Raw genomic sequence first — 72,089 nt, forward strand, 5'->3', positions numbered from 1 at the left:
CACCACCCAGAAATAATGTATCCGCACCCTACGCTGGACGTCAGGACTTAGGAGAGGATCAGTGCACATTTTATATATGGGGTACAGACACTGGAAGTCCCAATGCCAGATCCTGTTAGGAATGAATAAGAAAAAAGGGGCGAGAGAATTAACAAATGGACCGAGAGGTAGAGGACGTGGGAGAGGGTACGCAAACGACGCCAGTGGAGAGAGACCGGGTAGAGTCCCCGACAGAATCAGTACCAACAATCTGACTACGACAACGCATACGACTTTGCATAGGACTGCCAAGGGCAAGGGAGGGATCCAGTCGAGCTCTATGTTGACCAGCAAGGCCCTATGTTACCGCAAAGGTCCTGGGCACGAAGTCACCACTTTTGGTAGACACGGGAGCAACACGTAGTGCATTATCTAAGCGACTGATTCCAAGGGCACCATTGTCTGGCTCACACGTGACATCAACAGGATTTGATGGTACACCCTCCACTAACCCCTTGTCCAAACCAATCCCTTTTGATCTCGGAGGTAATATTATTGAAACAACATTTCTCCTCTCCTCCAATACCCCAGACGCCATTATGGGTCTCAATCTGCTGAAACATTTTTGAGCGACCATCAGATGCTCACCCTAAGGAGTCCGAGTCATCTTATATGACAACCACCACCATCTAAGACCTCACCCATCTCAACACATGTACCCTATTACCGAAGCAGACGGGTCCATACTGGACACTTTGCCATCGCACTTGTGGGCCATGGCTGACTCAGACGTAGGACGAATGATGATAGACCCAGTGCATGTGACAATACGACAGGACGCGACCTTACCGAAAGTACCCCAGTACAAGATATCACCAGAGGGCGAGAAAACATTGGTCGAAATAATACTGTCAATAGTAGAAGCTGGAGTAGTAGAGGAGGTAGTGAGCAATGTCTGTAACATTCCGATCTTACCGATCATCAAGAGACAAGGAGAGGGAGATGGGAAAGCATACTGCTTCATCATCGACCTACGAGAGATCAACAAGATAGTTATGCCACAGTACCCTGTAGTCTCTGACATCACCACCATCCTGACCCTAATGCCATCCACTGCTATCTCGTTCACCGTAATTGACCTCAGGAATGCCTTCTTCTCCATACCCATTCACCAAGACAGCCGCTATATCTTTGGATTTACCCTAAGATCCCGCTCGTATAGATTTTGTCGAGCACCCCAGGGGTACACTGAGAACCCAAGCTTCTACAGCCAGGTGCTCAAAAGACAGTTAGATGCAGTACAGTTACCAGACGGGGCGGCATTGATGCAGTATGTAGACGATATCCTTTTAGCAGCAGACACCACTTCACTAGCAGTCACAGCCACCATCCAGCTCCTACACTTCCTTGCAGAGAATGGCCACAAAGTTTCCTGAAAGAAGTTACAGTTTTGCAAACCCCAAGTAACATATCTAGGACACCTCTTATCAAAGGAAGGGAGGAAGCCCCCGCCTGACAGTATCCAGACTATTCTAGACACTCCCGTCCCTAAGACCCAGAAGCAAGTCCGCTCCTTGGTAGGCCTCAACTCCTTCTGTCGAAAGTGGTTGCCGAACTTTAGTCTCATTGTCAAACCCCTACTTTCCCTTCTAGCCAAAGACGTTCCATTACCACTCCCTTGGACTCCCGAATGCCAGACAGCGTTCAAAGAACTACGAGACGCCCTTTGTTCAGCACCCATTCTAGGAACCCCAGACTTCTCCAAGCCCTTCTCCCTCTACACACACGAAAGAGAGGGATGTGCCTTATCTGTCCTAACACAATCGATTGGACACAAGCAGCGCCCTTGCGCTTATTTCTCAGCCACCCTTGACCCAGTAGCCAGAGCTCTACCGGCGTGCTTACGCGCTGTAGCAGCTGCAGCAGTTTCGAAACGCCAGAGTGAGGGAATAGTACTCTCCAACTCCCTTACAGTGTTAGTACCCCATGCAGTTGACACGCTTCTGAATCAGAACAAAACCCAATATCTGACTAGTGCACGACTGACAGGATACGAGTTGACCCTGCTAGCGCCACACATTACTCTGAAGTGATGCACCACTCTAAATCCAGCTATGTTGTTGCCTCTGCCCGAACACGACCCCAACGTGACTCCCCTACATGACTATGTGACCCTCACTGATGAACAGACAAGGAGCAGGGTAGATCTCCGAGACACTGCTTTTCCAGAACCTGATGGGGAACTATGGGTAGATGGCTCGTGCATCAAACTCCCGGATGGCACCACCTCAGCTGCATATGCCGTCACCACTGCCCAAACCATTATAGGAACAGTCCGCATTGCCCAAAGATCCACGCAAGCGGCAGAACTGATTGCCCTCACACAAGCATGTCTTAGCAGCAGGGATGACAGTAAACATATACACGGACAGCCAGTACGCCTTCTGGGTGGTTCACCAGTTTGGGCTCCTATGGAGGGAAATAGGATTCCTGACCTCACACGGCACACCCATCCTACACGGAGATCTAGTTTCTGCCTTGACTGAAGCAGTCCTCCTCCCCAAGCAGCTAGCAGTAATTAAATGCCAAGCACATAAGAAAGTAACGGACATTATTGGACAGGGAAATGCACTAGCTGACGTTACTGCCCGAGCCACAGCCGAAGACAGAACTGCAACACAAATGTGTGTGACTAGGTCACAAGCTGAGAAATGGACAGACGCTAGGGCCACTATAAGAGACATCCAACTGACAAGTACACCACACGAACTGACTGAATGGGCTCGGGTGGGACTGAAAGACGATGAAGGCTGCTGGAGGACAAAAGACAGAGACAAATGGCTGCTACCTAACACCTATCTGATCCCCATATTGGCCATGGCACACTTACCTGCACACATAGGATCCGCTCCCATGACCGGATTGATTGCTAGGGTATGGCATAATGGCAAGATAGCAGTCTCAGCAATACGACTAGTAAAACAATGCATGGTATGCCTGCAACACAACCCAGGGAAAGGGACAGTAGTACCACAGGGAGGGTTTGGAGTCCCCGACCATCCCTTTGAAATCCTCCAGATGGATTACATTCAACTAGAAAGGTGCCATGATCTGAAATACGTTCTAGTTATTGTGTGCGCCTTCAGCAAATGGGTGGAAGCATACCCCACTTGTGACAATACCGCCACTGCCACTGCAAAGGTATTGCTGCAGGAATTCTTCCCCCGATATGGCTTTTGTAGAGTTTTATGGAGCGACAATGGGCCCCATTTCATAGCTGAGGTCATCCAACACATACTGAAGGGGCTGGGAGTAAACCAAAAGTTCCATGCCATTTTCCACCCCAGTCAGCGTGCCTGGTAGAAAGGCACAACGCCACACTGAAATTGAAACTAGCCAAGATAGTCGCCACCACTGGGCTGAAATGGCCCGATGCCCTCCCACTGGCATTGCTATCCATGCGCTCTACCCCAACCAGACACCAATTGACCCCGTACGAGGTTGTTTTCAGGCCGATGAATATTTGGGCAGCCCCGAAACCAACAACCAATAACGATGTCCCGGACATACTCATGTTCGACTATTTGCATAAATTAATGTGCGAACTAACTGTTATCCACCAACAGGTGCAGCTAGCCATACCAGACGTATCCAGGGGCCCCGGACAGGATATCACACCCGGGGACTTCATCCTGATTCGGAACTTCCAGAGGTCAAAGAGTTTGGAACCCTGGTGGACGGGCCCCTGGAAAGTCTTGATCACCACCTGAACTGCACTTCGAGTGGAAGGGAAGAAAAATTGGCTGCACGCTCACCACTGCAAACGGATAGCCCCGACACTGGAAACAAAAGAAGACATGGACACCCAAGAAGAGCTCCTGACCAAAGACCGACCAGCCCTGAGTTGTTACCCAGAAACAGAGACACTCAATCTAGCAGAGTTTCCAGACCCCATAGAAGGGTACAACTTATGACGAAAGGAGAGTGCTCAGACGAAGCAGGCCACTAACTAAGTCAAAAGTCTCCGAGCGGTAGCCAACACTACAAAGGCTACCAGGAGAAACACTAGACGAAAGTATGTGGTCCTGCCAGTCATCGAGCCTCTTGAAGGTGATGGAAGCTCCCGGACAACCGAAGAACCACCGAAATGGCACCAAGACTGCCAAAGTTCACAGCATAAAGACAATCACACTCCTAACATCATCTCTTGCCAGTCTCTTGCTAATGGTCACAGTCTGGATCATTGAAGAGAGTGCTCCTGCTTACCAAACACTGATACCGACTGTGCAACCCACCACTGAAAGAGAACACTATCTGGTTTCACTGTCACCACAACTCTGAGAATGGCGCAAAGAGTTCTGGAACAATTCTTTTGTACAGCTGTTGCACCAACAGAATCTTGCCGCAAAAGCCACCAACTGTTGGATCGGTGGGCTGCTACCACATGCCACTGAACATTCCATTCCTTTCATCCCTTCACACTTCTCTGTTCATGGGTCCTGCCTCACCTGGTTAAGGCTCCTACAAGAGAGCTACAAAGACAATGCCACATCCGATGGGACAATGAAACAATTCTATAACGAGTTCTGGCTGAACAAAACTGGAAGAACGACTGCTCCCTTTTGTCCTGTCACTTCAAACGCAACTTGTACATTCCTGCAAAAGAACGAGTGGAAATGCAAATATAGAATAATCCAGCCAGACCAACCTTCTCCTTTCTAAAGAAAAGAACAGCTGCAACCACAACTGTCGCCCTATCTGTGGTAAGCGTCCCAGGTCTTGTCTGCATCGAAGGCCATGGAACAGAAATCGTGGGCCACAGCACTTGCCAAATAACAAGAACATTGAACACTGCCGACCCCCCTTCATTTGTTGCATCAGCCAACATGTACTTCATCTGTGGTACAAAGGCCTATACCTGGCTCCCAAAGGGCTGGGGGGGGCACATACTACATCACTTTTGTTCTGCCTCCAACCTACACTGCACCTGCTGGACACCACTGAGAAAGGCGGCCCGGAGACACGGACCAAGCGGACTCTGCTGCATCCCAGTTTCTCGATGCAGCCAAAGGCCTTGTCCGGCCTTGGGGTCCGATGACAAACAGCCGGGCCATTCGACACCTGTCTCAAGCAGTAGAGACAGCTTTGAACGTCACAGCCGGCATCCTCACCAACAACACCGCCGAGCTTCAAGCGGTCCACCTGTTGGCTTTGCAAAATCGTCTTGTTTCAGATGTAGTACTAGCAGACCGTGGAGGAGCATGCCGCATCATCGGGGCCAGCTGTTGCACTTTCGTCCCTGACGGCTCGCCTTCTGTCTACAAAGCAATTGAACATCTTCACAGGCTGGCATCAGAGATCCATCAAGAACAAGAGACTTGGACACTTGGAAGCTGGTTTTGGGGCATATTAAAGGATTGGGGCTGGAAACTGTTGATGATCATCTTGGTGCCAGTTGTTGTAATATGTGGCTGTTGTTTGGGGATACAATGCATACGGCCTTTGTGTTCTCTATGACTGAACTCTTTGCGCCCTAAGACTGTAGATACTCGCATAGAACAAATTAATGCAACATATGACACAGAGATACAAAATATCATGGGGATTGAAATAGACTCGCAAGATATTTTGGGAATGTTCAAAGGGGCGACTGTTAAAATATAATCGACAGACGTGAACATCGCCGGCGCCATCTTGCCTAACAAGAGCCAACGTAAGCGGCACCCATTTTAGATACCGCGGCCATTTTGTACATTACTGATCACCAGCGCGTCACCCTGACCTCGCTTTCATAACCAACGCTCTGACAACCCCAAGCACACATGCTAGAGTCATAAAGCATCCTCAGCGCGACCCAGCCCCGGAGCCACTTCCCGTGCCAAACACCCATGCTCTTCATCCCCCACGCACAAACAGGCCCATCGATAACCTCCTCCCCTGCACCTGGCTGTTCGATCCGGTCCCAGGCAATAACCAGCCCCTGCGGATACAGTTTATTGCCCCCTACAGTAGGAACTTGCTCCCCATCAAAGGGGTTGGAATTAATTAATGCTACAACCCTCTTAGATCTGACCGATTCCGCATATTTCAGACCCTGCCGGAATGCCCAGCTGCGCGATAACAATCACCTGCTGAGACCGGGGTGGGGGACATTTGCTGTTGGGTATGTGTGGGAACTAGCTAAAAGCGGGGATTCCGGGAATGTAATAGACTACTGTCAGGAATGTGTTACTTACCCTGCAATAAAGAGCTAAGATTGTGTATAAAAGGCTATGCAACAGAGATGCAGTTAGAGCACCTCGAGAAGACATTTCATTTGTCCGAACTGACGTGTTCTCCTCTGGAGAAATAAACCTCTTCATCGTTTTCCAGTTCCCAGCGCCTGCCTCTTTATTTGATTAGCTAATAACCGTGTGGATTAGAGGTGACTAACGCCAAGCAGTGTTTGATGATATCTAGAGAAAAACTGCTTTTCTACAGTTCCACAGACGGGCGGCAGCCACATTAGGTGCTCTCCCTCCCATCCTAGAACATTTGAATCTAGGAATCGCCAGCAAACTGGTGCTAGAGGAGCGAAGCTGCCTCTTGGGCTGGTACCAGGTGAATTTTTCCTGCAGTGGGACTGGACCCAGATCGTGTACTGCTCTGTACACCAAGCAGAGTGATTTAAAATGGACCTTTTCCTTGATGGGCAGCCAGTGTAAATCTCTCAAGGCCTGGGTAGTAGATGAACAACGCTGCCTATTTAGCACCAGTTTTGCTGCTGCAGATTGGAATCTCTGCAACCCCTGGAAGATGTACTGTGGGGCTCCCAAATACAGGGAGTTGCAATAGTCCAGCCTGTTTATCACTGTCCTTCTCACTACAAGGGAGCGCGACTCTTTTGGTAATAGTGGGAGTATCTGACGTAACATGTGCATCAGGGAGAAGCACATGCTGGCAGTCTTATTTGCCTGTGACTCCATTTGAAGATTGTCATCAATCAGAACCCACAAATTGCGTACCATGCTGACCGGAGCAAGCGGTTCCTCCTCAGGGGTAAGCCTAAACTCCAATGGTAAATGTTTAGACATCCTGACAGAGGAGCAGTACACCACCTCAGTCTTTCTACCATTAAACTGTAAGGAGTTTCTTCGGAGCCAAACAGCCATCCAACGCATTCACTGCTGGAACATGCCCGTTCATACTGCCTGTTCTCCTTCAAAGGAGAACGCCAGTTGTGTATCGCCGGAATAATTGACTAGGTCGACTCCAAATGATTTAAGGATGGGGAACAGTGGCTGCAGATAGATATTGAAAATAATAGGGCTGATCGCAGAGCGCTGCGGCATCCCATGGACTACCGGGGATTTGCTGGAGGAAAACAGTGCTGTCTGCTGTCACCCCGCTAGATAGGACTGCAGCCACTGCAGCACCTGTCCCTTCACTCCTATCTTCTCCAGTCTCTCCACTAAGATTGAATGGCTCACTGTGTTGAACGCGGCAGACATATCGAGAAGCACTAAAACAGTAGCATTCCCATTGTCGGCCCGCATACGTAAGTTGTCCAGCATGGTATCCAAAGCCGTCTCAGTCCCATGACCTGTGCGAAATCCGAATTGATCTTCGTCAAGCTGTTGATTATCCTCCAAGAAGCACGATAGAGTCTTGCTTACTGCCTTTTCCAGGATTTTAACCGGGTATGTCAGAGAGATGGGTCTAACGCTTGCAGGGATTGCCGGGTCCAAAGAGGGCTTTTTGATCAGTGGAGTCACCACCGCTTGCTTCGATCCCTCCGGAACAGTTCCTTCTTCTAAGGACTGGTTGCAAATCTGCCGCAGCAAAGGGAAGGTTTCTTGGCCAAATGTCTTCCAAATTTTATGGGGGAGGGGGTCAAGGGGGGAACCCAAGGTTACACTATGCGCCAGATTATTAAAAGCAACATCTGTGAGAGTCTGAAAATTATCCAGGGCAACTAACTGTCGCGGTAATTCATCCTTCATCTGCTCAAGGTTGTCTTGATCATCGATATTATTAGGACGTAGGGTACCGACAATTTTGGCAATCTTGTTTTGAAAATGAGAGGCAAACTCATCACACAATTTCAGTGATGCCCAAATGGGAAATATTGATCCTCAACAGCAAAGAACATATAAGGATCTCAGTAACAGTGATACAAAAATAAGGAAAAGGATTTGATGGATAGACAAATGATTTCTATCCTTCTCCCGTACATGAAAATGATCAACAGCATTTACTAAACCCCACACTAACTTAAGGTTAGGGTGAACCCTATTGAATCAAAGAGGCAAGAAGTACTATAGGTAAAGAGTCATGTATAGCATGAAACCAAACAATCAGAGATGACAAGAGGTTTGTACCTCTCCAAGTGTAATACACGTGTCCTCATGTAACAAAACTGGTGCTATGTAAAGCGTTCTGATACCTGATATCTTCGGGTCTAGTTCGCGCTATATAAAACTCTAAAAAAAAAAAAGTCTGAAGACATTCTGACTAACCTCAAGATGGGTTTTCTAATTAAATAGCATAAGAACATTCAAGAAATATGACCTCATACAAATCACAGTTCTTTTCCAGTTCCCAAGAAAGACCTTTGTGCCTTTAACACCAATCCCAATTCCAGTCTCTACTTCCAAAGTGTACTTGGATTCCTCCCTTGGTCTAAAAGTAACAACTGCTAACACTCCCTTTGTTCTTCATTACAATTATTATACCTTGCCAGTTCTTCCTCACGTCACTATCTCTGAAATACAGAGCACTTTTCACTAACTAAAGAATGCCTTTGATTGGCACCTACAGTGGACAAAAGCACACAGAAAAAACAACGTTCACGTTGGAACTAAATGTCTCGACTGTAAGCTTAAGTCCCATAATAATGCTAACCTATCAATATTCTTCAAATGCATATTAATTCTACAACCTACATACAGTCCAATGTGTGAAATATTTATGGAAGGAATCAACTATTTTATACTTTACTCTTATATGTGGGACATTATATCAATGCATTCAAATTAAGCAAAAACAAAAACCGGTCACAATTTATAAAGAAAGCATTGAACACACATGATTCATACTCACTAATCCCTGGAGAATGCACTGCATTACATTCATTTTAGTGCACTTCCTTAGAATCTAATCCTATAGAAGATTAATATCAGCATCTAGATGCCTCTGAAAAGGAAGAAAGTTAATATGCAAAACAAACAATAGGTGCACTTTCTTTATCTGATTGGTTTTATGCATCAAGTACATAAGGCCAAATGTAACTGTATATATGTGGCCAAGCCGAACGTAAAAGGATGGAGCCAAAGTTATGCTACTCCAGTTCCTTGACTGTTTGGGTTTGATAAAATACTGTTGCTTCCTATTTGTTTGTTTATCTCAATTACGGGTTTGGCCCTAGTGGAGTTAGGATAGGAGCTTGGAGCCAGGGAGGTAGAAAAATAGAGAAAGAGTACTAAATGGGAACAAATTTAATTAATGAGTTATAATATAGCGCTGGCTGGACCGAAATCAATCAGAGCCCCTTACATGAGGAACAATAATGTTGCAATTTACATCGGTTAAACGTTACATAAGTATCCAGAGAAGCATTTAAAGAACATAGGGGACAAGGTGAATGGAGCAAGGAAGGGTAAGGGGATAGGGTAATGGGGTAGGAGGAAGATAGGACATAGAGACGAAGGGAAAATCTGCCCAAGGTCCGGCTGGGTAGGTGACATCAGGGGGGGAGAGGGGGAGTCCACAACATATCTCCTGTTTAGCTATATGGTACCTCCACTGGGCATCAGCCAAATCGCTAGGTCTCCACAGTCTGGGATGAGTTTCGCAGGTTCCAAGTCCTGATGTGTAGGCAGGTTAGGGGATAGGTTCAAGGTCTGGTCAATGTCCAATTGTTGTCCCAGGGAAGTAAAACAATGTGTAGGGGGCCACTATGGAAGCCATCTTGGGGTCAGGCAGGGGAATGTACTGTACACTGGTGGCCATCCTACGGTCAGGCATCTGGCAGTTAAAGTCAATCTCCAGGACAGCAACTGCCAGAGAATAACAAATCCAGGGTGCACACACAATCACACGCACAGATATGCACAAGAACACACAAATTTGAGCAAACACTCTCATGTGCGCACTGACGCACACACACAAGCACATAGACAGAAAACATCCAAGAACACAAGCACACATAAAATCCTATGTTCTAATACAAAAACACCCAAATACATGCACACGCAAACATCGGCACATGCACAAGTACACACAAACTGCGCTCACACTCTCATACATGCAGACACGCACACACACACAAGCACACATACAGAAACTATCAAAAACACAGGCACAAATACAATCACATGCTCCAGAACAAAAATACCCAAGGACGTAAACAAATACATGCACACACACCATCACACGCACAGATATGTACAAGCACACACAAATGTGGGTGCATACAAGTACGCATACAGAAACATCCACCCGCACAAGCACACTTATAATCCCATGCTCTAATACAGACACTCATAAACATGCACACAACTTCATATGCACAAACATAAGCACACATACAGAAACATCTGCTCGCACAAACACAAGCACACATAGAATCACATGCTCTAATACAAAAACACCCAAATACATGTCCACACCATCACACGCACAGTCATGCACAAGCATATAGAAATGTGAACATAGTCTTTCATATACACACAGGCGCAAACACACAGGCGTCCGCACACACACCCTCATACACACACAGACGCACTCACAAAAGCACTCCCATGACACATTTCTCCGGGACTTCCGCAGCATTGATGGCAAACAATGGCAGGTTTGGACAGACTAATGAAAGAAAGCTAGTTGTACACGCAGGAATCGGTCGAGGCCAACAAGGCGGTGGGCCTAATGACTAAGTTATTCAGCAACTGACGCAGCGTTGGAGATTATTGCTGATCTATGCTCCTGACTCTATTGTGTCCAGCAACACACAAGGCCTCTCCATAGCGAGCTTCTGGTGCACTGAGGTGGCAGAGGTGGCATTGTCAGTAGGGTGCCATTTTATGCAGGAACCCAGCGCCCATTGTCTTTTGAGAGGAGAATGCGCGTCCCTTGGAATATGAAATGGCAGGCCTTCCTCTCTATGCACGTGCCATTGTCAGTCCAAACTAGGCAGGCCCCACTATGGATGGGGACAGCATACAGTGTAGTGGGCTTCGAAAGGTGCCAACCGGGCAGGCAATTGTGTGCTGGAAGATCAGCTTGCACAGTACTTATGTCCTCAGCTCTCAGGCCTGAGGCCCAGGAGGCAGCGAAGCCGCAGGGGTATGCAGCTGCCGACAAGCGGCCGCAGTCAGGCCCTGTGTCTCTCCGCCTCCCTGGAATTTGCCGCTCAGGTCAGGAAGATTTCATTATGGGGCGACAATGGCATATCAGCAAACAAATGGGCCACGTCAGCCAATTCGAGCTCCACATGACTTCCGGCCAGGATCTACCACCCCAGCACCGGCACTCTGTTTATTTTTATTTAATTCTTTTTATTTATCATATTATCTTTGTTTGTATGGCTCTGAGTTCCCAACTGATTCCTGATCATCTTTTTGGAAAATCAGGTAGTAGTTATCTTTAGTGATTGTTGACTCAGCAGTGGAGTTCCGTTTCGTTTGGCCTTGCATTCTACCTTATTTCTTCCTTTATGTAGCCTTTCACTTAGATAATTTTTATTGATGTTTTCAAGACGCTCAGGAGGGTAAGGGTCCCCCAGTTTATCATTCATTGAGCTGTTTCATTCTGATGTACTAGGCAGACTATTTTCAGTGCAAATATAGTGAGTGCCATAGGTGAAGATGTAATTTAAGAAATAAACTATCACATTTATACTAGAAGGTTCATTAGCATTAGGGAAATAGTCTCTGAAATTTTGAACTTGACTCCCACTGTATTCATTGTGATCGATTTCAGGGGATTTTTGCGTTCTTCAGTTGCCTGGTTGCAGCCCTTGAGGGAGCTCCCAGTATTATGTGTTCAGGGCAGTATGGTTGCACGCATGTTTTCTTGATTAAGTGAGGTATTTGATAAGCTGGGTGTTTCTGCTCCATGACTAGTCATACTTGTCGAAGGATTCTTTTGAATATTTTTTATTACATTCACTAGAGACTGAAGGTTACTCGGGAGGGAGCTTAAATTATCCACAAGTGGAGTGCATGTGCATTTTTGCGCCTCTTAATAAAACATTGATGGAGATTCTGGATGTAATCAAGATTATAGCTAAGCGTTAAATCTGGTGACTTATATAGCTGACATTTTTAACAGGTCCACCTGAGTTTATAACTTCTCTAACTGGAAGTTTAGGGATTTCACTGTGGTTCGGAAAATGTCTATAAGCGAGGACCAGTAATCTCATTTTACTTTACTGTACTTGTGGGAGCTGATTATAAGGTTATTACCACCCTCATGTGGTGGCTTAATCACTTTGTCTGATGCTATCTTTCTCTTTACTGTAAACCTCATTGGCTCTATGCCCCTGCTGCTCTTATCAAAGCATTATTTATCTGTCTGAGTTATACTCTTGGATAAATCTGCAGCCCCTAAACTCTTGCCATCCAGTTGAAGGCACTCTTTCAGTGTTTCCATGCTTTGCGAGCTGAAGAAGACAAATTCAGCCTAAGACCTTCCTCCCGCTTCCATGCTGATGGTATCTCATTCCTTGGTTATAAGTTAACATTTGAATGAGACCACTTGTAGCATCAGCTAGAATTAGTTGTGGGCCTGTTTCAATTACCCCATTTAGTTGGAAGGCTTGAGGTATAACTTCTTTTTATGCATAATTTGACTGGTAAGGCATGGATGTGAGTCAGGGCACAATGACCAGAGACCCAGTTGCTTGATGCAATACCTTGGTCGAGGTTTCACCTGGTGCGGTGAGGAAAGAGAGGCTGAGGGAAGAGATGCCTAGGGTTTCCCATTCTTTTAAATCACCCAATGCAAGCTGCATATGCAGGACTTTTAGTGGCATTTTTATTAAGTACTTTTGAATTTTACTCGGACCAGATCACTGTAAGCATTTCCTTTTGTTAGCACCCAAAAACCTTGCCTTTTTTCTTCTATCATATGACATCTTGTATTTCAAGTACCAGATAGCACCAGACCACTTTTGATGCCTTCAAGTCCTTAGATCTTTAGCGGGCATTAAAACTCCCTCTATGCCACTTACACGATTCACCAATTTTTCTGCAGGGAGCAGCCAACTGCTGGAATCTCTCACGAGTTCTTAGAAACAGTAATTGGCCTATTGGTACACTAGTTGACTGTTGGTTGACTGGATGCTTTTAGGGAGCTATGCTGTACTCCTCTAGAGTGAATGGCTTACTTGCTATTACTACTGTTTTGGCAAGAAGCTGGTCCACATTAAGCCCCTTTTCCACCTCTTTAATTTATATCTAAAAGCCCATTTGTGACTGCTATTCCTAGTTGCACCATGTAGTTAATGTTGAAGTTGTACTAGAAGTAAAAAGCACTATAAAGGGACGCACTGAGTCCGTTGGCGTGCAGAGAAGACTATTTATAGATTGCTCAAATTGGGGTTAGTGCTCTTGATCCAGATTAAGGAGGTTTAATTGGTACAGCGTGGCTCTTGGGGGGCCCCCATTCATCTACCATCTATTTGTACCTAATTTGTCCCTGGACCACCCCTTCCACGAGTTTCAGACTACATTGAGCTATTTTAGGACATGCTGACAGCAGCAGATTATGGTTTACAAGTCTACAAATCCACTCAGCAAGGCGTCCCAGCAAACCAGCGGGTTGTGAGTCACTGGGTGCAAAAAGTGAAGGAGGGCCAAGAGAAGTTGTAGTGGTGTGAGTTTGGGGGAGTGCTGGAGGGCACAGTCCGCACAAACAATTTGTCCAGCAACTTCCTCGCCCCTCCAGGCTCTATCTTTTCATCACTGCTAAACCTAATACTGCTAGTCTCACCTCCGTCACTACTGCTTTTCTAGGCTTCTGGCTCCCGGGTCCTGTCTCCCAGTTTGCAGCTCCCGGCACCTAGTTCCTGGTGAGTGACTGACAGATGTGTGTGGATGAGACATAAAGGAAAAGTGAAAAACCAACCTGTATGTTGGTGACAGATAGAAAATAAAATATCTATATGTCCCCCCATTCTGACTGGGTGGGAGGACATAGCGCCATTTCTCCAATGGCCTGAGGTTTTCGTATGACGGTGATGGTGTAGTCACTGCCCTAGTCAAGCCTATGGTCCACCCACATCTAGATCGGGTTGGTGAACCATTATGCTAGTGGTAAAAATATTCCATCGCCATAGCGATGGAATATCCTTACCGCCAGCATATAAATCAGCCCCTACGTCTGAAGGTAAAACCGCGATGAGGACAGCTCACATGGTGTATCCAACATCCGCTGCATTGCTGTTGGTCTGAAACTGTACCTAAATCCTGGTCAACCGCAGACTGTTGTATTTGCATATTGCTTCCCTTAATCTAGGTTCATTTTGCCTTAAAACTATTAAGAATTGTTATATCTAGCTCCCATTAACATATTTTAATGTTCTCGGTGTCTTTTTCTTCATTAGACATTTCTCTCTGTTTCCTTTTTTTAAAAATTGGTTTAGGGATATTATTATGTTTTGTCTTGAGATTATTAGGCCATGTGCACAAACAATTCAATTTTACAAGTTCACGTTTGAAGTTGAGATCTTTTTAAACAGTGACTTTTAGCAAACATTTGCCTGAGGTCCCAAATGAGATAGTGTACTAAAAAAAGGTTTGCTTACAAGTGCATTTCTTCATAGGCACATTCTCATACCTTAGAACATTCTGTCCAAGCACTGGGTACTCTTCACGCAAATTGGCCTTGTTTGTTGTTGTCTGTTCGGCGACAGCTCTGGGTGAGTAGTATCAACAATGACAGCTGGACCAGTACTTAGGCACAGGATGAATGTGTCCAGTTTTATAATATAAACTGCACCAAGACTTTGTTCGTCAGAAGAGAATTATAATCGGGTTTTGTGTCACCCTGTTCCTGAATTCTAGCCCAGCTGAATCCCATCACTATCCTGAGAGGGACAGCGGCCTGCTCTACAACAAGACTGGCTACACGATGACACACACACTCAGGGAAATGGGAAGTTAGACCTCTCTAAGGTATCTGACAGAATCACATCCACCCTATGCTCTCTAGGAAAGGCAGGGTTAGGTAGGAGTACAATTATATATATCCATATAATCAATGCAACATTTATAAAGTATAATATAATAATCTTCTTCTCCATTCTGGTAATGCAGGATATTATGCTTTGATTTCTACTACTAATATTTGCAGCACATGTATTTTATACAAGAATCCAATACACACAATACATGTTTGAAATGCCAATTTGTGTATTTCTTGCCTCTCCCTTTGTGCATGTCTGAGTTAAAAAAGAAAGGGTAGATCTGGATACATGATTTCCTAAGAGAAATTAGGGTTGTCATGTTCTAAGGTTGCAGATACCATCAGGCACCCTGTAAGGTTAAACCGCCCGATTCATGAACCTAAATTGCGCTCGCAAGGGGCCTGATTCTGAGAATCCGGCCCTTTGCGAGAGCGATTTTTGCATTTGGGATTCAGCATCCCAAATGCAAAAATCGCTAATTGCGATGTCGCAAATGTGTGAGGAATTACATTTAAGGAATCTCTATTAGAGATTCCTTAAATGCAATTCAACATCCAATTTAAATTTGCGAATTCGCAATTTCTTGCCGCAATTTACCGCGAGGTCAGACCTCGCGGTAAATTGCGAAAACTCCAAAAAATGCATTTAAATGCTTTTTTCTGAGTTGCATGTTACACACACACATGTCCTTTGGACATGTGTGTGTGCAACACCTGTGTGAAATTTCATTTGAGGGGTGCTACAGGGTGTCCTGTGGACACCCCTGGCACCCTTCAAATCGCAATCTTATTTGCGATTAGCTAATTGCTAATCGCAAATAAGGAATACTCCCCATTCATTCCTATGGGCCTTCTGGCCCATAGGAATGAATGGCGAGTTATTCCTTATTTGCGATTAGCAATTTGCTAATCGCAAATAAGGAATCAGTAGGAATCGCATTTTATTATGCGATTCCTACATGATTACCGTTTTGTGAGTCCTTAATAGCGAATCGCTATGATTCGCTATTTGGGGCTCGCAAAACGGCCCGTTGATGAATCAGGCTGTAGGAGTCCAGAAGCACACTGTGAGCTAGCAGGAACTAGGTCCACATATTTTGATGGCATGAGAGCACTTAGTCCCTATAGTTTTGATACGTATGTTGTCCAAATGCACAGTCTTACTGAATTAGTAGGAACCGTCCGACAGTTGTGCTCTTTACTTTATTGGTACTGCTTGAACTGAGCATCCATTGCTCTGGCCTGCTGCCTTTGCCATAGCTACCAAGGGGTGAGGAGAGATTTTCTCAGAAATTTATAAACTAATTACAGGCAGATGCCAACAAATGCTGCTACATTTCCAGTTAAAAGTAGACCATTTCTTTGTAGTTTCAGTGAAATTAACCATTTACCACTACCACGATGGTACCTACTGCTCACACTCTTCATCTATTTAAAATAGCAGTCAGACCAAAACTGTGGCACAAAATGGTATTTAATTGGTACTTTAGGTGTTTAATGTTTAGGGTGGCACTCTAGGACTGTTAAATATCAGAGGGGTATACAGGGCCACTGTGACATACCACACTGATGAATGGAAAGAACAGAAAGATGATACTCACAAACATCTGAAGTCTCTCTCTCTCACATCTAAAGCAGTTCTAGTCTTACAAATCTCAACTACCCCACTAAGCTAAAGTAGGAGTGCGCGTGATCATTGAAGGTCATGAGTAAAATCCAAGATTATGAGCAATTGACATACAAGATACTAAAGATTAAGGGCCACATGCATCAAATTCAGGATTTGCGAATCCTAAATAGCGAATTTTAAGAAATCGCTATTTAGGATTTGCAAATCCCTATGCATGTAGGAATCGCAAAATTAATTACGATTCCAACAAATTCCTTAATTGAGACTCGCAAATTGCGAATCGCAATTAAGGAATTGCTTCCCATTCATTCCTATGGGCCTAGATGTCCATTGAAATGAATGGGAATTGCATGCACAATGTGCGAGTACCAAATAGGTACTCACAAATTGTGCATGCAATTTCAAGGGTGCAAGGGTGCCAAAAAGACACCCTGTTGCACCCCTGAAATTGAGATGTTATCAAATGTTGCACACAAGGGCATGTGTGTGTGTGTATGTAACATGAAACTTTGAAAAATGCACTTCAGTGCATTTTTCAAAGTTTTTGCAAATTACCATCAAGTTCAAATTGATGGTAATTTGCAATCTCTAATTGCGAATTCGCAATTTGGAATTGCATCATGCATTGCATTTAGGGAATCGCAATTTGTGATTCCCTAAATGCATTCACAATTTAAGTAATCACAAATTTTGCGATTAATTAAATTGAGAATTTGACTTTGGGTTGATGCATCCCAAATGCAAAAATACTGGTCGCAAAGGGGCGTTTGTGATTGGTATTTTCGTTGATGCATGTGCCCCTTACTCTTGACTTGTCTCTGCAAGAGAAAATTCAGCTTATTTGTCTTGTCAACTTTCATCCTCCTCTAGAAAGACTGTCAGGATGTTCCAGTAATTTCATATGAAAACGTATCTTGCACAATAGTTCAAATGTGTGTTGATATATTATGTAATTTGGGAAAGGTGTAAATTCTTTCATTTAATAATGGTGACGTTGGTCAACTGGTAAACATATGCCTGTCACGACTAGTTAAAAGATTATTTTCTGTGATTTCCGCATGATTTACGACATGAAACAGAAAACTTGGTGCTTTCCATTGTCAGTTGATACCTCTTCCTTGACGTGGATATTACAATAAAGGGAGGATAGTGCCGCACTTGAAATCGACACCTACGAAAAAATGTTCCAAATGTTTTGAGTCAAAGGTCTGTGCAGATTATTACTATGTGACTTGTGAAATATATATATACGGTAAAGGACCTGTACACAACATAATTGATAACCTTTTGCACTTTATTTTTTTTCTTTCATATAGAAACCTTGTACTTTATTCTGTTGGTGCTTACATATGTTTTACAAATTTACTTTTAATTAGGGAGCTTTTGATACACGTCAATCCATAGGAAGCTGTTAATACGCAGTCCTAATGTGTTTATTCTGAAGTCAGAGGCGCTATTATGAAGGAGCACGTTCGCACAGTTTATAGCTGTGCGCCTGTTCTCATTTGATAATTCCTATTAAAGCGGATACATTTAATTCAAAATTTCTTCAAATTAATTTGTGCTCTGAGGACAGCAGAGCTCGGAAACAGGGACAGGTGATGACTGCTCACTGTTTCTAGAATGAGTAGTCTGCAATGCATGCATTAACTCGGAGAAACCCTGAGTTAAACCTATGCACTTTAGAAAGGGCAATTCCATACAAACAGACATCAATACACACCTTAATGATATGGTGCATGGAGTTTAAATACCAGATGGCAGATATACAAGCCCCTTGCACCTCTTTGCGCCGCCATTGCATCACTTTTTGTTACGCAACTACAGCACAAACAATGCGTCCTATTTACAATGTGACGCATCTAGGGAGCTGCATCACGTTGTAAAGCCCTGCGTCACATTATACCTGTGTCAGGTATATTGTATACAGGGGGGGGGCGTTCCTACTCAGGAAAGCCTCGTAAAAGTGATGCAGTGAAATCTACAAGATTTCACTGCGTCACTTTTAGGATGCCACTGTGACAAAACTTTACGCGTGCTTGAAGCAGTTGTATGGAGTGACGCCGTGTAGTGGGAATAGGCCACAAAATGCATTGCTCAAGTTCTGCTGTGCTTGCAACACAACTCCAGCAATGCGTGACTTTTGCCCTAACAGATGCGTCAGAATTTCTGACGCATCTGTCAATCCTTCGCCATGGTGCGCCATATTGTGAATACAGTGCATCCATGGTGGCGCGAGCATTTTGTAGGGTGGCGCAAGGAAAGTAACGCATCTCTTTCTTGTAAATCTACCCACGGATTTTCAGATTTAGCCTTCTATTGAGGTTGGTGAATATAGTACCATAGATTTGGTAATAGTATCTGTTTTTTAAAGCACTGAAAAGGAGTATTAAGCACTATCTATGAAGCATTTTGTTGTATTGTAGGCAGTAGAATTTTAGAATTTAGGAATGAACCCAGTAAGTGGAACTGATCGGTTGAGGGTTTGGTCACAAGATACCTATCCCTCACCAGCCTCCTGCAAGGAGTCAAAGCTCATTAGCGGATTATTCAATAATGTGTATGTTGTGACTTAAGTGTTTCCATACCTATTCCTAAGCTCACCTTCCCTACTGCTCAGCCAGGATGAGTGCTTGGCGATGAGTGGAATGCTGATTGCTTGGTGGTGCCACAGAATGCATGGGTGCCTGGTGATGTGCTGTGTGCAAGCTGAGCAGCAGGGATGGTGCTACTGGTGGGGTTACCTACTATCTTCTATTTACTTACCTGAAACTTACCTTGTAACCAAGTATAGTAAATTCATCTTCTACAATCCTACCCTACGGACACATGGACTTCTTTTGCGCAATACAACACTCGCTATGATTTGGAGTAAGAACCTGCATACTGTGGAAGATATGTATGTTAACCTGCTGTAGAAACTGGAACTAAGTAACTTTAAGCTTGAAGGAAAAGGAGCACCCTGGTTAGCCCCACTGGTGTCCCTCATCATCTGGAATGCTGTAGTTTGCGGCGGTGGATCTTTTTGACATCAATAAACTTTATGTAGTAATGCCAACTTGCCTGCTTGCCTGCATGCCCAGGGGTGCTGAAAAAGATTTCAACAAGTGATGGAAACCCTTCCAGTTTCTGCAAATGTACAGAGTCTACTTACTGAGTCAGCTAGTGCTATATCATCGATCAATCAGCCAGAGCGTTTGATCTGTTTTGTGTGGATTACATACAAATTCGGTGAAGCAGCTGCGTGTATTTGGAGGAAATCAGCAGCGTTTATGTTACAGTTGGCAGCACATGGCGTTTTTTAATCAGCTGCTCGATTTCTGTGCTACTAATGGTGGAAGTACAATGAAAATTATTATTGTGGATGCCTTCTGCAATGCTGTGACAGCATTTTGACTTTGGAATGTTCTTGGTAGTGCTAAGTAAGTGCTCTTGTACCGTTGGGTTTCCACAGGTTTCCAATAGGCCACAAGACTGTCATAGATGCATGGCTTGTGTCCACTTACCAGGGTGTGATGCGCCATTTGAAAAGGACCACGTGAGCTACCTTGCGTCATGACTATGTTCTCCCCTGCCTTCACTGCGAGCACTATGATGCAATCTGCAGGAGTCAGCAATAAGCATCATTTGGCGTCAGACTTGCGTGCTTGGTGAAGTTGCTGGAAACTGAAGGAAGCGTGAAGTGACGTCACTGAGATGGCTGCTAGGAGGCCACCAACTAGACCGCGGATCTGTCCGCACAATGCTTGCATTAAGGAAACAGGGTGTGTGGCGTGTGTTGGAAAACATGAGGGGGTGAATTCTGTTCTGCTGCTGCTGGCCTTCATCTTATCTTCTAAATGAAATAATGGTTTAAAAACATGCATTTCCGCTCGACAGTGAATTAACACACGTGAAATACAGGCTTGACAGTGGAACAGGAGAGAAGGGAACATTGACAGTTTTGTACAATGCTTAGGTGTTGCTTCTAGGAATGGCTGTGCAGAGCAGCGAATATTTATTCGAGTGAGAGGTCGCTCACCGAGGGGGAACTTCAAATAATTTTGTGATCCTTATTACTTTCCATCTCAAGTTCACTGGCGATGCTCTTTTTTGATATTCTGCTGCAATGTTATTTGATGCTACATACGATATGTGTTCTTATGTTGATTCATGTATGTTGGAATTTTATTTTTATTTTGCTGCCATGTTATTTGATGCTACATTCAATTTATTCCTATGTTGATTAGTGTGCGTTTGGGCTGAGGCTTAAGAATGGGCTGAATTTTCTATATTTATTGCATGCTATTTTGCAGGCCGAGTGCTTCAAATTGTTCTTTACATTGATGTCATGGTTACGCGTATTAGGCCATACTTTTATGGATACTGGGTTATAGCCTGTATCAAGGTGTGTAGCATTTGTTTTTCTGAATATTTTTAGAGTCGTACTCTGACGCAGGATTGTATGTCTTAGTATGTTTTGCCTAACTCGCATGCTTAATAATTGTATGTGTGCGTGGTGTTGCAGGGATTATGCACAAACACAGAAAACTATGTGTAGGTTTCTGGGACCTTAGTATATAGGGACTGAGTCATCCAACTACCTTAGTACCCATGAACCCAGGACCGACTAGCTATAGTGTTTCACTTGCCCTCCTACTCACTTACAGAGGAACAAGTGATTATCACCTTGGCTGCTAGGTGTTTTCCCCTCCTGTGCTGCAGGCACCCACTTTCCCATTGTTCATGACGAGCTCAGCTCGTCATCAGCACAGCTCAACCGTGCATCATGACGAGCTGAGCTCGTCATCAGCATCGAAAGGGTTAAACAACCCAAAACATAACACTTTTGACTCTCTCAGGAATCATGGTTACAAGACACACCCTTTCGCTCACATTCTTTTACTTGTCCACAATAAGATCGGACAGAGGCACAAACAAGTTTAAAGTATTTATGTTAACTAACTTGCTCTAATATGCAGTGTACGTGCCACAATAAGCAGACAAATGAATAACACAAATACAGTCAGCATAGCAAGTAGTCTGTAAATTATAAAAGGAGCTTTCATAGTGAGAGACAGCAAAGCCTAATCTCCCTCCACTTGTATAGAAGCAAGAAGATTATATAACAGAAGAACTCTGGTTGTTTTCTGCAGATCCTGTACCTCACTCTATAGATGGTAGTTCTACATCACAGGTGCAACAATGCTCTTCTCTCTTGAAAGTACTTGTTCCCAAACAACAGCTGCATCTGTATGTCTGGTTGCTAGGGACTGACCAGAACAGAATAACAAGGGGCATTATTCGATCTTGTTCACAATGTTCAAACTAAATCCCTGGAACCTGCAAAACGTGAACACAACAGTAGGTTCTCATGTGAAAATATCAAAATAGGCATTTGTAAAATAAACTCATGTAGTAACATGTGCAAAGCAGCGGTCAGTCTGCAGCGTGCACATGCTAACGTAGACAAGACAACTATGTCCCAATGGTCCACGTGACAGTGCTAAGGACATGTATTCTGGTTTTGAGTTGTAGGCTTGGGTGCACCCTAGTGCCGAGTTGTAGGGTTGGTTCTACGCTAGTGCCGAGTTGTAGGGTTGTGTTTACCCTAGTGCCGAATGGAAGGGTTGGCTGTACCCTAATGCTGAGTTGTAGGGTTGGTTGTACCCTAGTGCGATGTGTAGGGTTGAGTGCCCTAGTACGGGGTTGGGGGGTTGAGTAGCCCAGTTCTATGTTGGACGGTTGTGTACCTTAGTACTATGTTGTAGGGAGATTGCCATAGTATGGTGTTGTGATGGTAAGTACCCAAGAACTGCGTTGTGGGGTTAAGTACCACACTGCTAAGTTGTAAGGAGGCCTGGGCGAAGTTGGTGGAACTCTGCGGAGTGCAAAAAAACTCTGCCGCGCTACGCGTACCTCTGTAGGCAGCAGAGTGTGTTAGAAAAATGCAGTTCGCCGTAATTTTCAGCACCGGGTGTTTGTCCACGCTGTGAAATTATTGTGAACAATAGCAGAGTTTTTCAGAACTTCGCGAACCCCATGTAACGCGGAGTGCAGATAACTATGCAAACTCTGCGAGCGGAGTTCATTGCCAAGAATTAGTTGTAAGGTGGTATACCTTAGTATGGAGTGTAGGGTGAGTACCCCAGTATTGAGTTGTGGGGTTTAGTATACCTTATTGCTGAGATGGAGTACTTAAGTGCTGTGCTGCAGGTCTGTGTATTCGATTACAGTGTGAAGTGCGTTGCCTGAGATTCTTGTTTGGTCAGAGGTGTAGTGTGTGTTGCCTATGACTCCAACTTCTTTCTTATTACGGTGTGCTTGTCTCTGTAAATTCCCTAAGGAAAGGGGATCGGTGAGACTTTAATATATTTATTGCTTTAGGAAGTATTGTTTGCTTTAATATTCTATCAATTCTTTTAGTTATTTTAATGTATTTAGTGCATTATGAATGTTCTATCAATTATTTGGTGATTTTAATGTATTTAATTATTTAGCAATGTTCTATCTATTTTTCATCTTTTGAATTTACATTCCAACAGTTCAGCTTGTAATTTTATCTCCTATTGTCTTCATTTTGGTTTATATGTATTACCTTCTCATTTTGCATTATTTCTGTCAAATGTTTTCCTAAGTAAAGGAGGATACGTTGTGACTTAAGTGTTACCATACCGTTTCCTTAGCTCACCTTCCCTACTGCTCAGTGCTTGGTGATGAGTGTAATGCTGAATGCTTGGTGATGTCAAAGAATGCATGGGTGCCTGGTGATGTTCTGAGTGTCAGTTGGAGTCCACAACCTACCCTATGGCTACATGGACTATATTTACCCAATACAACAGTTATTAAACACATCATGATGATCAGACATTAAAATGGGGACTACTTGGAAATTGGATTGTTGGTTAAAGGGGGAAGGGGGTGAACCCTGTTCAAGGACCAGCCACAATTCTTGGCAAGGTAAACCATAACATTTGCTAAATTAACTTGTGCTTGACCCTCTGGTTCCTTGGCACTAAAGCAGTCAGGCTTAGAAGCACTGTGAAAAGTCATTTTTTCAGGACACAAACAGTAATAAAGTGACTGCACAACACAATAAAAATCCCACCCCAATTTCGAAAAATAAAGTACATTTTAACAAACAATTTGACGCCAAAACAACAAAAAATCCATTTAGTATAAAAGAGGAGAGCGCCAACTGCAGACATCTAGTCTCACAAGACTGGGTCAAAGTCGAAAAATATGTCTAATTGCGATGGAGCATGGGTCTGATACAAGAAGTGGATTGGGCCCGATTTCTGCTATCCTTCGGACTTAGAGGCAACTTTGTAGAAACCTTTCTGATATTTTAAAGTTCAGCTGGGTAAGGCTGCAGATGGTATCCAATTACGGAGCGTCATCCTCAGGGAGCCGCTAAACAAGGTTGTGGTGAAGACTTCTACCTTCAGACTTAGGCACTCTTTTGGAAGTCGAAAATCTCAGCGGGACAAGGAAGCAGATTGTATCTAACAAGAGTTCCAAGAGGCCAGATACCTCTTTGGCTAAGGACCACTAAATAGGATTTGCTGATGCAAGGGGGAACGCAGCAGGAGCTGACCTGAAGTCAGGCTGACCTGTAAAGTAGACAAGCAGGTTGGTCCCAGCCCAGTTTTAACCACATTTGTTCCAAGTTTTAAATTTTGGCAATCAGGGCAATTAACTCCACCACCATGGTCCACGGCCGGGGGCGCACCACTTGGGGGTTATGATTTAACCAGGTAAGTTCCAGTTGAAGGTTTAAGAAGAAGGACACATTCCTGTCCCTGAGGCTATGAACAGGAGACCAACACACTAGCCCTTGGGGTCACTACAGTACTCTGGGGTTCAGGTAGTGAAGCAGGGCTCAAGCTGTAGAGCAGGTATCTGAGGGTTCAAGGCAGGCTCCAGGCAGCAATGCAGTCCTGCCAGGTGAAATGCAGCAGTCTTGTAGAGTACATAGCAGCAGGCAGTCCTCTGAGAGTTCCTCTTGCAAGCCCAGAAAGTGAAATGAAAAGTGGTTCTTAGGTTCCCTATTTTATACATGGTACCTTCTTTAAAGTAGAAGTTTCTAGAAAATTCCCTTTGAAGTTTCTAAAGTTACCCAACTCATTGTGCCCTAGCCACAGGCTGCCTGCAAGAACAATGCAGGGATGACAAGTCCTTTGTGTGAAGGCAGAGTGCAGGTTGTTGTCAGTTGCAAGTGGGGCTGTGCCCAGCTCTGTCAAACCCATTCTGCAGTTGATGGTCCTTTCAGGCACACCTACTCTCTATATTGTGTGGCAGTCTGGGAGACATAAATAAAGTTCAGTTGCCAACTACACCCAGTACAGCATCCAGGAGAAGTTGCACGCACCAAACAATTTAGGCCACAAAAATGCCTACTTTCTGAAAGGGTAATTTATAAAATTGTAACTTAAATTCCGAATTTACCTTTAAAGAGGATTTGTCATTACAATGTCTCAGACACCAAACATAACATTAAAAGTTAATCACTTATTACATGTGATAAGGCAATCAAATGTTATCCTATGGGACAGTAGACCTCACAGTAGGGATGAACTAATTCAGAGGATTTTCACTACCATCACATGTAAAACTTTAAAGTACATGGCAAATCGTTTAGTTACAATCCATCCTACCCTAGGGCACACCTAGGTCTACTCTAAGGGTGAAATAAACACATTAGTAGTTTAAAACTGCATTCAGGCTGCATGGCAGGCCTTTGACATGTTTTAAGGTGCTCATTAGGTGGGTGGCACAATAAGTGCTGAATGCCCTGCCCAATAGCAACATTTAATTTAGAGGCCCTGGGTATATGGTATACCATTAATCAAAGGATTTATGGGTACATTAAATTAGTCAATCAGGTGTAATCCAATTTAACATGTTTAGGGGTGAAAACACAAGTACTTTAGCACTGGTTAACAGTGGTAAAGTGCACGAAGTCCTAAAGTCAACAAAAGGAATTTTAGCAATAACGGGAGGCAAATGCAAACGGTTTGGGAATAGGTCGACAGTTTTAACAAGTAACAACTGAATACTAATTGCAGAAAATCAACAAATCTCTAGTATACATTTCGAGATGTCTCCTAATATGCCTACTAACAGGGGTGTGTTGAAGGAAATCACAAATCAGAGCTTCATTACGAGGTACCCGTTATCTCTGCCAGGATCTCTGTACACAGGTGTTTTTAATACCAGGGGCATAGGTTCCTCCGGTAGGTGGGGAATGAGTAGTTACCATGGATTACAAGTGTGGTATCAGTGTCTTCTTAGAAATGGGAAATAGCTAAGTAGTTGGGTCTAGTCGGTCCTGATTTTCCCACTGATTGCTTATTTTTAAAAGGTACCTCTTCTGGAGGCGCCCCCTACTTTCAATAGGCCAAGTCTCTAGGTGAAATAGCACAGATGTACAGGGTTACAGTAGATCTCAGCTGGTTATTAGTGTTGAGGAATGCATAGAGACTGAAAATGACCTCACAATGAGGCAGTGATTAAGAAGTTAGTCAACTAAACGTATGGTAAAATGCTGATCAACAAATGACATGTATGACAAATTTTATTACCAGCACTTCAAATAATGAAAAAGAAAAAATAGTGTTCACATGACCTCATGAATGATGGCCATATCCTACCCAATTCCGTTAGAGTGGTACACAATAAAATGCCAAAAGAATGTGCAATAGCCAATGGTATGATTGGCCCATACAATCGTGAACACCTCGGGGCATATTATCAAGGGGGTTTATCTCTGCTTTTTCGGCTTTAAAAGCCAAGAAAGCGGAGATAAAATGATCTCCCTATTACCTAGCTGTCTCTAACACCAGTTAGCGACAGCTAGTAGGAGATAGCTACCATCTTGGGCCCCGCTTTGCATGTCAGTGATATTTATCACTAATGACATGCAAAGTGGACGTGCCAAGATGTTAGCGACTGGAAACAGTCGCTAACATCGCTATCTCCTATTACCAACTTTTGGAGATATTCGCGCTAATCGCTAATATCTCCAAAAGCTAACACCTGCCCTGAGCAGTTCTTAGCCATGTAATCCAATGGGAGGTGGATAACATGGCTAAGAGCATTTGCTCAGTAATGCATGAATATCGCTGGCTTTTCAGCGATATTCATGCATTGCGTCAGATTTTTATCGCTTGGGAGATAAACCTTGATAATATCAAGGCTCCTGAGCGATAAAAATCATGGCTACACGGCGATAAAATTATTGCCGCTAATCAACCTAGCGATAATTATCGCTAGTTGTTGGTAATATGCCCCCTCATTTTGTGTGTGGTTACGATGTAAAAATAAAAATTATATATCCCTTATTTTGGCGTGAGAATGAGTTAGACAGAGTGAAATTATCACATGGAATTTTACTTCAGCTCATTCAGAAATGGGAGGTTTTTCCTCACATGGTTTTACCAGCGAGGTGTAGGAGAACCATACTCAGTTTTTCCAGCCGCACTTCCTACTGAAAAGTTACATGAGGCTTTTACTGCAGCAGCAGCCAAGGCTACGTCCACTTTTTTCTAACATTGAGAGCATACAGTGTTCCCCCTGCAAGAAAAAAGCTTCACATTCCTTCACCCACCAAATCATCTTCAATCATCCCACAGGACAATGTATACATTTACCACCTCCTCAAAATAGGGAGTGAAACAGAAACTTTGCACTGGTGCAAAATAACAGAGCTTAACTATTTTTTAATTTTTCTTCATTGAATTATAAATAATGGAATAAATAAATGTTTAACTAACCCATAGGTTTAAGCAATTTCATTGTAAGGCTAATATGGAGAAAACATATTGTGAAAATACATGTAAGCGCTTTTACTTATGATGGGAGGGAAATGTTCTCTGCATGGTAAGAGACGTGAACCTGTGCCCCGAATGCCCAACTGTACTGTTTGAGTCTCTAATGCAGATTTTTTTGCAATATGCAAAAACAGATATGGCGTGTGCGCTATGACATAGGCCTGTCTCATGGATTGTGGTCTTGTTGGACAGTGAGGGGTGTACAAAGTGCAACCCTCATAGTGGTGGAAGTCTACCACCTTTAACAAGAGCTAAGCAGGCCATGCCCGGTGGTAGCAGCATGCTGTATAGTGTTCAATAGTAGTGATTAGGATCTATTTGCCCTATATCACTGGAGTTAGGCCTACAGGCTCACTCACATTTCTAAACATTCCACTGCTGCGTGCTGAACTCACCCTTGGCCTACATCAGGGAGATACGTAGTGCTGTGATGCGCAGGAGTAGTGGCTCTGTGCTGATTGCATGTGGGCCTGGGACAGGTACCTTCCAAGGATGGAGCACTACTATGCACTAACCTCGAGCCGATCCCCTCACGGTTTTTACCCATGTCGTAGGGCCCTTTCGTTAAAACCTTTACAAGGGTTATTCCTAGAGACATTTTTAACACATAACTGCACTTCACTTATCACTTCACTTTCTCCACACAAACAACCTGCTCCGCTGTATCTCAGGCGTTGAAGCACAGCTGGATTGCGCCAGGTAATCCAGCTGGGCCCCGATGATGAAGCATACCACCTACCAGGTAGGTGGGTGAGGGTTTTCCTAAAACATCTTGCAGTTGTTTGCTCTTTCAATTCTCCCCCTTTTTTTCTAAAGGTTTTTGTCTGGAGCATTGACTACAAAACCCAAAGAAGGACTTGCCCATTTTGTTTACAATGCACTACTATGCACTTCTAGTATGGTTAGTACATGTACTCGGTGTATGCATGCCTGAGAGGAATACATTGCATGATAAGTAGTACAATGCAGTGTATGTGTGAATAAAGCATGTGCTGGGTATATGTGTGCTTGCGTGAAGTACAATACATGAAGTGCGAAGGGCGGTGTAGCATGCACATAGTGAGTGAGTGTGCTGGCAGTGTGTGTTTTGAAATACCACACCCTGGCTAATTATAGGAAAGCCTCAGGGCCGAACAGTACTCACAGACTGAATGTGTGTACACTAAGCAAATCTGCTTGCAAGGATACATTGTATGGAGGACCATGGATTCCATTTTGGGAAGACCAGGCCTGCCTGGAGAAGGCATGTAGAGGTGAGGAATCCCCATGACAGACTTGTGATTTGCTGCATTTCTGTGATCTGAGTGAAAACATTCACTGGAGGGGAGGAAGAGACCCCCTTTACATTTCAAAAGACTTCTTTTTGTTTCAGTGATAGATCAACGGGCAGGGACGAAGACACATCTTAGGTAAAGAGATGGGACTAATTAGAGAAGCATAAAGAGTAGGAAAGTAGTCCTGAGATTTACCCTTTGGTGCCCATATCACTGTGGCCAGTGGCGGCTGGTGACATATGAAAGTGGTGATGCGTAAGTGCTGCACTGTGGCCAGCGAGCGTAGCGAGCGAGCCGGAACCACATTCGGGGAGTTCGGGGGATATTCTCCCCGCGAAAATTTTGAAAAAAGTGTGCAAATGTTACATTTTCAAGAAAATTTGAGAAAGAAGTGGCTTGGCAAGCACATCTCTGGGAGTAGCCAGACAAGTCTCTTTGCACTTGCACAGAACCATCACTCTCCCTGCATTTACATAGGCACACTACTCACCCTGCACTCATAGACCCATTACTCACCCTTCCCTGACACATCACTAAGCCTGCATTCACCCATCCACATCACTCACCCTGGACTCACACAGGCACACTGCTCAACTTGCACTCACACATACATCACTCACCCTTCGCTGCACTGCACTCAATAGGTTTAATTTATCACAGCCTGTCTAGGCATGACATTGCCTGTTATTAGACTACAGTAGAACACCTATGCTTCAGCAATCCCCAAGAAAACCCATGGAACATAACACCCAACAACACAACTTAGTCATAACAAGTCACCATTGCCCACCTTCATATTTTAAATTGAATTATATATGCAGTCTGATCACCTTAAACACAACCCTGACCTTCTGAAAGCCGAGAAGCTCTACTTTAACAACCAGTTTAATAGTACAGCCTGATAATTACAGAACATAAACATGGCAGAAGTGGCTTAAAAGCGGTATATAAAAATGTTATTGAATTGAATGTAAAAGCAATGCGGCTACAGACGGGTCGGAAACAGAGAATGAGGGCTCCTGATAGGGCCAGGAGGTAGGCACTGGAAGCGCTCTTCCCTTCTTGCGAATAGTCGATGGTAAGTCTTTTACAGGGTGATATGGCTGGGGAAGAGTCAGTCATGACTTGCCTGTGTCTCCGCAGAGCTAAAAAGAGCAGGGTGAATAGCTGTCAATAGTGCAGCAGGTGCAGTGGCACTGTGGCCACTGCAGTGTTGCCCAATTATATGTGATTTTTCAATACCAACTGGGGTGGTGGAGCCCCTTATCCCTGTTCGCATTACGACCCTTACTACGCCACTGGGACAGAGTCGGTAGTAACTTGGGCGGACACGGAGATAAAGTTTCCCTTACATCCATTTTTCACCCTTCTTAGCGCGGAGGTAATGCGGTACCGTGTTAGTCCCCATTTCTACAACTGCCTTTCATGTACTCTCACACTCAGGATTCATCAGTGGTCTTTTGGAAAGTCCTCTGGCTCCAAATTAGATTTTGAAATCCCCCTACAGATGCTTTGCACCAAACAGGAAAAGTGTCTATAAATGTGGCCAAGCGGCTCTGCCCGGGCCGGCAGCTCTCACGGACCCCTGTGTGTCAGCTGAGAAACCAAAAATCATGTGCTTTTGCTTACATGGGTTTCCCCAGCTGGCACGCATAGTGAAGTCTCGTCCTAAAAATACTGTGAGCCTCAGAGGATTTAGGGCTCAAGCAATCACCCTGCAGTGTTAATGGAGTGGGGTGAGGGAGTATGGTACCCCGATGGCAGCCTGCCCAAATGTCACATTTTGAATTGCTTGTCCCAGCCAGCTCTTCTAAGTGAATTCACGCGAGAAACCGCAACAGTAGGGGCCCGGGGGCTTTTGTCTGGAGTTTGCGGCCTAAATGTGAGGCCCCGATGTGATGTAAACCAGCAGAGGCCTTCTCGGAGGACAGGCGTTGCCGCAGTTTGCATGCCCGGGTCTACATTTACAAATATAGCGTTAATAGTGCTGCTGGTGCTGCTTCGCACTGCAAAAGCTAACTGCATGCTTGTAAGCTTATTAATTCAGTAACAACCCAAAACTCATTAGGATTTAAAGGCAACTTTATGTACATAGGTGGTATTTGTGCAGGGTGAACCTAAAACATTCTTTCAACAGAGCAATGTGCACAGTGGTGGCCGGCATGCTCGAGGAAGGGAGAGGTCGCTGGTGGGGAATAAAAAAATCAACAACAAAAAAACGTACGTACTTGAGTGCCTCCGCTCCAGGACGGCCACCCTGTACTGGTGGGTCCGCTTGTTCCTGCTCCAGGAGGCTGCTTCCTGCAAACCCACAACAGTGGATGAGCCACTCTCCCCTGCCCTCAAGCAGGTCCGCCCACCATAACGCCCCCAACCAGGCACCACAGCACTTCTGCTTTCTCGCAATGCAAGAAGGCAGAAACATAAACTGTTGTTTTTACTGTTCATGTTTCTGCCTTCTTGCACCACTAGAAAGCAGTGGGGCGAAGCCCCACGAGCCAGTGGGGGAGCCGCCACTGACTGTGGCTGGCATCTAGGTGAGAACTCTGGTCTCTCCTATGAATTATGTTATGTACAATCATCTTAAGAGTTGTGTCTGCTTTGACAGACCTTTTTCATGAAGGAAGATGAGAAGGAGAAGGACCCATTTCAAAAGAAGCAGAACCCAAAGATAAAGTTTTAAAGACTTAGGGACTGATTAGGACTTTGGAGGAGGGGGGGCGGGCCGACACATCAGTGCCCAGATCCCACGCTGCCATGTCGAACCCCAATCGCCCACCAAATTATGAGTTACCTCGTGGTCTGGCAGGTAGTAATTCTGTGAGCTCGTGGCAGTGTAGTTTAAAGGCTCATATGGGAGCCTTAGAACTTCGGGGCTGAGGGGGCGAGAAAACAAGTTCCTGCATGGAGTGGACTGTGCATTCCATGCCGTTCAGGAACTGTGGTGCATGCACACAGGGAGGCACCAAATGTGCCCATCTGCATGCACTCCCATGCACAGGGGCAGCTGGGGTCCCTGTAGGACCCCCTTACTTTCCTACCCACTACACTTTCTTGGCAGTTTCATCGCCATGAGATGGAGGTCTTAAAAGTCATATTATGCTTGGCTTTACCGCAGCAGCACCACCAGCATATTGCTGCCTCAGACCACTGCTGAGGGATCGCAGATCTCCAGTGGTTGCAGTGGTCCCATGGTGGTCCGACTGCCAAAGTTGTAATATGGCGGTTGGACCAACAGTGCGGACCACCAAACACAAAATCAGTCCCTTCGACCCTAAATTACATTTGGTGCCTGGAAAAGAACTAGAAAAAGAGAAGGCTGGTCCTCACAAATTCGTAATCTGCCAAGCAGTGAGACAGGCTGTGTGAGAATGGGAAACTAAGCAAGATTTCTGCCTGTGACTAGTTCTGTGGGCAAAGGCTTGATAGTTTCCATGCTGGGTGTGGGGACAATCACCCAGGACACCAAGATCATCATCACCAGCCTTCTTGTCAGGACAGGTGTGCACTGTGAGGGAAAGGAGAGCATTGGAGGGAGCAAGGTTCAATGGGGAGCGATGCATCAAGGATATCCAGAGAGCCGATTGGGCTGCTGACTGAGCAAATTATCGGCTCTGTGTCCTCACATGCAAGGAGAGGGCTATGTTGTTCTGAACCATATCGGTAGCACTGGGCAGGAAGCACCAAGCTGCACTGCTGTGCAACAGTGACCCTGTATGCCATTGGGGGTCACCAGTGAACTGAGTTTGGGCCACATGCGCAGGACCTGTGACTGCTGAAATCAGCAATCCTGTATGCCAGATGGAGCCACTATAGGGAGGGTGAGGAGAGTGTGCACCGTGTTCGTGAATACCAAAGCAAACCCGTATGCCAGGAGGGATGCCAGTACCACTTTGGTCTAGAGTTTGGGTCATCGCCGCAGACCAGAGAAGACCTGCTGTGACCAGCGGATCAAGTCTGCACACAGTGATCTGCTACTGATGAAGTCCCAGAGGTTTTCGGAGACAATGCCTAGGCCGTTGCACCCTCGTCAGAGCTCCGGTCGGGAGCCGGGGGATCGTACCAACCCCCCCTTAATAGGAGGCAGAGCAACTTACCATCGCTTTCTGCCGAACAGAAGTAGTTCTGATCTATCTAACCCAACTACCTGCGCTGCTTGATAGGAAGGGCCTGTGCTGCTGGGTGCTGCTGTATCCATTGTGAGTGGCCCGGCTTAGGCGTACAGGATCTGACTCAAAGCAACTGAGGAAAGCGCGCTTCTGCTGCAGCACCATAAACACATGTGACTAAGTTCCTAAAAGGCATTCGCTGATGCAGCCACAGGTGAACACGAAATAAACATGGAGACATTACACTAGGTAGGGTGAGACAGGCATTTTTTAGACAACCACTGGAGTCTCGACCTCAAGGGAAATTGTGTTGTTACTTCTGGACATTGAATTATTGTTTGTACTGTTTGCATTTTGAATTATGAGTCATGTTTTCTGACCTGAAAAGTGTTCTGACAGTTTATAAAACATAGTAAATGAGGAAAGGTTTTATAGAGCAAACACATATTACTGTATTTAGCAGTATTTTGGCCCGTGTTTAATAAAAAAATTACAAAAATGGGTTTGAGATAAACACGTTTCTATGATATCAAATTGTTTTGCTAGGCAATTATTCATCACAACAACAGTCACAATAAACAAATATCATTATGATAAATAGAGCTCAAATGTGACAGAATCAATTATGTTAACAATATTGCTATAAATACCTTTTAAATATTAAATAATTATTGTAGCAGATTTATAATTGAATCTTTGATCAATTTTTTACACATGCCAGGGATATCTGGGGGTCTGATAAGAGACAACTTTCTTCGACATGCACCAAACGAGCCATAGATATTAGACGTCTTTATTGACATGCCTATCATAAATTCTCAGCTAAATCTAATGATCTTTCTGTTTTCGAAGTAGGTCATGCGATAAAACTATATTTTGGAAATACTCTCAGAAAAACGCATTGTCAGCTGCAAGAAGAAGCAATATTGTTACTTGACCAAGTTATACATGGATACCAGGCTTTGTTATACAACACCGTATTTTGACTACCAATATACTGAATAGCACTGAATGTTAATCTACTCATCTTTCTTGGTATTTATATATACCACAAACAGATTTAATTGTGGGTTATCCACCTCTTATCATTCTTATATAATTTTAGGAAATTCTAAAGTTCACTGTGCCCACTGGACATACATTCAGATCTCGAACACAGGTGATATTGGTGAATGGAGTGCTTTGCTTTGAATTTACTAGCCTCTTCAGATGTAGTCAGCACTTTCTATTTGCACACACCTGTCCCAGGCATCTAAGTAGGATATCTTCACAACTTCTGCCTTCCAGGTGTTTAATTCCTTTAACATAGCTTTTAATCAAAGATACCCGAGTGCTTTATATAGAGGTCACAGAAAACAAACAAAACTGATTTAAAGATTGTTTTTGTAGATGCACTGTGAGGACGCAAAGCCTGGTAATCCAAAGTGCATGCACAAAAACCTCCTTGGTCACCCAAGAACAATACTATTGCAGCACTCGACTTTACTTTATTTAGAAATAAGGTTGTATTAGGTGACCTGTAAGAATCAACAAGGTGGTTTTACATAATATGAAAGTCTGATAGCCCAATGAAAACAACAGTTTTCAGCTCTGCATAAAATCCAATCCTCCTTCTCTTATATGTTGGTCAGTCCTGTAATATTTCCTTACCACAATGTAATATACTCAGGGGCTTATTCACGAGCCCCTTGGGCCACCTGGGCATCATGTTTTGTGACACTCCTGTGGTGCAAGCCTCTCAATCATATCTATGAGGCAACACAAACCCGCTCTGTACAGCAGAACAGCAAGAAAATTGGCGGCCCTGCCCTTCATCGATTCCTCATATATGAGACACTTATTGTCTTCTTTCAAGAGTGTCAATCCTAGATCTTTACAAATGTCAAGTTACTACAGCTGTAAATGTGTCAAAACAAGTGTAAATGTATTACTACCTTGGAGTAAGACAAGCAATCACAGGAACTACAACATACTGTCATAGAAAACCTTTAAGATGGGGAAGAAAATACCTTCTGCTTACCATAGGAACTATTGTAAAATAATTTAATTATTTCAACAAATACATTATGATATGATATGATATGATTTTATATGATATGATATTGTATGATATGATATGATATGGAGGAACACCATTCTACAGGGAAGGCAAAACCGACTGAGAGGAAGAAATGAGCAGGGAGAAAAAAACGTAAAAGAATAGACTGCTAATCTAGAAACAAAAAAGGCCAAAAAACTGGAAGGTTGAAAAGGTCGGGAGAAACAGTTGAATTGATCCAACAAGAAACTGGTATTAATATAATAAACCTATGTAATCATGAACTGACAGTGACTAAGAAAACGTAGTGCTCGGATATTTCTTTTGAGTATACAACAACTAAATTAGAGTTATTTAAATACATAAGAAAATTGAAATTGATAAAATGATATGGTTTGGCTAATGTTACTAGAAAATCTGAAGCTACCAATAGATTAAGTTGAATTGACAGTAGCTGATGTGGATGTCTTCTAATGTTACATAAACTAGATGTGGGGCACAGATGAAGGTTGACATGGATGTATCTGAAAGATTAGAACCATTAGAAAATGAAGTGAATACAACAAGCAAAACTGTCTTAAAACCCACATTAAGATAAATACCGAACATGCCACATCACAGCATTGACATGTTTGATGACCTAGTAATGTATTGAGTATAGTAAAATAAAGACTTAGAAGTATGTTATTCATTTTTGTCATTAGGTTTCCACAAATTCCCTCTGGCAATATGGACTCACATACTTGGGAAAGTTTACTCATAGCTGAAATGTGTTGTAGCTGTATTTTGCTGAAATTAGGAGATTCATATGAAATCTCTTATCCAAATATTGCAAAGGAACAGAAAGTGACTAAAACAACTCTTAGCGACTATATGAATTTAATCATTAAACTCTCCGATAAAAGACAAAATATAGTACTGATGGAATCTCACTATATAATGTAGAAGCATACAGGCAACTACTGCCATATGATTGTTTTGAGACTATAAACAGAAAGGAATACAAATCTATTATGAGAAGGTTTTATGATTTGTTATGGGATTGGAAAGAGAGAGGAACATTAGATCTAGGTCAATATATGTTCATGCCGAATGACAAACCTGCGATCCCATGTTTCTATCATTTCCTAAAGATACATAGCAACCCTATAAGACCTCACTGGAGACCCATAGAGCATCACATGGAATCCTTCTGGTAAATGCTATCCTATATATTAACGATTTTGTTTTCATTTTACAGGATTACCATCTTATTGTAAAAGATCATTCTGAATTCTAGAGGAAGATGCATGAAATTGAGTAGAATGACTTATACATGATGACGACTTTGGATGTTTTGTCTCTTTATCCTAGTGGCATGAAAAAGGAATTAGATCATGTGTATATTTCCTGTAGACTTACCCCATGAACAACTGTGCACATAATGATATGCTAATTGAATTGATTGGATTTTTTCTATATGAGAATTAGACCCAGAATAAAATGTAAACTATGTAGGAGTAAGTTGCATAATTCCAGAAATTTAGCATTGCACTTGTTACTCAACAATCCTGAAATATAACATTAAGTCACTTTGTAGGCATCATTCACATAAAAAATGTCCAGCGAATGCACTATTTGCAGCAAAAATTTACTGTGAACTCACAAAAGTAATAGTAAAGTAAAATGCTTTTTTTTCTACCACAAATTGTATCCTCTTATCAAAAATTGACTGGAGGGTACATTTTCTGCTACAATATAGAGCAAAGTGATGGAGTTGCATTTTGCATATTTTTTTTAATTCACATTATTACTTATTTTGCCAATATTCCATGTAATTATGTGGAGCCCATAAATACACATTTTAAACACCCCTAATCAGAACATATTTATATTGAAAAAGAGCACCTGTTTCACCCAGGCTATGCAAATGTGTTCATTGGTTGTTGGAAAATGTATGTGATCTAAACCCAAGAGAATAAAAAGTGTGCAATCATTTGCTACTTTGCGTAAGGCATATAGATTGCTTTTTCCTACTCTGGGATTACCGTTTACCTTTATTTAATAGATTTATATTATGTTATTTTATGTTAATGATACTTATTTAGCGCACAGATACTACTGGTCTCTTATAGCATCACTGAATAGGAATGCGCTAAATCTGAGTTTCAGTCACAAAGTATATAATGATGAGGTATAATATGTAGATATCAAGGTATATATTAAGAATGGAAATAGATTGACAGCCCTTTATAGAAAGGAAACTGTGGCTAATACAATCCTAGGCTCAGATAGTCAGTAATCATCCTAGGAGTCCTGTCAGTAGCAAACAGATTTGCTGTGATGCAGGTGCATTTACAGTGGAGAAAGAAAGGATGAAGAGTAGACTTCGGGCCAGATGTTACTCTAACAGAGCCCTTGCCTTCACTGAAACTACGCTTGATAAAATAACTAGAATTGAGCTGCTATTTCCAACACGTCATAAGGAGAAAGTAGGAGATAGTAACAATGTGAGAGTTATTACTTCATAAGCAAGCCAGCTATGATATTCTTCAGGATTACTGGTCTATCTTAAATTACAATATAATCATTGGTATACAGTTGGAATGCAGACCACAGATTATCTGCAGAAAAGCAGCGTTTCTTATAGGCAAATTGGTACATAGCTATTTTTGCAAAATTAAGTAACCCAAGGGTGTCAGAAAATGTGGTAAATGCATAGCGTGTAAAATTAATATGAAACTAGATCAGATAATAATCAATAAAAAAATAGCAATATTTACATTGAGTACATACGATTTGGACTATTGCATATACATTTTCGAAATTTCATGTTCCTTGAAATATGTGGGGAGCACTAATTTCCCTTTAAAGAACGGAGTATTAGAACACCTTAGAGATGTTGAGCATTGTGATAGAACATATTTAGTAGTTCACCATTTCCAGAAAATCAATTACAGTAGGTCTGAACTACTATGTCATTATGGAACTGGAAGGATTGTATGCTCAGCTCATAGAGAGAATGAGAAAGAATTTGGCAATGCCTTGAATCAACATTTATTTTGGAACTGAAAAGAAAGGCCCAGGAGGGCCTCAATGTGTGGAAAGAAATAGCAACATATTTGGTTGAACTAAAACATGAACTTTTGATCTCCTTCTGGACACAAATTATACTTTATTATAAATCAAAAGAGAAGGAGGGGGAAGCAGAAGTTCAATCAGCTTCCAACTGTCAATTAGCATTAACCAAAAGAGGGAGCAGAGTGAACCACATCTCTCTCATGCCAGAGTCTCAGAGAAATTGGTCTTGTAAACCCTCAACCACATCCTCACAAACAACGGCATATTTTATCTGTGCAGGTGTGATCTGGTGGGTAGTACCATCATTGGGTCTCTCAATTGAGTGTCTTGTTTTCCAAGTAATAACGTCCTCCATCACAAGGAAGACTTTGTGGGTGATGATAGTGACAAAGTCTGGGAAGTGAATTGTAAAATTATCTCCTATCGTGTAGGCAAGATTATAAGTGAAGGAAAAAGGATAGGGATCAAACTAAAAACAGAGTGGTGTTGTACGAAAGAGTTATTGATCTGCAACACATACCGGCCAGGTCAACATGTTTTGGCTAAGATGTGCCCCTAGGGGTCTGCGACCTTTCACAGGACCATTTGTGTTGGAGCCCTACATTTTACTAACTCACGTACATTCATCAAGGCTCAACTCTCTTCCAAGACAAGGTGTCTCTATAGGCATGATCATGGGCCTATAACTGAAAGGAAAACATAGAAATTAGAGATGGTATTATTTCTTAGTTCAATTGTTTTCCTCGGTGCCCAGTGAGATACTGTTTTAAGTACATCTGACTGTTAAGAGAATAGGGTTCTGTGTGGCATCTACATGGGATATGTTAAAAAATGGTACACTATGTATGCCAGTCAGGGAATTGCTAACCTATAAAATTGGGCGTGAATGAAAAAGTGAAGTATGCCTTCTAAAGAAAGGCTACGTCAGGCACCACTTATGCCCTTAGGTAGAAATGGGGCCATGTGGGCTCGTAAATTAATGAGGAGATTTACCTGTTCGATACAGTAAGCTTATATGATGTCATATCTTGACACACATCATGAGTGCACCATTTGGATCAAGATTCATTAGTAAGTGCAAAGGCATTGTGTAAATTAAAGGTACACTAGTGTTTGAAAGTATACCCTAGATGTGCGTGCACATACAGATGACTCAATAATCTCAAAATCTGATAATAACCTTAAAGGGGAATATAATGTGCCCCATGGGATGCGGGTAGACCTGGAACGGTCCGTCTTGGTCTAATAGCAATGTGAGGCAAGTAGTGATCTGCCCATGACGAAAAACTTGTAAGTTAGTATACTTACCAACACAAACCTAGGAACATCCTAAAATTTAAAGATCCAACACAAATTGTCCTGACGAAGGCCACAGACCTGTGGGGGCCTAACCATAAGCTGTTGCGCATTAATAACTCATCCATACAACACCACTCTGTTTTTTGTTTTATCCCCATCCTCTCTTGCTTTAATTTGAATAAATCTTATATACAGAATAGGAGATCATTTTATTATGCACTTCCCAGACATTATCACTGTCTGCACCCTGACAGTCTTCCTCCTGATGGAGGCCATCTTCGCAAAGGACACTCAATAGAGAGACCCAGTGATGGTACTTCCCACTAGCTCACAACGATGTTGATAATTTAAGCCATTTCTTTTCTTAGGATGTGGTTGAGGGTCTCCAAGACAAATTTCTCACACAATATGGCATGAAGGCAGATGTGGTGCACTGGCAAATTATCGTTGTTATGATAGTAATACCTTTATGCTAGCTCAAGATAACTAAGTTTTAGTAAGTCTGGCCCATAGAAGCTACACTGGTTTGTTTTGTGTGAATCACCAAATGCTATGCTCTTTGTGATAGTAAAAAGACACTCTTTGATAAGAACGATTGCCCAGTGAGGCTTGATTTTGTATTCGCCCACATTATCAGTCTTAAGGTTCTTTATTGATATGACTTGCATTTTATGGCAGCCTGCTCCATATAGTGAAACATTAGTAGTATGGAATGGGGGACCAGGTTTTGATGCATATTTGATAATCATGATGAAATTACAATTTACTGTATTTATGATTTTGAACAAAAATTATATCTTGGTCATGGAACAATATATTGTACATTGAAGATTGACCATGTTTTATAACACAGAGATATGTAAAAGAAAGACTGTGGTGTATGGTTACCATTTTCATTGTTCTATTTATACAAAGTATCCATGGTAACTTGAGCTCAGATACTTGAGACTTGCTAGTGATAGATAAAACTCATCATACATGCACTTCTGCACTTTATTAGAAGTGATCAACCAGTTTCCTGTGAGTGCTTCATCTTTTGTTGGAAGTGTCATTCGACATTAAAGGGTCTTGCCACTGTATGGAGTACTAACCCTGTTTGGCAGGCGGGCTACAGATAGCATGAAAATCAGAATCTATTGCTCTATCTCTCTCTCACACACACACACACACACATATACACACACACATATACATTTATAGTCCCTAAAAAAAACATTGCTAAAGTGACATTATAGTGAAGTGTTGAAATGAGACAATTAAAAAAACACCAAAACCACTGAAAGATGGCAAATAGACAACAGCTTGCTCTCAAATCATTCATTTCTTATGTCTTCATATATTACCTTGGGGTCTGCAGTACTCATTAGTGATTTTAACAAAATTGTTTTTTAAATCTAATAAGTGATGTCCCAAGAAAATGACTTTCCTATGGAAATTCTTAACTAACTTTAGCTATTCTGGTGTACAATACACATGTGGGTGTGTAATTCCAATTACCCTGCTAGCAGGAATATTTATATGTGTTTGTCTGTGACTTTGTATATGTGCTTGTGTGTGCGCGTCTGTGTTCATATCACTGCTAGTAAGATCATTGGAAACATAGGCCTAATGACATTTTCAACAATGATCAGCTCCATCTCTGTGGTAGTTAAGGAGGGTAGGGGTACTAAAAGTTAGAAAAAGAAAAAATAGCCAATGGAGACTGAGGAGAATTAAACAAGGTTTGAGTTGGTATCACATTATTTAACTGGTATTTTGTGCTACACAAATCATTGTATAGTACTGCATAAAAGCAAGTCTTGTTCACACTGCTGAACACCAAAGTTAGAAATCTGGTTGTTGGTTGACTGGGGTGTGAGTCCCAATCAAGCAGCAACCACAATCCTTATAACAAGCCGACCCTAAGTTAACCTGTCCTCAGACCTCTGGTAGCTTGTCACAGAGCAGTCAAGCTCTGGAGGGAGGGACCGCAACGCCAACCAGATGGGAGGAGGCATCGCCATCATCCACAGGAACACCATCCGTCTCATGACCAGCACCGACAACACCCTGAACACCGCCGAACACCTGCATTTCCAGATCCACACCAGCCCGAACACCACCCTCAGAGGCACCCTGATCTACCGACCCCCGGGACCACGCACACAATTCAGCGAGGACATCGCCGACTTCGTCAGCCCGCATGCCCTCCCCTCCGCTGACTACATCCTCCTGGGGGCCCTTAACTTCCACCTGGAGAACAACAACGACCGCAACACCATCACCCTGCTCGACAACCTCGCCAATCTTGGACTCAAGCAACTGGTGTCCACCCCCACCCACCTCGCCGGACACACACTGGACGCAGTCTTCTCCTCCAGCCCAGACATCGACTTCAGCCACGCCACAGAGCTTCAATGGACGGACCACAGCTGCGTCCACTTCACCTTCAATAGAACGACGACCCACCGCCACCAGCAACGGGCCGCCCGCAGAAGCTGGAACAAGATCACAGCAGACCAGCTCGCCACCTCCCTGAGCCAGCACCCTCCTGCCAGCTCAGCGAACCCCAGCCAGGCCGCCGACAACCTCACGAAGTGGATCAGCAACTGCGCGGACGAGCTCGCCCCGCTGAGGACCCCGCCCAGCAGACCCGGCAGCAAGAAAGCCCCGTGGTTCACCGACGAACTCAAGAGCTCCAAGAAGAACTGCCGAGCCCTCGAGAAAGTCTGGAGAAGGGAACCTACACCGGACAACAGGACCTCCCTCTAGCTTGCCACCCGGAAGCACCACCAGCTGATCCGCGCCGCCAAGAAAACAGCATTCAAGGACCGGTTGGACAACAACGCACACAACTGCAAGGAGCTCTTCAACATCGTGAAAGAGCTCTCCAACCCCAGCGCAGGAAACAACGACATCACCCCATCGCAAGACCTCTGCAACTCCCTCGCTTCATACTTCCACAACAAGATCGCGGACATACACAACAGCTTCAACAACCAACCAACGCACACCATGACCGAACAACCACCCCCCACCACCACCCTCCACGCCTGGACCCCGATCAGCACCGAAGACACCATACGCACAATGAACTCCATCCACTCCGGATCACCGACCGACCCCTGCCCTCACCACGTCTTCAACAAGGCCGACGCTGTCATCGCACCCCACCTGCGGGACATCATCAACACCTCCTTCGACACCGCCACCTTCCCTGAGAGCTGGAAACACGCCGAACTCAGCGCTCTCCTCAAGAAACCAACAGCGGACCCCACCGAACTCAAGAACTACCGCCCCATCTCGCTCCTCGCTGTCATCGCACCCCACCTGCGGGACATCATCAACACCTCCTTCGACACCGCCACCTTCCCTGAGAGCTGGAAACACGCCGAACTCAGCGCTCTCCTCAAGAAACCAACAGCGGACCCCACCGAACTCAAGAACTACCGCCCCATCTCGCTCCTCCCGTTTCCAGACAAAGTCATCGAGAAGACCGTCAACAAGCAGATGACCGCCTTCCTCGAGACGAACGGATCCCTCGACCCCTCACAGTCAGGCTTCCGAGCCAATCACAGCACCGAGACCGCCCTCATCGCCGCCACCGATGACATCCGAGCCCTGATGGACAATGGAGAAACAGCGGCCCTCATCCTCCTAGACCTCTCCGCGGCATTCAACACTGTCTGCCACCGCACCCTAGTACAGCGCCTCAGCAACGTCGGAATCCAGGACAAGGCGCTGGAATGGATCATCTCCTTCCTCAACGGAAGAACACAGAGAGTCCGCCTACCACCGTACAAGTCAGAGGCCTCCGAAGTCATCTGCGGCGTCCCTCAAGGGTCATCTCTGAGCCCCACCCTCTTCAACGTCTACATGAGCCCCCTCGCGGCCATCGTACGCAAACACAACCTCAGCATAATCTCCTACGCCGACGACACCCAGCTGATCCTCTCCCTGACCAACGACCCCGCCTCCGCCAGAGCCAACCTGCACGAAGGGATGAAAGAGGTAGCCGAGTGGATGACGACCAGCCGCCTGAAACTGAACTCTGACAAGACGGAGGTCCTCATCCTGGGCTCTTCACCCTCCGCCTGGAACGACTCCTGGTGGCCTCCCGCCCTGGGCACCGCACCCAAACCGAAAGACCATGTACGCAACCTGGGCTTCATCCTGGACTCCTCCCTCTCCATGACCAGGCAAGTCAACAACGTCTCTTCGGCGTGCTTCAACATCCTACGCATGCTACGAAAGATCTTCTGGTGGATCCCCTCCGAGACCAGGAAGACCGTCACCCAGGCCCTCGTCACCAGCCGACTGGACTACGGCAACGCCCTCTACGCCGGTACCACCGCCAAGCTCCAGAAGAGACTCCAGCGGATCCAGAACGCCTCAGCCAGACTCATCCTCGACATCCCACGAACCAGCCACATCACCGGACATCTGAGAGACCTCCACTGGCTCCCCGTCAACAAAAGAATCACCTTCCGCCTCCTCACCCACGCACACAAAGCCCTACACGACCAGGGCCCGAGCTACCTCAAAAGCCGAATCAACTTCTACGCTCCCAATCGCCACCTCCGATCAGCCAACCACGCCCTCGCCGCCGTCCCCCGCATCCGAAGAGCGACTACGGGAGGAAGGTCCTTCTCCTACCTGGCCGCCAAGACCTGGAACTCCCTCCCGACCGACCTGCGCCTGACCCAAGACCACCTCTCCTTCAGGAAGAAGCTGAAGACCTGGCTGTTCGAGCAGTAGCGGCACCCCCCCCCCCCCCAGCGCCTTGAGACCCTACGGGTAGTTAGCGCGCTATATAAGTGTCACTGATTGATTGAAGCTTAACTTAGACGCAATATGTACAGTATTTGTGTGACATTTCAATCAGTAATAAAGTGAAAATACCACACAAAAAATGATCCCAACCAAGTTGGGAAAAAAAACTACTTTTAATAAATGAAACGACGAGACGACAATCTATTCAGTGGAACCGGGGATAGTCAAGTTTAAAATCTGACTGGAACAAAGTCACAAGTTCTGACTGACAGACCGTGATACAGCGTGGGATGGCTACAGAGACCCAGTTAGGCCCATTGAACAAAGTACCTTAAATCTAATATTCCTAGGTGCAGCAAGACTGTGATTTGATATCCTGTGTCAGCTTTATTATTAATTAATTTAAAAACATTCATAAAGCGCGAACATGACCCATCAGGGTATCGGAGCGCTGTACACAAAGCATGCAAGATAAATGAGGGGAAATTAGCAAATTGAACATGTAGGTAGTCAGGTAAGTAGTAACACGAAAAGAATGATCAAGGTAATAGAAGGTAACATGCAGAATGAATGCATCATTGAATGTTAAAACAAAGTGGTAGACCAGAAGTAAAAGTCTGTTTGGATTGTTTCCGGTCTAACATTGCAGGTAGCTATTCAGGAGCCACCCTTTGACTTCTTTTTTGAATGTGGCAATGGAGGGGGTAGATCTAAGTTTGGGATGAAGAGCATTCCAAATTCTCAGAGCAAGGCCAGAGAAGGATCGGTTATGTTTTCTTCTTATTGAATTTTTGTGGTTTCAGCAGTAGATATGTAGAGCTTCTTAACAATCTATTCCCACTGGATAGTTCAAGTTGTTTTGCCAGCTAAACTGGAGTGTTATGGTGAAGAGATTTGTGCGTCAAAAAGGCTATCTTAAAACTAATCCTTGCTTTGAAGGGGAGAGACTTGAGATGAATCATATCTGGTGTGATGTGCGCTTGTTTTCTTGAGCCTGTGATGAGACTGGCTGCAAAGTTTAGAGTAGTCCTTAAAGGGGCCACTTTGGCTTTGGGAAGTCCAGCCAGGGTAACAATTCCATAATCTAAGCGGGATAAAACTAAGGATTGGACAGCAAGCTTCATGTTGTTAGGAGGAAGAAAGGGTTTGATTTTCCTTAACAAGTTTAGTTGATGATTAGCTCTTCTAGTTGTTGCACTTATGTGGTCATGCATATTCAGGTGTTTGTCCAGAGTTATGCCTAAGGATCTAGTGGAATCTACAATATTGGGGAGAGGATGTAGCCTTACGGCTAGAGCGGTCGACGTCGAACCTGGGGAACCGGGTTCGAGTCTCGGCAACAACGCTCAACATCCTGTGATTCTGGGCAAATCACATAATCTCCTCGTGCCTAACAAAAATGAATGTGTCATCATGTAACAAAACTGGTGCTATTTAAAGTGCTCTGATACCCAATATCTTCTGGTCTAGTTTGCGCTATATATTAACCCTGGGCGAAGAACTACGCTCCGTTCGCTGAGTTTGCGGAGTTTCGGCAACTCCGCGTTCGGCAGAGAACGCCTAGCTGTCGATTACTCCGCGATCCGGTGCGTAGCGTAGTTCTCGCGCGCTGAATAACATTATCGCGTGCGCGGCAATGGCTTACCTTGGTTCTGCGTTCGCTTTTTCCCGGTCGCGTGTGCCACCATGTTTGTAAACCCTCCCGCACAATCCCGTGCGACTGTGCGAACGCGATAACGTCATTTGGGTGCGCGATAGCGTCATAAGGACGCGCGAGGATGCTTGTTGGTAAGATCGAGTTCCCGAACATGTCTTGCACAACCCGAACACATTACTTGTGACCCGGAACAGGAAATAAGGGAACGCAAGCGGGCGGGACAAACCTCTTGGGTAACTTAGCGCGCTAGCCATCCCGAGCATGCAGGCAACGCCCCGAACACGCGCACCGCGCTCCCGAAGACGAAAAACGGCGCACAAATGGGTCTAGCAAGCAACTACGCATGGCTGCGGAGCTACGCGTAGTTCGCGGAGTGCAAGTGCGTCTTCCCGTAGCTCCGCGGAGTCTGACTCCGCGAACTACGCCCAGGGTTACTATATATAAAGCTAAAAAAAAATTAAAAAACATGAGGAGTGCAATTGAGGGCGGTTAGTTGTTTGAGCGAGTCCTGAATGGGTGTTGAGTGGTTATGAGGGGAAATCAGTAGGAATGAGGTTTTCAAAGTATTTAACGTAAGGTGATTGTGAGTTAACCATAGCTGAGTTTTCACTAGTGCAGAGTTGAGAGTAATGATGTCATCCAGTGTAGAATTGTTCATGTATAGTTGGGAATCGTCTGTGTACACATGTGGTAATGTATGTTCGATTTGTTCAGTATTTTGGTGAAAGGTTCCATGAACAAGTTAAAGAGTAAGGGTGATAGTGCAGATCCTTGAGACACTCCAATTGAGACCGGGGTACTGTTGAGGAAAGAATGGTGGACTTTAACTCTTTGAGTTCTATTATTTAAGTATGAGGCAAACCAATTTAACATTGTTCCTGATCTACCCATCCTTTTTTCAAGTAGCTCAATCAAGTTGTCATGTTTGACCATTTTAAACTTTGAGGAACGATCAAGGAGGATAAGTAGGGAACTTTCATTCTGGTCCAGTCGTCTCAAGGTGTCATCAAAGATGAGTGCCAGTGCAGTTTCAGTTCTTTGTCCCGATCTAAAGTCTGATTGATTTTGATCAAGGAGTTGAAATTGTACAATGTGACTACATAGTTGTGTGTGTAGGCATTTCTCAAGAAATTTAGCTAAAGTCATGATATTGGAAATAGGTCTGAAGTTGTTAGGATCAGTAACGTCTGCATCTGGCGTTTTTGGGATGGGGGAGACTTGTCCAACCTTGAGGTAATCGGGAATCAGTCCTTGCAAGAGAGACTTGCGAACAATTTTAGACCAAAGTGGGAGCACGGAGGATACAAGTTCTTTAATGAGATTGCCAGGAAGAGAATAATTGAAATGATTTGAAGGTTTTAATGAAGATATAGTTTCGAGTAACTCGTCATCTTCTGGGAGTATAAAGGTATGCGACGGTGCCTGGTTTTTAGGACAGTAATACATAGAGCCCGAAGGAGGGGAACTCCTCTGGGATAGAGGAGAGGCTGTGGGATGGGACAGAGAGTGCGTATTTGGTGCGATGCGTAGTAGTTCTAGTTCAATCTTTCTTGCCTTTTCAATGAAGTGTACAAAGAAATGCCTCACTGTTATGGGTTAAGTCTTTGAGTGTAGAGTGATAGTTAGCTCAGTGGTTAGATTGCTATTTGATAATTTAAAAAAAAATCCAGCTATTTTTGGCGTGGTTGAGCTGTGACCTAAAGTGAACAGTTTTGGCCCGGCTCCACACCACCCCAATTCAGTCATGGCCATATGCAAATCAGCCTTGACCCTGTGCCTCATGGGAACAGTCCAGACCGAACTGCCAAGCCATTTCTTTCCTGGACCGGAATCAAGCATCCTAGGACCGGTTTCTGGCTATCAGCCGTCTTCAGCCAGGATAGCTTGACTCCAGTGGTGTGGAGAGCATGGGACTCACGTCTGAGCATACCCATCCCCCTTGGGGTGACAAATGCAAAAACAACAGTTGATGGACAGAATGCAGAACAATCTCATACATTCTCCCCAGTACAGAGAACGCTACAGACGTTACTCTTTATAGTGTTTGTTCTCCGGCCGGGAGGCAATGCGATCATACTTGCGGTGGAGATTTAATATTACTTTTGATTGAGGAAATATCAAATGTTTTAAGGGTACTAACCCTGAACATCGACAAACTCAAAGATGAATTATCTAACAAAATTGAACAAGATAAATGGACCAAGACTTTAGAGGACATCAATAGGACTCTGGACATACATGCAAGAGTAGTGCATGAACGTAAAACACGCAAATTCAAGAGGGACACAATAGATTACAAACTGGATGAAGTTTACACGTGGGCGGAGAACTATGCCCAGGGAAGAGCCTTTAAAAAACCAGGAACGGCTTCATCTGAGGAAAGTGTCGCTACGGATCAAGATTTACTGATGCAAAGACCTAGTGCAGTATCAATGTCACAAACTGGAGGGAGAACTAGAGAAGAAACACCCGCAAGCTCAACTGCAGGACAGCCTTTTTTAGTGGTAGGCCAGGGAGACAAACAACCGCCTGACAAAACCATTGCAGGCAACGGAGGACCCGCAGGGGACAAAACAAAAAAGACTGTACCAGCGGACACAGGCAGACCGAGAAGGGAAGCGAAGAACAAATAGATTCAGAAGAATCCTTGATCATCAACATCTCACAGAAGACCATGAATAATACGGAGCTCAACATATTGAACAAAGGATCATCCTTCGTACCTACGTACATTTCAAATGAGTTGGAGACAGAAGTGTCCCTATTCAAATTCATGAGAAAATTGAGATTACATTGGTTTTTCTCTAACGAAGAGACCACTGACATTGACTCTTCTTCTGAAAGACAATTTAAACCTAAGAGCAAATTTGTCTAACCTATATCCCACAAGACATTGGATAATTTTGAGACATTTGTCAAAAAAGACCTGGAACAAGTCAAATACAAGAAATCTTCTCACTCTAATTTTTCCACACATGAATGGAGGATTCTTAACAAACTCAAACAGGACTCTTCCATCACCTTTCTTCCAGCTGACAAAAGGGGAGCATTAGTAATTCTTGACACTGAATTTTATCATCACAGTGTAAACTTACATGTTCAGAATGAAGCTACATATATTCATTTGACAAAGGATCCAACTCCAGAATTTCAACAAACTCTTACCACAATTCTAGATAAGGGTGTAGAAACGGGAGTTATAGACACTAAAACACGACAATTTTTGTTCAATCAATACCCTAGGATTCCCTCGATATACATATTGCCGAAAGTGCATAAAGATAGAGATAATCCACCTTTTCGCCCCATTGTAGCAGGGTGCTGATCTATCCACGAGAATTTAGGCTATTACATTGACTACCATCTTCAGCCACTTCTACAATAATGGTCAACTTATGTAAGGGATAAGACAGACTGTCTAGAAAAACTTGAAAACATCAAAGACTTATTTCATGAGGACATTCATTTATGCACGATTGATGTTGTGGCGTTATACACGTCCATAGCTCACGGCGAAGGGCTAGAAGCAACAGAATGGAGACTATTACAATCTAATTTTGAGGAGGAGAAAAGTGTGTTCTTACTAGAGCTTTTACATTATGCTCTCTATGACAGCTATTTTCGTTGGCAAGATGATTTCTATATTCAGAGAACTGGAACTTCAATGGGTTTTCCGGGGCACCCGCATATGCAAACACGTATATAGCGCATTTTGAAAACCAACACATACTGTGCCATCCTGAGTGGTGAAAACATGCAAAAAATCTTTTGAGATACATTGACGATATTCTCGTCGTCTGGCAAGGCCCCAGGCGTACATTGGAAAAGTGCATAATTGAATTGAATACATTTAACAGTAAGATACAGTTCACATCAGAGATTGATGCACAGAGAGTACACTTTTTGGACATTGAAATCTTAAAAACAACAAAAGTATTGGAAACCAAGGTTTATCACAAGCCGACTGATGTGAACAGTGCATTACATTTTTCCAGTGATCATCCTTGGTCACTGAAACAACACTTACCTTTGTCACAAATGATGCGCATAAAGAGAACAACCTCGGATGAGAACACGTGTGAAACACAAATTGAAGAACAGGTGAACAAATACCGGAGGAGAGGTTATCCTGACCGCACATTAAAAGAAGAAAAAAACATTGTGGATAAGAAAAACAGAAAGGATCTTCTAAAAAAACAGTTGAAATCTTCAGACAAAAGAGAGGTTTTTGTGTTGAAACATTCAACCCAGGCTCCCAAAATTAAAGCTATTATACGGAAGAGATGGGAACTCATTGCGAATGAACCGGATTTCAACAAAACCTTCACCCAACCTCCATTATTTGCACACACAAGAGCACGAAATTTGCGAGAATTATTGAAGAAACCCATGAGCATTCCAAAAGGATCCCAATACAAGGTGATGCGCAAATGTTATAACTGCGGACAATGTGGAAATGTTATTGTCAGCAAAGAATTTCAACACCCAAAGACTGGAAAACCATTACTCTTGAAACACACATCAGATTGCACCACAGAGAACGTCATTTATGCAATAAAATGCCCATGCGGGCTTGTCTATGTTGGGAGCACCAGCAGGAGAATAAAAACCAGAATAGTGGAACACAAGAGCCGCATCAGGAATAAAAACATGAATTTGTCACTGGCAGCACACTGGGTCAACAGTGCTCACACCATTCCGCAACTTAGATTCACCATTGTAGAGCATATCACACCAATTGCAGGTACAGACATACATACCACACTTGCCCGAAAAGAGACAGAATAGATTAAAAAACTTGGTACGGCAATCCCGGGGGGTCTCAACGACCATTATGAACTGTTGTGTATTTTGTAATCAACCATAACTTATAGAATGGAAGGGGTATATTGCATTCTTGATAATACATGGGTATAGTTGCGCTACACTAGGACACCATGTCAGTTTCTTTTTTCTCTTTTTTATTTACACTGCTTCATTATTTAAGAGTCATTTTATAGACTTTAGTCATAGTTGTATCACTCTAGTCTCGAACCCTGGTATCAGTATGAAATGTGATCGGCATCTTGGAACAGGCTACACGGCCCATTCAGTCCACTTTCTATGACTACCAGTCAAGCTCCAGACGTTACTCTTTATAGTGTTTGTTCTCCGGCCGGGAGGCAATGCGATCATACTTGCGGTGGAGATTGGGCTCTGTCGATAAGAGAAGTTACTATAGTAAGTAGGACTTTGGCTGAAGTTTTAGCGATAACTTTGGGCTTCATGTTATGGCTATTATCTTTAAATATGGGAGCACTAAGGTTTATGTACTTGTCTTCAGGCTGAGACTTTTTTACGTTGGATGGTGATTTCCTTCAGCATACCTTTATGCCACACAGGAACTTTCGTTAGGAGGTAAGGAGGAGACGCATGTCCCAGTGTTTAATCATGGTAATTATCGTGTTACCGAGGGTATATTTTGAGGATCCACACTTCGTGTTCTTATCTCTGTACAGATTACAGGAGTTTCCGCACGAACTAGTTTCATCGGCTTACACTTAGAAGAAAAGTCTGGTTTTTGGATGGGTAGGTTCATTTATGTATTTACTTTTTGGATTATCTGGCACAGACAAGGTCAGCGAGAACTACACAGTTTTGTCTTAAGTAGAAGCAAATAGGTAAATGTCAGGTTCTAATCCGAGCACTCGAGAAACGGACCGGTGTCTTGACAAAAGTTATTGGAATCGTATGGGTGAAGAAAATGTAACTGCTGAATTTATGTTCATCAACTTATCATGGTTGCCAACGATACTTTTGTCAAGACACCGGTCCGTTTCTCGAGTGCTCGGATTAGAACCTGACATTTACCTATTTGCTTCTACTTAAGACAAAACTGTGTAGCTAGCTCACGAGCGGGGTCGTATTTGACCTTTTATATTGTTACTCTGGACCGGAAGACCTCTTTACCCGTACTATCTTACTTTGACCTCTTACCGTGTTATCATTACTTTGGATACTATACTTCTTTTGCAACAATTCTGGCCCATTTCTGCTTTTATATGATGCCCAACATACATCCCAGTTCGTTCTGTATATGCCTTGAAAAAGTCCTTGTGTAGGACGAAACACGTGTTGGTGATTGCTAATATCTGCTGGGAATATCTGTTTTTTGGAATGAAAAAGAATAAAGATTGAAGAAAACTATAAAAAGTTGGTGGACTATATCGTGAACCTTTCTTTTTGGACAATTCTTATTGACATACTACCTTGCCATGTGCTTTTTCTTTACTCTATAACTAGTAGAGTTCATTTTGACTGAGGGTATATAATTTATGCCCTCTTTGTTATAATTACTAAACTCACAGGAGTGCTGTTGAAAGTTTCTCAAATCGTGTTCAAATTTATGTAACACATTCCCATGTGTTCTAAACGGCACCTTTAGGTGGTAGGTGCCTTGAGTTTCTAAAGCACCCTATTGATTACTTTTTGGAAGAATTAAGGTGATTGTTTGATGTGTACTAAATTTTGGAATTACATATTTGCTTTGTAAAGTGTGTGCGGACATTTCCCCTTTGGGAACACTACCACCCATCTCTGTTAGATATGGATGAACTATTGCGCTTCTGGCACTCACATGACCAGATAGACTTTCTGTAACCGAAGAGGTATCTATCTTGAATGATTGCACTTGATTCATTCTTATTTTATACACAGAGTTTAGTCACACTAAAACTCACTTGGGGTACGTTTTCTATTGGTGATTTTGGTTTCTGAATACACGTTGGGAGCTCGGATTATGATATACAGGAACACTAGACATTCTTTCAATATCTGTAGGCACTTACTTATTGGTATTATGGAGAATGCAAACCTTGAGTCTGTTGGTGTAGGTGATTGCAATCAAACAGTACAGATTTTTATAATTTTTTGAACCTATGAATTTTGTTGTAGACACGAGAACCGCACTTCCCTGAAGAATTGCACAGCATCAAACTTTATTACAACCTCTGATGAAGGGTTCAGTGTGAACCCGAATTGCATTGGGTTTTCTGTTTCTTTTGTTTATGATTTACAATTGAATATCATTTGAATGAAATGTTATGATATATTTGTATTTTTGTGTATTATGGCACATGAGACATTTTTTATTTTAAAGTATTTGAAATCATGATGTTCTAATCCAGAAACGAAAATTCTAGAAAAACATGAATACAAGTATATGTAAAGCATCAATTATTAGTTCATAGGCTTATTGCCAGAGAGTTGTGCAGAACATAGTCCCTGGTCTCCGGGTTCTCCTTTGAAGATGGCTGATAGCCAGAAACCGGTCCTAGGATGCTTGATTCCAGTCCAGGAAAGACATGGCTTGGCAGTTCGGGCTGGACTGTTCCCATGAGGCACAGGGTCAGGGCTGATTTGCATATGGCCATGTCTGAATTGGGGTGGTGTGGAGTGCAAAAAAACGATGGAATTAGGCCCAGATCTCTGTACTGGGGTGAATGTATGACATTGCTCTGCATTCTGTCCATCAATTGTATTTTTAAAAATTGATTGTAATACTGTGCTTTTACCCATTTACTCCTTTCTCCCTGGGCACTTACTCTTCTGTCACCACGCACTGGGCATCCCCGCGCAGCGGACCTTATCGCTGCAGCGGGTTACATTCTTGCCGCCATTACCCCTGAGCCCACAGGCCACGCCCACTGCCGTCAGGCCATGCCCCTTGCCTCCCTTTCCGATAAACAATGTGCATTTCCCAGCCCCGCAGCGGACGAGCGCAGCGGGCGTGCCATCAGCGCGCCGAAGGCATGCCAAAGGCAAGCTCGTCTGCTCCCGTCCGCGACCGGCCGGGACCAGGGGCGACGTACCCTGTTCCTGCTCCTGTCTATACCTCAGCTCAATTGCTTTCTCTTAATTCGATTCAGTCCATCGCCCCTTCTCTGCTTCAGCGTATAGCCGCTCTGGGCATCTCTGCTCCTTCGCCCCCTTTGTCTGACTTTACTTCGCTCACTCCCCTGTTATACGTTCCTTCCACCCCTGCCCCCCTCCCCTTCCTCCACCCGCCATGGCTACTGCCAGCCTTCTAAACACTCGATTGGAAGGCAGGCACCAGCTTGAGCTCTTCGATTTACTGGACACTGAAGCCCCTGATTTTCTGTTTCTTACAGAGACTTGGTTCTCTGCCGATTCCCTCCCCGATCTTTTGTCCACCCTCCCCGACTCTTACTACGCCCTTCGGGCGGACCGCCCTGATGGTAAAGCCGGTGGGGGTGTGGCGATGATCACTTGCTCCAGTGTTCAGTTTCAGCCTCTTTCCCACCCTCCCATGCTTGGTGTTGATTTTTTTACTTGCCCGCTCAGTTAATCTTTTGGCTCACCTTACAATAGTCCTTACGTATCGTCCACCTCATAATATGCCCTTTGACTCCTGGCTACGCTTGTGGTCAATAATTCGTCTGTGCTCCTCTTGAGAGACTTTAAATATTGGCCGGGCGACCCCAGGGAAGACCAGTTCTCTAAGGATTTCTCAGCCACTCTCCAGTGCCTTAACTTCCTCCCCCACCCACGTTCATGGTCATATTTTAGATCAAATATGGTCAGCCAGCCGCACTATCCTTTCCCCTACCATTCTCCCATGCACCTGGTCCGATCATTTTCTGATCTCCTTTTCCATTGAGCTTGGTGCACCAGAGAAACTCCTCTTACCCAGGAATATTTCTGCTCGCAATTGGAACTGGGTGGACTTTAATTCTCTCTGTGCTTCCCTCACTTCCTCTCCTCCTGATCTTTCTAACCTCCCCCTTGATCTTCAAGTAGACGCCGTGAATCACTGGCTGTCCTCTTCTTGTGACCTGGTTGCCCCTCTCAGGAAAGTCAAGTCCTGCCCCCCCATGATGCCCAAAAGTGGTTTATGGACGAGTTGAAAATTGGAGGCGCAACTACTGTCCTCTCTTGCGAGCTAAATACAAGTCGTCTTAGCTAACTATAAGAGGGCTATCCTCTCAGCTAAAACCATCTACTTTTCGGAGAAAATCACATCATCAGCCAATAAGTCCAAAGAGATTTCCTCCATAGTTCGCAACTTAGTTGCTTCTGATAGGGCCAGCCCTAATGTCATCCCCTCCCAAGCTCTCTGTTTGTCCCTGAATGACTTCTTTATAGAGAAGATTGTGAAGATCAAATCTAACATCCCTTCAGTTTCTTCGCCACCTCTTTCCCCTGCCCTTCCTCCACCTTCTCCCTCTCTTGACCAGTTTCCCCCATCTCCTTCGACTCCTTTCTTGCTCTACTCCAGAAAGTGAAGTCAGGCTCCCCGGCTAACTGCGTTCCAGCTCGCATTCTGAGAGAGCTCTTCATTCACTGCCCTGACCCTCCCCTTTCCCTTCTAATGCCTCTAATTCTTCAGGCCTAGTCCCGAAATTTTTAAATCGGCCATAGTTTTCCCTATTTTAAAAAAGCCTGGGTTAGACCCCTCCCTTCCGTCTTATTTTAGACCCATTTTCCTTCTTCCATACCTAGGGAAGATCTTGGAGATTTACATTACAACTTGTCCCTCTACTTTCATTGAGGACAACCATCTTCTGGCCTCCCATCAAGCAGGATTCCGCCTGGCAAACTCTACTGAGTCAGTGGTCCTGTCCATTCTAGACGAGCTAAAGAGCAAGGCTGATTCCAACTTACCCCAAGCCTTTGTGCTCCTTGACTTGTCCGCTGCGTTTGACACGGTCGATCACTCCATCCTTCTCAGCCGTCTCAGCGCAGGGGGGGTTCAGGGCACTGCCCTCTCTTGGCTCACCTCTTTTTTTAAAGAATGGACTCAGGCGGTCCATCCTTCTAGTTTTTCTGCCCCCACCCGCTTGGTTTCATGCGGGGTCCCCCAAGGATCCTCCCTGTCCCCCCTTCTTTTCAATCTTTACATTCATCCCCTTATTCTTTCTCTTCTTAACATGGGGGTCTCTGTGTATAATTATGCGGACGACCTCCAGTAAGTATTTGACCTTTCCTCTCCCTTGGACTCCCTGCCTAAATTCCACTCTACCCTAGTTTTCATCTCTGAGTGGATGAACACCAACCAACTTAAACTTAATCTGGACAAGACAGATTTGGTCCTGACTGGCCCTACCACCTCCCCTTTGTCTGCCACCTTTTGGCCCCCCACCTTCGGCCCCTCGCCAGTACCGGCGGCCTCAGCAAAGACCCTGGGCATTAAAGTCAGTCGGGACCTCTCCATGCATGCCCAGATTAGTTCAGTTGTGTCCTCCTGCTTTCTTTCCCTCCAGATTATTCGGAAATGGTCCCGTTTCTTTTCCCCCGATGCCCTTAAACTTTTTATTTTGGCAATGATTCTCTCCCGTCTTGATTACGGGAATAGCCTCTACGTGGGCATTCCAGCCTACGAACTACGCCGTCTTCAGTCTATTCAGAATGAGGCCACCCGCCTTATCTACCACCTTCCCAAGTTCCACCACATCACTCCTGTTTTGATATCCCTTCACTGGCTCCCCATCTGCCAGAGATCCCTTTTCAAGATGGGATGTCTGGCTTTCATGGCCCGTGCCCGCACTGCCCCGGCCTTCATTAATTCCGTCATCAATCCCTACACTCCCAGTCGTGCCCTCCGTTCCTGCAATCAGGCCCTTCTCAATGCCCCTCGCTCCCGCAGATCCAAGACCGGAGGGACTACATTTTCTGTATTAGCCCCTCGCTTTTGGAACAGCCTTCCACTGTCCATTAGATCTACTCCAGATTACCTACAATTCCGCAAGGCCTTTAAGACCTTCCTGTTCTCCCAAGCGTACTCCTGCTGATTTCCTCTCGGCAGACTTCTATGCTCCTCAGTCCTCTACTCTAGCGCCAGGAAGCCGCTTGGTCACAGTGCACTTTTTCAAGAACTTTTTACCTAACTAACTAACTAATTGTTGTTTTTGCATTTGTCCCCCCGAGTGGGATGGGTGTGCTCAGACGTGAGTCCCATGCTCTCCACACCACTGGAGTCAAGCAATCCTGGCTGAAGACGGCTGATAGCCAGAAACCAGTCCTAGGATGCTTGATTCCGGTCTAGGAAAGACATGACTTGGCAGTTCGGGCAGGACTATTCCCATGAGGCACAGGGTCAAGGCTGATTTGCATATGGCCATGTCTGAACTGGGGTGGTGTGGAGTGCAATAAAACGATGGATTTAGGCCCAGATCTCTGTACTGCGGTGAATGTATGACATTGTTCTGCATTCAGTCCATCAATAGTTGTTTTTGCATTTGTCACCCCGAGTGGGATGGGTATGCTCAGAAGTGAGTCCCATGCTCTTCACACCACTGGAGTCAATCTATCATGGCTAAAGACGGCTGATAGCCAGAAACCGGTCCTAGGATGCTTGATTCCGGTCCAGGAAAGACATGGCTTGGCAGTTCAGGCTGGACTGTTCCCATGAGGCACAGGGTCAAGGCTGATTTGCAAATTGCCATGTCTGAACTGGGGTGGTGTGCAGTGCAACATATCGATGGATTTAGGGGCAGATCTCTGTACTGGGGTGAATGTATGACATTGTTCTGTATTCTGTCCATCAATTGTTGTTTTTGCATTTGTCCCCCCGAGTGGGATGAGTACGCTCAGACGTGAGTCCCATGCTCTCCACACCAGTGGAGTCAAGCTATCCTGGCTGACGACGGCTGATAGCCAGTAACCGGTCCTAGGATGCTTGATTCTGGTCCAGGAAAGACATGACTTGGCAGTTCGGGCTGGACTGTTCCCATGAGGCACAGGGTCAAGGCTAAGCATGGGCGAATTTTGCGAATTCGCGATCTGCGGATTTGCGAATTGGCGATCCGCAAAATTCGCGAATTTGTGCAAATATGCAGATTTTTGTTTTTTTGCGTGTTCGCAGGGTTTTTTGTGTGTTCGCTGGGTTTTTTGCGTGTTCGCGGGGATTTTTGCGTCTTCGCGAGCCGCTTGCATAGCAAAGTTACCCATGCAGTCGTTTATGGGAGATGGAGAGAGAGATAGATAGATAGATAGATAGATAGATAGATAGATAGATAGATAGATAGATAGATAGATAAAGAGAGGGAAAGAGAGAGGGAGAGAGAGAACGAGAGAAAGAAAGAGAGGCCGGATCTCTGAAGGGTCAGATTCCTGAGTTGCCCCTACAGAGCATACAGCTTTTTATTTTTAGCAAAATGCATATGAAAATTGTGCTGTAAAGGTCTCTTTTAGTTTAACCCCTCCTGACAACTCAAAATGGGTGTATTTGCCATCCTCTCCCTTCTTCCTGTTTTTTATATCTGTAAGTGCTTCCTGATGAGGTTTAATTCCTTGGACAGGTGCCTCATTGCCTACTTGTAACTATTCTCTGACCCTGCTTCAAGGGTCAGAGCAGGGTCAGAGAATAGTTGCAAGTAGGCAATGAGGTGCCAGGAAGCAATTAGCAGCAGGTGTCCAAGTTGAAGTTAATTTGTTTGTAACCCTTTTGTAAAAGGTTACAAAGAAATTAGGTTCAACTTTTTCACCTGCTGCTGTAACCCTTGCTTGGCTGAAAATTCGTCCCCGCTGATTTGCGGATTTTACCGCGATTTCGCGAGATACGCGGATCGCGAAATCGCGGAAAATCCGCAAATTCGCCCGCGAAACGGATTTTACGCCCACCCGTAGTCAAGGCTGATTTGCATATGGCCATGTCTTAACTTGGGTGGTGTGGTGTGGAGTGCAAAAAAACAATGGATTTAGGCTCAGATCTCTGTACTCAGGTGAATGTATGACATTGTTCTGCATTCTGTCCATTAATTGTTGTTTTTGCATTTGTCAACCCGAGTGAGATGGGTATGCTCAGACGTGAGTCCCATGCTCTCCACACCACTGGAGTCAAGCTATCCTGGCTGAAGACGGCTGATAGCCAGAAACCGGTCCTAGGATGCTTGATTCCGGTCCAGGAAAGACATGGCTTGGCAGTTCGGGCAGGACTGTTCCCATGAGGCACAGGGTCAAGCCTGATTTGCATATGGCCATGTCTGAACCGGTGTGGTGTGGAGTGCAAAAAAACGATGGATTTAGGGCCAGATTTCTGTACTGGGGTGAATGTATGACATTGTTCTGCATTCTGTCCACCAATTGCTGTTTTTGCATTTTTCACCCTGAGTGGGATGGGTATGCTCAGACGTGAGTCCCATGCTCTCCACACCACTGGAGTCAAGCTATCCTGGCTGAAGAAGGCTGATAGCCAGAAACCAGTCCTAGGATGCTTGATTCCGGTCCAGGAAAGACATGGCTTGGCAGTTCGGGCTGGACTGTTCCCATGAGGCACAGGGTCAAGGCTGATTTGCATATGGCCATGTCTGAACTGGGGTGGTGTGGAGTGCACATAAACGATGGATTTAGGACCAGATCTCTCTACTGGGGTGAATGTATGACATTGTTCTGCATTCTGTCCATCAATTGTTGTTTTTGCATTTGTCACCCCGAGTGGGATGGGTATGCTCAGACGTGAGTCCCATGCTCTCCACACCACTGGAGTGAAGCTATTCTGGCTGAAGACTGCTGATAGCCAGAAACCAGTCCGAGGATGCTTGATTCCGGTCCAGGAAAGACATGGCTTGGCAGTTCGGGCTGGACTGTTCCCATGAGGCACAGGGTCAAAGCTGATTTGCATATGGCCATGTCTGAACTGGTGTGGGGTGGAGTGCAGAAAAACAATAGATTTAGGCCCAGATCTCTGTACTGGGTTGAATGTATGACATTGCTCTGCATTCTGTCCATCAATTGTTGTTTTTGCATTCGTCCCCCCCCCGAGTGGGATGGGTATGCTCAGACATGAGTCCCATGCTCTCCACACCACAGGAGTCAAGCTATCCTGGCTGAAGACGGCTGATAGCCAGAAACCGGTCCTAGGATGCTTGATTCCGGTCAAGGAAAGACAAGCTTGGCAGTTCGGGCTGGACTTTTCCCATGAGGCACAGGGTCAAGGCTGATTTGCATATGGCCATGTCAGAACTGGTGTGGTGTGGAGTGCAAAAAAATGATGGATTTAGGCCCAGATCTCTGTACTGGGGTGAAGGTATGACATTGTTCTGCATTCTGTCCATCAATTGTTGTTTTTGCATGTTTCTAAAGGTGGCATTTTCAAAATTGGATTTTAAAATCCGACTTTACCATAAAAGAGGATTTTTCATTACAATTCCAAAGACACTAAACGTGAACTGGATAAAGGTTTCCATTTGGAAATTACCACGTATTAAATGTAATAAAGCAACTCCAATAATATTCCTTGAGAGAAGTAGGCCTTGCAGTAGTGAAAAATGAATGTAAGTGTTTTTAACTATCAGGGCTTGGAAAACTTAAAAGTACATGTCCTACTTTTTAATACATTGAACCCTGCCCTTCGGTCTGTTCAGGGCCTACTCTAGGGGTAACTTATATGTATAAAGGAAGGTTTGGGCCTGGCAAAAGGTTTTGTTTGCCAGGTCGAAATGGTAGTTTAAAACTTCACACACACATGCTGCAATGGCAGGCCTTAGACATGTTTAAAATGGTACTTAAGTGGGAGGCACAATCAGTGCTGCAGGCCCACTGGTAGCATTTAATGTACAGGCCCTGGGCACAGGCGATGCCACTTTACTAGAGATTTAGAAGTAAATTAAATATGCCAATTGGGTATAAGCTAATTCTACCATGTTTACAAGAGAGAGCGCAGACACTTTAGCACAGGTTAGCACATACTATGCAGGTTCAATAACGACTTCAGAAGACAAGAACGTGAAGGCAAAAAGTTTGGGGATGACTCTGCAGAAAAGGCAAAGTCCAACAGGACTTGATTGGGTCCCTATTTTACCTGGCACTTACTTAAGAATGCTTTTCCAGCGTATTTTGTTTAACACGCTGCTAGCGATCGCTACTTTTAATACATCCTTAAAGTGATATACCGGTTTCACAAAATATCTATAAACCTGAGCAGGTTCCACTCAGAAATATTCTCCCTCGTGCTCCGGGCAGAAAATATCAAAAGGTCATTCCTCAAAGCTCCGGCGCGTTTCTGCTGCCTGCATGTCTGACATTTCACATCCAAACTGCTGAAGAATGGGTGCTGGTTCATCCTATAAAACCTTAACACTGCTTGGCATTCCATTCCACTCATGTACTGAAATGATTGCCTAAAGCACAGTGTACGTTTGCTGTCAATTCAGGTTAGTGATGCTTCACAGGTGTTGCATTTGCTTTCAGTTTTTCTGTTTTTAAGGTCAAAACGTTGCTTTGTTCTTTGTTTCAAAATATCACTGACCTAGTGTGAATTTTACTACATTCCTGAGAATGTCTCCTTTCCGCCGTGAAGGGTGGCTTTAAAATCTGGCTAAACTTAATGGAAATCTACAGGATGCAGGTTAGCCGATCAGCCACAGTTTCTAATCCTCGGCTGATATTTATGCACGGCCCCTGCCAAGTCCCCGGAGGTCAGCGGAGGTGATATTTAAGAAATACTGAAATATAGTTCCTGTAAACGGAGACGACAGAGCCAACAGAAGCATTATGATGCCAATGTAAATTAAATGGTTTTTTTTGTTTAATATATTGGTGCGGGTTTATTGGGTGAAAGAGCAGTATGTAGAACCATGGCTCTTTATGCTCAGGGGTAAAGATAACGAAAGAGCCAAAGAGGTGATGTAGATTAACTATACACTATTTAAATTTAACATGTTTAAAGGCTGGTCACAGTTCTAATCATTTGTCCAGGTATACCGTGAAAATAGAAGCAAATGCCACATTTCTATTTAATGTTCACTCAGATTCCTTGTCTCAACACACTAGGATTCCTCTAAAGCCCTCTTATTGAGAGAAATATCCCCCATGCCCAGTGAAATTATTTCTAAATCTGTTATGCATTTAGGCGATAATGAAAGATACGGAAAAAGTCTTCCCACTTGAATATTTCTATTGCTTAGACAATGTAACACACAGAACACTGAGCTTGTGTTTCCACGTTTGTCGTTTGCATCAATGGGCGAATCTGCAGGACTTCGGTTCTGCACATTTCAGGAATCTCTTGGAAACATTAATCAATACATTGCAGTTTGTAGATTATTTGAACATGAAATAGCACTGAAAACTCAACAAAAGCATGCTCTGCATGAATTAAATTCTGCAAATGGTTGGTGGCTGGAGAACAGCATGTCTTCAATGTAATGAAGGTCCCATCCAAAGCCTCATTTCTTTGCCATGTGTGCTTGAGAAGTGCCTAACAGGTGGTGAATGGGAACAAATGAGAGACAACATTGAGATGTCAAGGATGGCACAGATATTTGTGGTTCCAATTCGTCTGGTAGCTTGTAAGCATGGCTTACAGGCATCGCTGTGGGCTCCACCAGGCTCCCAGATCTGCTCCTTCTCATGTGCCACAGTCGCTTGCCCTTAGGGTCTGACACCTTAGAGTATACATGAAGAGTGACCGAGCTGTGCACAGTCACTGCAACCTCTGAGCGTCTGGTAGCACAGTCCAAATATGACATCTGGCACACTTCTCGTTCGGTCATCTACCCTACCCTGATCTTCAAGGTACAACAATAATCCATCCTGGGAATCTATGGAGTCCACCACGTCCTCATTATATTGCACATGGTCAGACACCAGTCGCATGGAGAAGTGTGGAATCACCATACTCTCCCCTATCTCCTCAGGGGCTGCCATTACACCTACCCCTTCTTCTTGATCCTTCCTTTTTGTGGGCCTTCCAATGACGTTGGTCTACTCCATACAGCTCCTATCCTCAGCAGCTAACATTTGGTGATCAAAGGACATTGTTTCTTTTCCCACAACTTCACTCTAGGAATAATTCTCAGTACCTACTTCACCTTTGTGGCAAGAGCTCCTAGGGGCACCACTGTACCACCTGGTACTCTTCTATCCCACTGACTCCATTGAATTGGCTTCTGAAAAGGGCATGAGAGTCTTTGTAAAAGTGCTAACCTGTTTAAGTCCTTTTAATTCAACTAGTGCTGTTCTTTACATTTAGGATAATTTGCCAGTCTCCCATTTATTGTATGACAACCAGCTAGCAGGGTCTACTCCTTTAACCCAATTTCTGTGGTGTGAATACCTTTCACAGTCTCTAAAACTATAAATAAACCTTTCTTCATGCTTAGGACCCAGAGGACGCCCCCCTTTATCTTGCTCACAATTGTGCTTCTCACACCAAATAAATTAATAACACCAGGCAAATATATGTGTGGGTGTCAGGAAACCCAAAAAAACTTTGGCTTGTGCCCAGGCTCCCCCAACTACCTGGACTGGTCCTTTGACAAGTCAAGGCGCTTTTGGATCCAGCTCCACGCTGTGGGCCGCCAGTGTCTCTGTTATTCATCTGCTCTCTCAGTGACTCCCTGCATTCTCTTTCTTATTTCTCTCCTTCCTTTCTGGCATTGTTTACTATGTTCTCACTCTGTCCAATGTTCTTCTCTTTCCTATTTTGAGTCTATCTTCATTGCCGTTCCGTGCATTTCTCAATGTCACTCGCATTCGTATCTTCTGTAACTTTTTCATTGCTTTTCAGCACATTTGTCACTCTCACTAGTATTCCTCTCTACTTCTGTCTTTTCACTGTTTTTTTTTACTTTTACATTTCCTTTCTCTTCTGTGCCTTTTGCCTCTTGTCTCTGTACCTGCTTCTAGTCCCCCCTTTTTTTCTCCCCTTGCTGTTTTCAACGCCATTACCCACTTAACCTGTCTCTCCTCACCTTCTCTCATGTGCGTCTTTCTGCCTCTTCTTCCCAACTTCAGTAGCCCCAACCACTGCACCCCCATACTCCTCCCACCTCCCTGGACCTACTTAATGGCAGCTGCAGCACAGCAGCGCCACTGGAATGACAAAGGAAAGCCCATCTGTGCCAGTCCATGCCTGGACTCTGCCTGGACCATGCATAGTGCCAGGAACCCTGGTTCCTCACCTTTCCACAGCTACACCACCACTGATCTCCGTGCCCTGAACCCCTAGCAAATTCTGGTGCTGCGCCTCACCTCACACAATGGTTGGCCCTATCACCTGCACCCACTGCAACTTCACCTGCCACAGCACGCCCATCAGTGAACTACCCAGCACCACACATACCTCAACCATGACGCACCAGCACCTCCATGCCAGTTTGCATGCATCCTCCTTATCACGTGCTCACTGTACAAACAGGTCCCAGGATGCTTATTTCCGGTCCAGGGAGGACATGGCTTTGCAGTTTAGGCTAGACTGCTCCCATGAGTAACAGGGTCAAGACTTATTTGTATGTGTTTGGGTCTAAACAGGGGTAGCATAGTGAGCAAAAGAATGATGAATTTAACCCCGAACTCTTAACTGGGGTCAATGTTTGATTTGCTCTGCATTCCGTTCATCATCAATGATTGGCCCTATCACCTGTACCCACTGCAACTTCACCTGCCACAGCACGCCCATAAGTGCACCAGCCAGCACCATAAAGACCTCCCACCATGTAAATGTAAATGTAAACGTAAATTATGGTTTATATAGCGCATAAATCACCCTAAGGTCTCAGAGCGCTAGCAGGTCCACGGAACAGAAAACAGAAAAAGTGGAAGGTTGTTAGAAGAGCCAGGTTTTCAGTTTTTTACGAATTCTCAAGTGGTTTGATTTTGTCCTGAGACAGAAAGGGAGGGATTTCCAGGTCTCAGGAACAGTTTTACTAAAGGCCCTGTCTCCATTTCTGACAGTTCGGTCTTTGGGAACCATCAGGAATAGCTGGTTGGAGGATCTGAGAGTTCGGGCACTGCTATACAGTTTGAGTTTGTTTTCCAGATATAATGGTCCTTGGCCATGGGTGGATTTATGAACTAGACAGCATAATTTGAATTTAATGCGCTTTTTGACTGGGAGCCAATGTAGGGTTTTAAGGCAAGGTAGAGAGGGTGTTCGGGCGGAAGGTTGAGGACCAATCTGGCAGCGGTATTTTGTAGCACCTGGAATTTTGCTAAGAGATTTTCATTGATAGAAGCTAACAGAGCATTCCCGTAATCGATGCAGTTTATGATGAGACCATGAACTAAGGGCATACGGGAGGAAAGGGGAATCCATTTGAAAATTTTCTTTAGGCTTCTCATGACTCCAAAGAAGGTGCCAGCAACTTTATTAACATGTTCAGCCATGGTCAACCTGTTGTACACTGTGATACCTAGGTTCCTGACTGACGCCTTGGGAGAGGGGCACACACCAAGGGAAGTTGGCCACCAGTCTTCTGACCAGATCCTGTCTGCCTTTTCAAAAAGTACAATCTCTGTTTTACCAGCGTTTAACATCAAAAAGTTGCTAGACATCCAATTGTTTATTGCAAGCATGCATTTTTGGAATCTTAGTTTAGTCTCAGCAGGATCTGGACCAATGGTGACCAATAGCTGTGTGTCGTCCGCGTATGATACAGTTCCGATGCCGTGGGCTTGGATTACTTTAGCCAAAGGGGCCACATATAAATTAAAAAGCGTAGGGCTCAGTATTGATCTCTGCGGTACGCCTTTATCATTAACTTGATAGTCCGAGGAATATTTTCCCACTTGGACCCTAGAGCGCCTGTTGGTCAGATAGCTTGTAAGCCAACGCAGTGCGGGGCCCACACCACCGATCTCTGCAAGACGTTCTGTCAGGATGTGATGCTAGATGATGTCGAAGGCCGCCGACAAATCAAGCAGGACCAGTATAGCAGATTGCCCTGCATCCAGTATCATCCTAGTGTTGTCTGTTATTTCGAGCAAAGCAGTCTCAGTACTGTGTAACGCCCTAAAACCGGTTTGGGTAGAATCCAGGAGCTTATTCGTCTCCAGATAAGAGCCTAGTTGCTTGTTTATCAAGGATTCTGTTATCTTTCCAAAAAGTGGCAGGAGAGAAATGGGCCTATAATTTGAAAGTTGTTTAACGTCAGCTGAGGGCTTTTTCAAGATCGGTCTAATTATGGCCTCCTTCCAATGCAGAGGCACCGAAGCATGGAACAAAGAGAGATTCAATATTTTTGTTAATACAGGGATTATAGCCGGAGCAATTTTTAGTAGGATCTGAGAGGATGCTTGGTCATTTGGGGAGCCTGACTTTATCTTATGTAGAGCAGTGTCTACATCGGTTTCCGAGAAAGGTTGGAATTCTCTAAGAACACTGTCTTGAAGATCACGTTCCTTATTCAGTTTCCCTAGTGAAGTTGTTGTCTGGATAGGGGAGATGGGTTGGGGAAAGGATTTGTTTATGTCATTAATTTTATCGTGAAAATAGGAAGAAATGGAATTGACCCATTCTTGGGAAACCATGGGGGTGGGCTGACAGGCCGGCCGTGAGTGAATTCTTGGGCTATTTTAAATAATTCTTTCTGTGAGTTTGCTGCCTGGTGTATCCTTTGACCCGAATAGTCCTTTTTGGCTTTTGCTATTTCAGGCATGTAGGTTCTGTGAATGTGTTTGTATTGTTGTTTGTCTAAACAATTTTTAGTTTTACGCCATTTCCTTTCAGATGACCTGACAGTGAGATTTATTTCTTCCAGGCTCGGAGTGAACCAAGGCGAGACTATGGAGAGAGGTTTAGATTCCTTCATAGGTGCAATTACATCTAAGGCCAAGGAGATTGCAGCTTCGAGGTCTATAGCTGCTTTATTTGGGTCTGTGTTCGTAGTGATGGAAGGGGGAACAAAATGGTCCGCGAAGGAGTCCAGATTAATCTTATTCCATGATCTACTCAGTCGTACTTCTTTACTGCATTCAATTTTGGTCGGGGTCCCTGTGATGTAGAATTTGATCACATAATGGTCCAACCAGAGAACTGGAAAGACCTGGCTAATTCCTATCCTAGGCGAGTTTCTGCCCACTAGATCTAATGAATGGCCAGCGCTATGGGTAGGCCCTGTCTCTAGTAAATTTAGGCCTAGGGAGTTAATACTAGAGGTAAGGTCACTGGTGTGTGAGTCAAGGCTTTGTTCCATATGGCAGTTGAAATCTCCTAGCAAAATAAACTTGTCTGAGGCAAGAACATGAGGCGCTATGGCTTCTATAAGTTTATCAGCGAAGTGAGTTCTCACACCAGGGGGTATGTTAACAAGAGCAACTCTGAATGTGTCTTTGTCTCCAATTGTTATAGTAGTGATGGACATTTCCCCCCATTTTTCGAGATGGGAATCGAGTGCATGGACGTTGATATGAGATTTATAAATAATTGCAGTGCCCCCCCCCCCCTATTTTGCCGATGCGGTCAAGTCTGAATATTTTGTAATTCTCCGGGAATGCTATCAAGATGTCCGGAGACGAAGATTCCTGTAACCAGCTTTCGGTGACTTTTCATTATCAAGTAACAACCATACTTCTAGGGCGTGCTTGGATAGAGACCGGGAATTACAATATAGACAGGTGAGTGTGGCCAAGGATGGGGGAACAACTTTGTTGTTGGACTGTAACGCAGGATGTTGGGTTGCCATAGGACCGGGAGCTGTGTTTAAAGCGTGGCGCTCTTGACTAGTGTATTGGATATGGGCCATCATGTGTCAATGAAAAAAGGCCTGTGTGCTTACACGGCAGATCATTTTTAAGAGTGTAGACAGAGCATAAAATAGACAAGCTACCTGGCGGCTGGCGGTGACCAGGCGTGGACGGGCACAGACGGGCTTGCCTTTGGCGCGTCTTCGGCACGCCGCCAGCGTGCCCCTGCCCGTGTCCGCTCTGCCCACTGGCTCCTATTCAGCAAGTGGGCGGGACCGCGGCAAGGAGGAAAAGAGTCTGGAGCGCTAACCCTAAGCTCCAGGAAGTGAGTGGATTAGCTGGGACGGTGTTTTAACCCCTCGGCTCACTCGGCACACGCTGTGACGGACCAGGGGGACACCGGAGATGATGAGAGGTGCAGAGTAAGATTTTAAAATACAGTCTTGTGCAAAGTAGCAAAGTAAGATTTTTTTTTTAAATACAGTCTTGTGCAAAATAGCGAGTATATTTCAAAAAACAAAGGACACTCTGGCAGAGCCTGCCCAACCTGATCGTCGCTATATAGTGGAAGTTGTTAAGTTCTGCTGCGCGCGTCCGCTCTGCGCACTGGCTCTTATTCAGCAAGTGGGCGGGACCGCAGCAAGCACCAGCACCTCAACACCAGCTTGCATGCACCAGCAACACTAGCTTGCATGCATCCCCCTTAACATGTGCTCACTGTACAAACAGGTCCCAGGAAGCTTGTTTCCATTTGAGGGAGGACCTGGCTTTGCAGATTGGGCTAGACTGTACCCATGAGGAACAGAGTCAAGACTGATTTGTATATGTCTGGAGCTAAACTGGGGTAGCATGGTGAGCAAAAGAACAATGGATTTAACCCGGGTCTCTTGACTGGGGTGAATATTTGATTTGCTCTACATTCCGTTCATTATCTATGTGTCTTTTGCTCACTGTACATGCCACCGAGCTGTGGGACCTCATCACCACACTTGCATCTGATACTGCTTTCCTCACTGAGACCTGGCTCAACCCTTCATCAGCCCTGACATTGCCACAGATGTACCTGGCTGATACAAGATCATCCACCAGAACTGCTTCAACAAACCAGGTGGAGGAATTGCCATCATCAACAAAGAGACAATCCAGTGCTCCACCACTACGCACAACCCCACCCCGGCCCTGGAACACCTTAATTTCAGTCTCCAAGGTGATTGCAAATCAGCCATTAGAGGCACACCCTCACCTACTGGCCCCCAGGACTGCACTATAGCTTCTGCAACTATATTGCCAACTTCATCACCCCCTCACCATTGACTCCAACCACTTCCTATTCATCAGAGACCTTAATTTCCACCTTGCCGACCACAGCGACACTAACACTGTGAGCCTCCTCACCTACATAAATAACAACAGACTCACCCAATGCATCCATGACTTCACACAGATGCAGGACACACACTGGGCCCCATATTAACCTTCAGCAACCACATCAAGTACAGCCACGTCGCCGAACTCACCTGGACCAAACACTCCATCATCTATTTCAACATCATCAGCCCATATACCGCTGTCCATACTCGGCATAGAACCCCCTACTGCAGCAGGAGAAAAATATCAGAGACCCAATGGGCTAACACCCTCAAGAGCTCCAATTCTGACTCTGCCACATCCCTTGACCTGAGTTTTAGGAACTTCATCACCTGGATCACGAACTGTACTAACAACATCGCTCCCATCAAAGAGAGCAGTCGCAGGAGATCCACAAAACAGACAAGCTTGAACACCGAAGAACTCAGAACAGCAAAACACAGCAGCAAACAATGGTAAAGAAGGTGCTCACAAGCAAGGACACCATCAAAAGGGCCTCCTTCAAGACTTTCCTAAACCTCTACCACCGGCTACTGAGGGAGAAGGAGAATGACACCTTAGCTGCCCACATCAGATCCAGCTCCAATCACAGCAAGGAACTGTTCAACATCATCGGTGAGTTCTACAACCCCACAGCTACATAGAAGAACATCACCTCCTCTCTGAGACAACATCAACGATTTCTTCAATGACAAGACTGCCACCATCTACAAGAACTTGGAATCTCAGCCGAAACCTACAGACTTCCTCAACCTACATAGCGACCAACTCATAGAGCACTGACTGACCACAAGGGACCTGCACACACCACATGAAACCACAGCCAACTGGAGCCTCCATCTACTCAGGAGCCAACCGGAATCTCTATCCACCCAAGAGCTCCCACTGACCCTTGCCCACACCACATCTTCAATCTTAAGTCGCAGAATCAGCCAGAAACCCACCATCCTGCTCAACACCTCAATAATCAGGGCCATGTTCCCAGTAGACTGGAAGCACGCCACAGTCAAACCCCTACTCAAGAAACCATCATCCTTCCCCAGCAAACACAAGAATTACCACCCCATCTCCTTGCTTCTTTTTCAAGGTCCCAGAGAAAGCTATCAATGAACAATGCACCAAAAACCTGGAGCAGAACCTTCTTCTTGACACCTCCTATTCCTGATTCCACAACAGTCACAGCACCGAGACCACCCTGATTGTAGCCACTGACGACAGATGCCCTGATTCTCCTCAACTTCTCTTTGCAGCATTTGACACCATATCCCACCACACTGATTTCAGGGAAGGCTGCACAACATCAACATTCAGGGTGACTGGGAGAACACTAAACATTCGCCTCACTCCTTTCAACTCTGAACCCAAGGAAATCCTCTGTGGTGTCCCCCAGGGCTTATCCCTCAGTCGCACCCTCTTCAACACCTACGTGACACCCTTGTCCAACATCGTCAGATCCCACAGACTCAACATCAAATTATAGGCGGACACTCACCTCATCATCTCCCACTTCTAGGACCCCACCACCACCACCAGAACCAGATACCAAAGTTACATGACAAGCATCATCAACAGGATGAGAGACAACTGCCTGAAGCTCAACACTGACAACATGGAAGTCCTGATCTTCAGCAACAACACTACGCCTTGCAATGCTTCATTGTGGTCCTCAGAACAAGGATCATCACCAACCCGTTGGAACACACCAGAAACTTTGGCATCATCCTGGATAGCAAGCTGACCATGAAGTCACATATCAACATGGTCGCCTCTGCCTCCTCCTCTGCATTTTACATGCTACAAAAAAATCTTCAAATGGCACCCGTGAGCACAAGACGCATCCTCACATAAGCCCTCATTACTAGTTGACTGAGCTACGTCAATGCTCTGTAGTCGGGAATCACCACATCAATCCTTCAGAACCTACAGCCCATCCATAACACTGCAGTTAGACTCATCCTTGACCTCCCCTGATGGACCCACATCACCCCTCATACCAAAAAACCCCACTAGGTGCCAGCGCAGAAGAAATGCCAATTCAAGCTGCTGACCCAGATATACAAGGCTCTGCACAACCAAGGACCCACCTACATCAACCACCTCCTGACCCACCAACCAGATGGACAACTGGGCTCTGCATCCCTCTTGCTTGCCCATCCCCTCTGCACCAACAGAAGCATGAGCTTCTTCTCCTACCATGCAGCAAAGACATGGAATAGTCTCCCCCTGCAGCTCCGGGCCTCCCTTTCTCTACTGTAATTATGAAAGGCACTCAACACCTGGCTTTTAGACTGAGTCCCGCAGACCCTGCAAGTTCCTGGAGACCATCATGGGTGATAAGCTGCACTATACAAATTGACTGATTGATTGGTTGATTTAAATATACAGCCTTTTAATTTTTTTCCCTATTATGCCTTCCATTAAACTATTTTCAGTTTTACACATAGGTAATGTATGCCCAAAACTGAACACATTAAATGCAGTTATTGTGTCCCCAGAAATGGAATCTGTTAATCATACATTGCTGGGTCTGTGAGATGTGAAAAGTCTGGGATGTTGACCCTAGAAGACCAGAAGTGAACAACACCAGTTGACACAATTGGAGACCCAAAATCTATTTTTACCCTGGGACTTTGAGTCCTGGAGTTTTCACACAACTGATTTATGTTGGTGGCCAATCTTTGATGCTCCTGTAGACTACAGTGTCCGTTCCTGGGATCTGTATTCAAAATTATAGTCACAGGTTTGATTAAAGCCCTTGGTCACAAATAAAAATGGAACTGCTTTTTGACTCGAACATTAATGCTTGAGGCCTTAAGTTACTTTAGCTTAGCTTTCGAGTCATCCAAACAAGTTATAATGTCTATTATTTTGTAGCAACCACATATTAATTGTTGGACCTGGCCTTTTTTGCAAGGTCCTCCACAAGTATTTTCCCTTCTGTTGCTGAACCCATTTCTGTTAGCATTAGGACTCTGCACTTTACCACTGCTATCCAGTGCTCAAGTACTTGTGCTCTAACCTTCAAAGATTGCAAAATTGTCTTTCACCTATGTGGCATATTTAATTTACTTGTAAGTCCCTCATAAATTGTGCTGCATATACCCAAGGCCTGTAAAGTAAATACTTAAAGTGGGAATGAATCACCCATTCTGCCATCCACGAAGGTAGCCTTTTTAAACATGTCTCAGGCATGCCACTTCAGCATGTATTGCATTTTTAAACTGCCATTTCGACCTGGCAAAAAGAACCTTTTCCAGGTCTAAGCCTTTCTTTTGAATACTTATAAGTCACATCTAAGGTAGACCCTAAAGGCTCATAGGGCATGAAGTATTGTATTTAAAAGGTAGGACAAGTGCATTTACGTTTTACATGTCCTGGAAATTAAGAACTTCTAAAGTCATTTTTAACTGCTGTAAGGCCTATCACTCCCATTGACTAACACTGTGTTACCTTGTTGCATTTAAAAATTGATAACTGTGGATTGGGAGGGCATAGAGATAAGTTGCTTACACTCAAATCAATTGTTATTTGAAATCCTCTTT

This window comes from Lissotriton vulgaris, chromosome 3_2 (genome assembly GCF_964263255.1).
Source record: "Lissotriton vulgaris chromosome 3_2, aLisVul1.2, whole genome shotgun sequence".
Classification (NCBI taxonomy): Eukaryota; Metazoa; Chordata; class Amphibia; order Caudata; family Salamandridae; genus Lissotriton; species Lissotriton vulgaris.